The sequence below is a fragment of the Neovison vison genome, chromosome 6 (genome assembly GCF_020171115.1).
Source record: "Neovison vison isolate M4711 chromosome 6, ASM_NN_V1, whole genome shotgun sequence".
Taxonomy (NCBI): domain Eukaryota; kingdom Metazoa; phylum Chordata; class Mammalia; order Carnivora; family Mustelidae; genus Neogale; species Neogale vison.
Window position 1 is genome coordinate 16662662 of NC_058096.1, and position 72089 is coordinate 16734750.

Consider the following 72089-nt stretch of genomic DNA (forward strand, 5'->3'; position numbering starts at 1 on the left):
TCCAATAATGTAGCATTTATACTCTTGGGAGTCTAAATTTCATTTCAGTCTATGGGGACTAGTTTTTTCTGCCTCTCTTCATGGACTTTGCCAAGATTACCTTCCTAAAAATGATTTACATTGTGATATGACTTCCATTTAAAGATCCTCACCACTAACTCCTCGTTCCTTCCTTATCATGCTGAAAAATCATAAACACATTCATGCATGTACACACAAACTCTTTTCTCTCTATTCTTACCTCTACCCCTTCCTACCCCTACCCTTATGTCTACATCTCCTTCTACCTGTACTTCTCTCTCTATGTCTATCACTACCACATCTTTATCTCCATATTTCCTTCATAAGTGATTGATATTATTTCATGATTCCAAGACTTTGTGTATCTTATTCTTTTGTTTCAACCTCTCTTTCTTCCTTTCTTCACCTAGCAGCCTCCTATTTATTTTTCTTCTTAAACCCACACCCCCTGTCAACACATTACATTTATTTTTAACTCTCTTGTGTCTTTCCTATGTCATGAGTGCCTATAGTAGAAGACTAAGGAATATATTTATTGATTAGGTGGATTTTATATTCAGTATAATTTAAAGGTATAAAGTGATTTTCCAAATGTTCAGTGCAACTAGATCCAGGCAAGAGTCGTACCAGTAAGATGATTGTTGTTAATGCTGTTTTTATTTTTCCCTTTCAAGTTACTATAAAAAGTACAAATTTTATGTTCACCTGGATATAAAATGAAGTTGTTCATATGAGTATAATATTGATTTTTGGATAAAAACTGGGTTAACTCTGATTTGAGAAACATATTTACAATTGCCAGATATTTAATCTTACTTTTCTCTTATAAGTATGATCAAGATATGAATTCTGGCCAAGATATTATTTAAAGAATATTTGCTTATATTCTATATCTTCATCTTCTTATATGAATATGTAATTATAGTTATATTTACCCTATTCTCTTTTCTTCAGATGAATGTTTCTGTAATCATAACCACATTCCTTTTGACTGTAGGTAATTTTCACTGACTCTCTCAGTGTGGAAATCGTGAGATACAAGATTTAAAATGCTTAGCTTTATGTTAATGATTCAACGGAATATTCACTGGGGCAAAACCACTTTAAAAATCATTCCTGAAGAATTATCTCATCTTTGAAACAATGACCCATGACTGAAGACATCCCATGATTCTAGAAGGGTGAGGTGGAAAGAAAATGTGATAGGAATGGCTTGGGGGGAAAGGATTCTCCAAGGAAAAGAGAAATACACTCACACTACTAAAACCTGTTTGGTTGGTAAGTGTTCTTGTTTTTATTGTCATTTGTTTATTTCAGGTGTTAGAACACTGTTCATTTTTACTCAATCCTTAAAAAACACACACATAGACACACACATATTTTTAAAATTTATTTTTAATGAACCATATGGAGAACCTAGAAATTTTTCCCACAAAAAATTGTTTTGCTTTTTTGATTGACAAAAACAAAAACAAAACCAAAAAACAAAAGCAAAACAAAAAACAAAAAAACAAAACCACACACAGGAGATTCAAAATAATCAAAGTCATATCCTGTGGTCAGAAAATTTTACCCAAGCAAAGTAAACCCATTTTGAAGAAGTTGGAATTTGCCATTAAAGTCAGATAAACATTGTGTCAACAGATTTAACAATAGTCTCTTGCAAAGTGTGTCAGCATTTCAGTTGGTTTAGAATGGGCCTGTACGATCCCTTTTTGTGGGGGGTGCCTATTTGCAAATAAGTTCATTTCTATATAAGAATATAGGAACACATAATTATGAAAATTACCTATTTCAAAATACCCTGTTACCATGAAATGGCCCTTAGGCAATATCAGAAAATATATAATAATAGTTACAAGGAATATAAGAAGGCTTTTGTTCAAGAAATAATTCTACATAAAAGGCTTTAAGAAAATTTTGAATTAAAGATCTATAGGTTTTAATCAGTTGCTTGCCTCATTTTCCTTATAAATGTGGGATGGAGGATAAAATCAACTGAAAAATATACAGCCTTGAGGAACTATATGATGAGGATCATCTGATGTTAAACTAGAATATACTTATACTAGTAAAGGCTAGACTTAGACCTGTTGCCAACTAGAGAGACACCACAACAGCTGTGAATGAAACATTATTCACACATTTGAGGTCTGTCATTCATTCCTCAACAATGTCAAGTTTTCCACTTGTGCAAGCTTGTTTTAGTTTGTTGATGTTTTTATCTAGGAGACAATTTGACTCACTGATGAAATATTCTAGCTATGCTGAACTTTCTTCCTATAGAGTTAGGGAACTTATTATATCCAAGTAAAAAAGTTGGAGTCATTCAATGACACCAATAAGCCCATTGTTTAGTTTATGATGACTCATTATACATACTGTAACATCCAAAAACTCAGAGAGCTATTGGGGGGAACTGCATAATTGTCCATAGCTGGGAAAAGTTAAACTGTATGAGATGTTAGGCTACGGAGTAAATCAAAAGTAGAATGCAAGATTTCCAAATGATAAATTTATTCTATATTTATAATATTTCTTATACTGGGGAAGACAGAATTATAGAAAAGAAGTAAAAAGCAATCATAAATTTCTTTAACTGATTGTAGAATCTGTTAAAGAAAGGACAGTTTTAAAACTAGAACATTTCTTAAAGACCAGACCAAATATGACCAGTATATTAGTTTTAGTCTTAAACACTGGTTTCAAACTTTAATTCTTGTACCTATGATTCTTGAAATGAAACAAAATTTGATTTGCTAGTAGCTCTCTCACAAATAATGTTATATCCTTCAATTTTTCAATTTTGGTAAGTTTTTTTTTAATCACATGAAAGAAAAAATTTAAGTTGTTTATTACTCAATGATGTCAAATAATCAAAAGCAATCATGACAAAAATTTTGTGATATCTCTGGAATTCTAGTTTCTTTATTTTTAACTAGTTGTGAGTAATACAGTGATTTAAAATTCTAGTAGAGTGATAGGAGGATCATTATTTAAATCATTAGTTTCAAGACTCATACCTGTGACCATGAAATAACATATAGATCTCATTTCTGTTATTTTACATAATTTAATAGTGTTAACCCTCAAGGTTAGGGACACAAACCTTTCATGCAGTTGAAAATCCATGTGCGACTTTTGACTTCTCCAAAATTTAACAACCAATAGCCTCCTGTTGCCCGAAAGCCTTACCAATAACAAATAGTTGATTAACACATATTTTGCATGTTATATGCATTATATATTGTGTTATATCCTATATCATGTAAGTTATATATATATTATACTTTGAAACCAAGAAAGCGAGAAATAAGAAAATGTCATTAAGAAAAGTATGACAAGATAATACATTTTCTGTGTTGTACTATATTTATAAAGAGAAATCTGTGTATAAATGGACCTGTGCAGTTCAAACCTCTGTTGTTCAAAGGTCAACTGTACTTAGCACAAAGAAATATTCTGTTCTTTGAAAACATCTTGAGCAGGTATGTGACCTACAAACTCAGATGGAGGGACTGCTAGTAGCTTTCTAGTAAGTAGGGATCACCGTGGAATGAGGTAGAGATATGACTTGGCAATAAGTATCTTGCTCTTTTGGGTACATTCTCTGTGATCATTCTTACTTTGTATTTCTCTTAGCCAATCACTATTTTCTGTAGCTGCTTTGTTATCTCCCTTTATGTTTTGTATCCGTTTCTTAAGACCACCATAATAAAGTACATCAAATGAGTGGTTTATCAATTTTTTTAAAGATTTTATTTATTTGACACAGAGAGAGAGAGAGAGAGAGGAAGAGAGGGAACAAAAGTGTGGGGAGTGGGAGAAGGAGAAGCTGTATTCCCACTGAGCAAGGAGCCCAAGGCAGGGCTCAATCCCAGGACCCTGGGATCATGACCTGAGCCGAAGGCAGCTGCTTAACAACTGAGCCACCAAGGCACCCCAAGTGAGTGGTTTAGAAGAATAAAAGTTTAGGGGTCCCTGGGTGGCTTAGTGGGTTAAAGCCTCTGCCTTTGGCTTAGGTCATGATCTCAGGGTCCTGGGATCGAGCCCCGCATCAGGCTCTCTGCTCAGCTGGGAGCCTTCTTCCCTCTCTCTCAGCCTGCTTCTCTGCCTACTTGTGATCTCTGTCTATCAAATAAATAAATAAAATCTTAAAAAGAAAAGAAAAGAAAAGAAAAGAAAAGAAGTTTATCCTTTCATAGTTCTAGAGACCAGAAATCTGAAATCAGCATGTTGGCCTGACTATGCTCCGTCCAAAGGCTCTAAGGGAGAATTCTTTTTTGCTTCTTCTAAAGTCTGGTGGATCCTGACATTCCTTAGCTTGTGGCAGCATATCTTCAATCTCTGCCTCCTTCTTCACATGGCCCTCTCTATGATTCTGTGACCTTTCTTTTTCTTATAAGGACATGAGTCTTTGGATTTAGGGCTCACAGTAAGTCCGGGATGATTTTCCTTCAAGGTCCTTGACTAATTACATTTGAAAAGATTTTTTTTTTTTTTTTCCAAATGAGTTCACATGAGGTTCCCAGTGGACTTGAAACTTTCAGAGACACTCCAAGTCTTCAATATGTTATTAATGCTTCTCCTCTCAGTTATTCAGAGTCAATTCATCAGAACCCTCAGGCTCCCTTTGTATAGCTCCAAGTCTTTGTGGAAAGCCAACATCTATCTCTGGCACGGACTATATAAAGGTACTACTTCCTGTTTCTAGTACCCTTGGAATGATTTGAAATTTGATCATGAAAAATAAAATACATGACTCTCAGGAAAAATAAAATAGATGCTTACATTCATGCCATCTTACACCACTGTGGGGATATTAAGCTATGCTTTTGGCTGGTGTGTGGACTACACATCCCAAGAATTCTTGTAGAATGGAATGCACCATCTGGCAGGCTCGCAGAAGTGCATCTACGAGTTCAACAGCTGCATCTTGATGTGGGTCCCAAATTGAAAGAGAGGCTCAAGAACAGAAATTCTTAGCGTCTTCCAAGATAGACTAAAGGAAGGAATCAACATAGTTGGACATGAACATCTGCTCTTGCTGACATCAGTGAAATAAACAAAGTACTTGGCAAGCCATCTGTGTCTGGGTTGTGGTAGAAAGATGATGAGTCAAAGCTTCCCCCCAAAAAATAGAACCAAAGCAAAGTTTATGTAGTAACATTTTAGGAAGGGTTTGCAATACCAGGTCATCAGGTTGTGGAGGGGGGGGACTCACATTCAATGTGGCCCCTTATTAAGCTGGACACACACACAAAAAAACACAGCTGGTTCCTGGATGAGGTGGGATGTCTGTGGAGAGGCTAATAGAAATAGTTTCCTGAAGATGACTTCTTGAGGTAGATGGGGGTTCGGATGGTGAGGAAATGTGAGGAAATAATATGTTGGCTCTTCCATTTCTCCTGATTTTTATTAAGCTAATTTTATCCCAACAGTTTGAAATCCCTACCACTGTTGCATTACGTTACCTAATCCCAATGAAGGCAAATTTCACCCTGGATTTGTGAAGCTTTGTACTGGGCATTGGACTTGATATAGCTTCTATCACAGTGGGTAAGAAAAAGACCATGATGTTGTCTAGGCCATTCCACAGGGAGGTTGGACAGTGGTGTCATGAGATGAGGCTTGGGAACTGATGTAGCTCTTATATCTTTAACAAGCAGCAGAGGCCTAGGGAAAACAATTGGGAATGAGAAAATACCTTAGAAAATATCATATGTCAATGGTGATAAATATGGGCCAACTTTTAGTCAACTACACAATTCTTAAATAAATGAATAAGATAATTCTCCAGATTCATGTTCTTTGAACTAAAATTGGTCCAGCAGGTCTAAGGACCAACTAAGCCCAGGTAATCACTTTTAATGAATATGTGTTCTGCTTACTTGATCCTGCAACTGGGTGCCTTATGCAATAAGAAACCTCTTCCCTATAGTACAGAAAGAGGCTGCTTCAATCAGAGAGCATCTCTCTTAGCCTATCTGGGCTACTACAACAAATTTTTGTAGACTGGATGAATTAAACAACACTTATTGATGATGGTTCTGGAGTCTGGATGTCTATGATCAGGTGCCAAAATGGTTGGGTTCTTGATGAGAGCCCTTCTCCCGGGTCACAGATGGTGACCTTCTCGGTATATCCTCTTGTGGCAGGGAGAGAGAATTTGAGGAAACAAGCTCTCTACTTCCTTTTCTTATGTTTTAGTCACTCATCCATCATGAGGGCTCCCCTCTCATTACCTCATTACCTCCCAAAGGCCCCATCTCAAAATATCATCACACTGGAAATTAGGGTTTCACCGTATGAATTTGCGGGGGTGGGAGGGAGACCAAACATTTAGTTTATAGCAGTGACTTCTAGCATCCATGCCCACATTTCTTTTGATCTTCAATATCTCCTGGGACCACCACCTCCACACTACACAGACTTTATGTCCATTTAGTCTTTTCCCTTTTTTCTTTATTTCTTCTTCCTTCCTGATTTCCACCTGTGGTGGACATAAATTCTCATCTTCCAGACTCTGCACTTTCCTCAGGGACACTTTGGGTCCTACAACTTATTCTGAGACTGTATTTCCAAAGGGGCATTTTGCCCCAGGCAGAATACTTTGAAAAGCTTTCCCAGGAAAGTAATCTTAGAGATAATTTTAATAGGAAGATAACACAAACAAATTAATTTATTCTGTGTATTGCCAATGATGAGCTATTCCAGTTTAATAAGTTAAATTAGTTGCAAAGATAGTTTCTTCTTGAGCAGAATTCTGGTAATAATTTTGTTACTTGAGGGGCACCTGAATAGCTCAGTCAATTAAGCATCTGTCTTTGGTTCAGTTCATGATCCTACGATCCTGGGATGGAGCCCCTCACTGGGCTCCCTGCTCAGCGGGGATCCTGCTTTTCTCCCTCCTCCCCGCTTGTGCTTTCTGTCACAGTCTGTCTCTCAAATAAATAAAATATTTAAAATAATTTGTTACTTGAAGCCAACAATGTTTTAAAGACATAAAATAGCTGAGTTGATTGTTAAAAGAAGACATTCAGATAAGTAAATATTATTGTCATCCTCTGAAGCTATAGGTGGAGGCTCATGACCTTAAGTGGTCAGGTGTGGTGGAAAGAAAATGAAGTCGTAGTGAAATAGGCAAAGTAAGACGTTTGGCAACAGTGGTCAGCCACCGGAACTATTGGTGTTAAGACCTCTTACCCAAAAGCAGGTGAGACAGTGTTTGGAATAAAATACTCTTAATATTTGAGATTCATCTTGAATTGTGTTGAACACTGTGTTAAAATTCTTCACACATCAACTGAGTTTAAGACTTAAAGGCCTTCAGTGTAGACTGTACATCCTACAATATCATTTTTTTCCTCCAGTGCATTCTGATTTCATGTATTATATTATTACATTATTAGTACAATGATTTATATATACCAGAATATTTACTCCTTATAAAAGCCCCATGAGGGATTCCTGGGTGGCTCAATGGGTTAAGCCTCTGCCTTCAGCTCAGGTCCTGGGATCGAGTCTTACATTGGGCTCTCTGCTCAGCAGGGAGCCTGCTTTCCCTCTCTCTGCCCATCTCTCTGCCTACTTGTGATCCCTCTCTCTGTCAAATGAATAAGTAAAAATCTTTTAAAAATTAAAAAAAAAAGCCCCATGAGGTGTGTACCATTATTGCTTACAGTTTACTAATGAAACAATTGGGGCAGAAAGAATTTAAGTAAATTATCTAAGATTATTTGGAATATGTATTAAATTGGGGATATAAACTCAGTCAATAAAAGTTTGCATGTGATTTCTTCTTAACTTCAGTCTGTGGCTTTTCCCTTTGCTGATTTTACTCCCTATCCTTTCTTTATAATAAATCATAACCACGAGTATAATAATTTCTGAGTACTATTATTTCTTCTAGTGAATCATCAAGTCTCAGGAACCCAGGACACAAAACCCAAAAAGTCTCTCATACAGAATTAGGCAAGATTAAATTCTAATGATGACCTTGAGTTTGTGCAATGCTTCAGTCTTTTTCTAACCAACAGTTAACAGAAATCTTTAACACTTTTGTTCAGGGTTGAAGCGCTAAAATGAAATCCTCATGTATTTCCTAAACACTGATTCTAATACACCCAGATGATGGGCTTTCTTACAATTCTTTCAGCAAGATCTCCTTTAAGGACAAACTTTTGACAGGTGAGATGTAGTACTCTGTAGTCATGTTCTCTGTAACTCAACATCCATGGCTTGAACTACCTGCTGTCTGGCATAGCAAGGCTCCTAAACTTTCAAGCATCCCTGGATGTCACCAATTACAATATTTATATCATCTGACCTTTCTCTCACCTATTACACACACACTCACATACACACAGACATACACACACAATTTTTCTACTCTCTTTTCCATCATCTCTGCCCAAAAAGATAATAATAATAAGTTCAGAAATGGGCAGAGATTTGCATAAAATAAAAGTCTTGAAAATTATTTTCTCTAGAATTCAAACTACCATTAGCCTCTTTTCCAAGTTCTGGTTCATTTTAAAAATCCACTATCAAAATGAATACTTCTAGTATAACTGGTTGATTCCCCAGTTTTAAAGAAAGCTAGTCTTAAATAAGGGGAAGAAACACCATTTGTGATCTAAATCACACAGCACTGCTCTTTCTCATGGTAGAAGCATTTTTTTGACAGGCTTTGTAGTGGTCTGATCTCCACAGCCAGATGCTTATAGGCAAACTAGAAAGTCTGACTTACATAAAATTAGATTATCATGTTCATTTCTCCTTTCCAATATATGTTCTTTTTATACACAACATTTAATAACAGAAGATATCAGGGAGAACTTTCCATGCCTTATCCTCAATTGCAGTTATAAAGCCAAACTTGGATTTAACTTCGTTGAACGGACATGAGGAACAAGTCATTTGTTATCCACCAAAGTATTTGCTCAAGATTAAGAGCTGTGTGGATGCTCCCAATATTGCCAAGTACAACAGAACTGAATCTTATTCATCTAAATGACTGGTTATGCATTGCGGTTAGACAATCTCAAATTCAGGTTTATAGACTGAATATGAAAGATGCATTGCCATCTTTGTTCCTCATGTACTGAGTATGTTCTTAATTCTCTTTGCCCCCTTGTAATTACTGTTACGGAAAACATACAGGATGCTTCAAGGCTGAAATAATGTTTAAACACTTTGGACTTAAGTAATAGAAAGGTCCTTTTGGAAATAAGTTTTGGTCAGAATCTAGATTAGGAATAAGCAATATATATTAAGGTGAAAGTCAAACACTTGATGAAGTCAACTAAACTGATGAAAATCTCTCTGCAGAATATAGATTAAGTCAAGCAGAGATTTACTAAAACAAGCTTCCCAATCTTGTGTGCTTATTTCCATTCCTATTCTCCACAAATGGTTCAAAGTCACTTCTGTTCATGAGAAATTTAAGAACTTTGTACTTGATGATCTTGACCCCAGGGACTGCTTCTCCCAAACAGATTCTCATACAAGTTTTAGTTCCTGCTTTTTCAGAGCATCTGGGACTGTATTCCTTTTTCAGCCCCTGGTCCTTTTAATCCCCATTCCTTCTAGAGTTTAGAGCATACCTAGATGCAGTTGGAGAATGTTCAAACACCCTTTGTTAACTCTTTTCAAGTTTGTTTGTTTGTTTGTTTGTTTTGGTTTGTTTGTTTTTTATAACCATCTTATCCATGTTTTCCCCCATCCTGGTTTTGATTTCTAACTTCTTAGAAGTCCTTTCAACCCTTCTCAGCCATTCATTACCCAACTGAGATAGGGTGTTTCAGAACTTTTCTTGCAACTAAAGTCCTCTCTACCCTTATCAAAAATCTCTTTTTCTGACCAGGCAAACTAGAAAGAATCTGACACTTAGTTTAATTTAATGTACATTTATATTCATTTATAAATAATTATTATATTGTATAATATTATTTTTACATTTTTATATTTATAATTATATAGGATTATACTTATTATTTCTATTTTCTATGTATAATATTATTTTATGGTGTTATTATATTTCTATTTTTCATTTAAGCTAAATTAATATATGTATATGTTACCCACATAGATATTTTTATATATTAGTAGAGTAAGTTATCTTTACTTAAATTAATGACCCTCAAAATAGGCTTTATATTAGAAATACCTAGTGAATTTAAAAGTACGTATCAATGCCAAGGTCTTGCCCCTAAAGATTCTGTTGTAATTGGTTTAAGATCATATGCATTTTATAAAAATTCTTCCAGTGAGTCCAAAGTGTGTTAGCATTGAGAACAATTGTCCTAAAAATATGCCCCTTTAAATGAATTTTCTGTGCAATAGCCTAAGTACTTATCCTTTCATTTAGTGGTCTCTGTGAGGTTTCAAAGTAATTTAGGAAAGTTGCCTCTTCTGGCAACGCAGATGAGCTGTCCTGGGATTCTCTCCACTGACTTCTTTGTTTCTTTCTTTGGCTTTGAGACTGATACCAAACTAACCATTGCCATAATCAAAATATCCACCTTTTCCTTTCTTACAATCCCATCATTGTTCATGATGTAAAGTACAGAACACATTTAAATACAACTTTTCAAGAGACTACAAACTCCTTGATTCAGGTATCTCTGTTTCTGTCATGTCTGACTTCTTGCCTCCAGGATTTAAATTTGGCTGATAAAAGGGAAGGCACTGGAAAATTTTATATTCTTAAAGGATACCTTGTAAGAGTTTCTTCCTAATAGTTCAGGTAACCAAGATTACCTATGTAAGAAAAAAGAAAAGCCGCCAAGAGCTTCCTTCATTCATTAGTTTAACAGATTTTTATTAAGCAACTATTATGGACAAAATATATTAGGCATGGGGCACCTGGGTGGCTCAGTGGGTTAAAGCCTCTGCCTTCGGCTCAGGTCAGGATCCCAGGGTCCTGGGATCAAGCCCCGGATCAGGCTCCCTGCTCCGTGGAAAGCCTGCTTCCTCCTGTCTCTCTGCCTGCCTCTCTGCTACTTGTCATCTCTGTCTGTCAAGTAAATAAATAAAATCTTTAAAAATATATATATTAGGCATTAGGAAGAACATCTACAATGAAGATAATCAGGAACCGTGCAGCCCAGCAGTGAAGGATGGCTAGGCGGTGGAGGGAGGCAAACATTCAACCAATCTGTATTCCAGAATAATTGTGATAAGAATTAGGAGAAGAAATACTGGGAGGTATTCATTTGGGGAATCTGGGGGATCAAGGAAGAGTGTATTGAGGGAATGGCATTTAAATTGAGAATTGAAATATGGATATAGGGCAGAGGGGTTAATAGTGGGGAGAGGAGGGATCCAGACCAAGGCAATAGATAATGTTCAGATTTAGAGGTGGGAATGAGCTTGAGGATTAAAGAAATAAATGCAGCCTAACTGACAGAATAAACAGAGGTTGGTGGTGAAAGTGTAGCTGGAGAACTAAGCTGAGGTTGGAACTTTTGGAGGCGAAAATCCTTAGAAGCCACATAGTAAAAGTCTGCACTGAAAAAAAAAAATAAAAATGAGAGGTCTGCATTGAATTTAAGGAACAATTATAATTAACTGCAGTTTTTTATAAAAAAGATGACAATCAAAAAAATTAAAATTTCTTGCTTCATTCATTCACTCACCCACCCATTCATCCTTTCACTCATTCATCCAGTCATAGTTACTCAACCCTCACCTTCTCAAAGAGACCTATATCGATTCCTCTATTTAATACAGGAGCTGTCCTCACCCTCACCCTGACCCCCCCAACACCCTCGTTCTACTGCAGTTTTCATTTTGCCTACCAAGAGAATCACTACTTACCATGTTTATTGTCAGTTGTCTCTCCTTATTCACCACTGCACACAACAGGAGCCGAGAGATTTTTGGTGTTTGCTGTGTATTTCAAGCAGCTCCTTCGAGCAGCATCTAGGACAGAGGTGAATATGTGCTTCAATAATTATTTACTGAGGACATGAATTTCTCTCTTGGCTAAGTCACTTATTAAACTTCTGACCTCCATCACAAGTTCACACTGGACAGTTTAAACGTCACTGAATAGCACATAAAATAGGTTTTTTTTTTCTCCCTTTGTATTTTTCCAATGAAAAGACTTAACATTATTTATGTAAACTCTGCAACAGACATGATCATGTTCTCAGCAGAGAGGTCATGGACCAAATATTCTCAACCAAGGAGATATTTTCTTTAGATCAGACTCAGGAGGTACGATATTGGCGAGTCAGCACGTATGATATTTTTCTGGGCCCGTTCTCACACATATCCATTTCTGCTCACAGTCCACAGCGTGAACTTCACATTGACAGGAGGTGATTCTTAAGTTCACATTGTGACCCCTCAAATATCTAGCTCTGCTCAGTCTGCTATGGGTTCCGTAGCAGAAGCTCAAATGTTTTTTTTTTTTTTTTAACTCCTGAGGTATCTGAACTGTCATTACCCAGAAAGTGACAGGCTTGCTTTCTTAAAGCACACTGGCCCTGGTCTCCAAGAGGGTCTGCAGTGTTGACCAGTAGAGGGCAGCTGCAACTCTTCAAATCTGGCTCCATGTCCTGACCATCCAGGAGACGCATGCTTCATTCCTTTACAAAAAAAGGAATTATTGCCTTCAGCCTATTTTTATTCCCTTTTTGATCATCCAATACTATTGATTTCTAAACATATGATAATAAAAATAAACAGATATGCAAAAAATAGGAAAGAAAATCAATAATGGGGCGCCTGGGTGGCTCAGTGGGTTAAGCCTCTGCTTTCGGCTCAGGTAGTGATGTCAGGGTCCTGGGATCAAGCCCCACATTGGGCTCTCTGCTTGGCAGGGAGCCTACTTCCTCCTCTCTCTCTCTCTGCCTGCCTCTCTGACTACTTGTGATCTCTCCCTCTCTCTCTGCCAAATAAATAATAAATAAAATGTTAAAAAAAAAAAGAAAAAGAAAATCAATGATACTCCCATTACTCAGAGAGAGCGTAACTACTGCTAATATTTGATATGTAACAGTTATAAATATATATAATATCTATTAATTTTCCAAAAATGGACCATAAAGTGAGCACCATTCTTCTATTTAGTAATATGCCTTTAAATAAAATAAATCTGAGTCTGGAACTGTATCTTGTAATGCCAGAAAGTGTGAAGAAAGACAGAACGAAAGGAAGAAAAAAAATGAAAAAATGAAAAGAAAGCAAAAGAAAGCCCACATTGATGGAGATATGACAAAAGGACAGAGGAACCTAATGAAAGTGTTCCCCGTGTCCAAAGCTGAAACAGTTGGAAAAAAAAAAAAAAAAACAGACCATAGTCCAAGGTATAATATAAATATCTGAGTTCCTATGGATATCAATACTTACCTGAATAAGTTAATAAAGTGTAGAGACAAATCTGCTTTGTAGAAGAATCCAAACATTGTTGGTAATGCTGCTATAAAACACTGGGGAGCAGGTATCCCTTTGAATCAGTATTTTTGTACCTAGTGGTGCAATTGCTGAATCATAGGGTAGTTCAATTTTCAGCTCTTTGAGGAAACTCCATACAATTCCTTAGAGTAGCTGCACTGGTTTACATTCCCACTAACTTTGTTAGAGGGTCCCCTTTCTCCACCACGCCTGCCAACATTTATTGTTTCCTGAGTTGCTAATTTTAGCCATTCTGACTGGTGTCAGGTGATATCTCCTTGTGGTTTGGATTTTTATTTTCCTCATGATGAGTGATATTGAGTATCTTTCAATGTATCTGTTAGCCATCTGGATGTCTTCTTCAGAAAAATGTCTATTCATGTCTCCTGCCCATTTCTTAACTGAATTATTTGATTTTGGGGTGTTGAGTTTTATAAGTTCTTTATATATTTTGGATACTAACCTTTTATCAGATACAACCTTTCCAAATACCTTCTCCCATTCCATTGGTTGCCTTTTAGTTTTGTTGATGGTTTCCTTCACTGTGCAGAGCTTTTTATCTCAAAGTTCCAGTTCTTCATTTTTGCTTTTGTATCCCTTGCCTCCAGAAATGTTTCTAGTAAAAAGATGCTATAGCCAATGTCAAAGACATTCTCCTCTAGGATTTTGAAGGTTTCCTATCTCACATTTATGTATTTCAATTATTTTGAATTTATTATTGTGTACTGTGTGCTGTGTATTGTGTCCAGTTTCATTCTTTTCCATGCTGTTTTCCAGTTTTCACAATATCACTTGTTGAAGAAACTGTCTTATTTCCATCAGATGTTCTTTATTGTTTTTTGGCACAAAACAGACACATATATAAATGGAACAAAGTAGAAACTGCAGAAATGGACCCACGGCTCTACGGTCAACAAATCTTCAACAAAACAGTAAAGAATATCTAGTTGAAGGTTTTTGTTTTGTTTTGATTTTTCCTTAATGGTCTATCTGTTCACCTAGGCAATATCTGAAATCCTTGTCAGGTAATCAATCTCCTTCTATAGCCAAGCAATATTATTTTAAATAGCATTCATTTTTTGGTTATTACCTCAAAATATCCTTTCACAAATGGTAGGCACTTTAAAAATGTAACTATAACTAAACTGGCAGCAGAGTGTATAACTGAATGCCATAGACTTATAAGTATAACAAACAATGAGGCAAAAATAAAAACCCTGAGAAAAGCTTGATGGGAAATATTTGATCAGGTCACTTCCTGGGTAGGGTGATGTTGTGAGACTGATGCAAATTCTTGCTGTGATAGAATTCTATGTGTACAGCCCATAACCTAGAGTTGTTGTATTCCATTTCTATAAAGGTGCACACCATTGTTGTGACACCATTCATGATGGAAATGGCCACCTATATCCAACATTAATCTAGGAATTTATTAGAATGATCATTTTCAAAGTAATCCCATCATAAAAATGGCCATATTAAAAGAAACATGTCCTTAGGGAATACTAGTAGGCTTTACTTCTCCTTTCCCTTTTCCAGTCTTTTCTGCCTCCACTTATGGACTTGATGTTCTTAACACCAGTTTTGAGATCTGAACTAAATGTGCCCTTGAAATTCATCAAAACTTGTCATTTAGCTGCAAGTAGTCCCATACTTCCTCTTTTTTTTTTTCCTTGTAATGTTTACTCTATATACAACTGACCCTTGAACAGCATAGGGGTTAGAAGTACCAACCTCCCCCCTGCCATTGCCACACACACACACACACACACACACACACACACACCTGAAACTTCATATAAAACTTCAGACTCTCCAAAAACTAATGGCCTACCATTGACCAGAATTCTATTCTTATAATAAAGTAAGTTAGAAAAAACAAAATGTTCTTAAGGGAACCATAAGGAAGAGAAAAGACATTTATTGTACTGATCTATATTTATAGAAAAAAAAAATCTAAGTGGATGTATGCAGTTCAAACCCAAGTCATTCAAGAGTCAACTGAAGCAGAGTTGATAAGGAGTAGATGAGATTTAAAACCCTGAGTTGACTTATAATTTATTGAGGTTTTGGGGGAATGGCAAAATAAAATGCATGCATTTTGCATGTGGATTGCTTACAAATCTTTGGAGACCAGACTGTAAATTATGGTGGGCAGAGTAATGGTCTCCCAGAAATATCCACATTCCAGGACCATTGGTTGCATTGTGGTGAGAACAGCTGCTTTCCAAAGATGTCCTTACTTTCTGGAAACTTTTTTTTTTTTTTTTTAATTTAAAAATTATTTTATTTTTTAGAATCTTTGAGTATTTTGTTGTTGGTGGTTTGTTGTTTTTTTTTTAAAGATTTTATTTATTTATTTGACAGAGAGAAATCGCAAGTAGACAGAGAGGCAGGCAGAGAGAGAGAGAGGGAAGCAGGCTCCCTGCTGAGCAGAGAGCCCGATGCGGGACTTGATTCCAGGACCCTGAGATCATGACCTGAGCCGAAGGCAGCGGCTTAACCCACTGAGCCACCCAGGCACCCCTGTTGGTGGTTTTTTTTATTGTTGTTGTTGTTGTTGTTGTTGTTTTGGGTTTTGTTTTGTTTTGTTTTGTTTACCACCAGGATTAAGGTAAAGATGGAGTTAAAGTTGCCATTCAGCAACTTTAGGAAGATTTCCCACACAATCCAGGTGTGTTCAATGTAATCAGAAAAGTCTTTAAATTTGGAAGGAGTCAGAAGGACTACTATCAGTGTAATGCAGTGTGAAAGACTTGATAGGCCACTGCTGGCTTTGAAGATGAAAGAGGGTCATGAGCCAAGAAATTTGGGCAGTCTCTAGACACTGGAAAAGTTGAAGTAATGGCTTCTTCCTAAAGCCTCCAGAAAGGACTGCAATCCTGATTACCATTGACTTTAGTCCTTTAAGCCCATTTCAGGCTTCTGACCTCCACAACTATAAAATAATGAATTTGCATTTTTAAAGCCACTAAGTTTTGTGTCTCAGAACCAACAGGAAATGAATACTTTTGTGATAACCCAGCAACTAAATGCTCTGGACCTAATGCTGTTTTGCTCTGTTTGTGCTGTTTTGCTCTGCAACAAATTGAGATGTTATAAAATTACAGCATAGTTATTAAGTTCACACATACACACACCTATTAGTTCAGCTAATCTATATACATCCTAGTTAGTGTATAAGGAGATCAGTCAATGTCAATTAAAGATGAGTGTATCTCCTCAACAGTATTCTATGCTATTTTTTGCCTCCCTGCTTTTGAAAAGACTCCTCAACCTGTCTTGTCATTTTCTTATTAACCACATCCTTCCTTCTTTTACTAAATAATTCCTTTTGTCCTTGACGAGTCAGGTCATGCTCCAAGCAAATGCCCAGACTACAATTAGCTCAGGTAGATACTTCTTCCATATGGTTACTTGCATTCTACCCTAGTACGCCTTATACTTCTCTGTAATACACTGCTGATGTGTTTTCACTCTGATAAAGCAAGCTCTTTGAAGGAAATTATTTATGTCTTACATAATCATCTTTGTAGCCCCACCATGACTCCTAGTGCTATCTGCGTGACACTAATACTCACTAATATGCTGTTCCAAAATGAGTAAATGAGTGAGTGATCTCCCTCTTGTTGAGTTTCCTTAGAGACTTGGCCTAAATAATTTCTTTATTCCTGAAAGATTCCTCCTCTTCTTCCCCTTAGTTTATGAACATGTCAGTTTGTCTCCTAGCTTAAACTAAACAAAACCAACTAAACTTCAAGCTTTTCCTTACTGCAAATTTCTCTCCCCTAGTTCATCTCTTTAACTATAAGGCTTATAAGAGACATTCACATTTATTGTTTCCTCTTTCTTCCCTCCAATTTGGTAAGACGACTTTTCTTCCCAGCTGTACTAGTTTCTACGACTGCCATAAAAAAGGACCACAGATTCGATGGCATAAATGACACAAATATATTTCCTCATAGTTTTGAGGCTCGAAGTCTGAGATCGTGTTTGGCAGGTTTGGTTTCTTCCGAGGTCTCTCCCTGGCTTTAGAGGGCTGTTTTCTTCCTGTGTCCTTGCATGGTTTTTCCTGTCTGCAGACTCTTAATAGTGTCTCTCTGAGGATCCAAACATCCTCTTCTTATATGGACACCAGTCAGATAGGATTAGGGCCCACCCTGAACACCACATTTAACCTTAATTACCTTTCTAATGGTAATTACACCATTTTTTGATGTTTGAAGTACTGGGGATTATTTTGGAGATGATTTTGAGGTCCTGGAGATTAGAACTTCAACATATAAATGTCTGGGTCACAATGCAGTCCATGATACCAGCCACTGGTCAATAAATGCTCTTTGTAAATCGTTCAGTGACTTCATAGTGTCAACACAATGAATATTCTTTCGTACTTTTGACTGAAATTATCGGCAACTTATAAAGTTCAGCCCTTTCTTCTTCCTATAACTCTTTTCCTCTTTGGTACCCAGGCTGCTGCTGCTGCTGCTGCTGCTACTCTCTCTTGTTCTTTTTCCATCCCCTCCCCCCGCCTTTATTTTCTGCTCCCACCTGGTCTTCCCTTTCTTTGTTCCTCATATGCACCTTCACCTACAGTGCCCTGTCCCTCTAGGACAGTTACCTAAGTAAACTCATTCGAATGTTTTGCTCCATATTTTATGCATATGTTAGTGAATGTCAACTTTTTATTTCCACCTCACACCTCTGTGCTCAGCCCTTGACCAATATGTTCAAATTCCCACCAAATATCTTTGTGAAATTCAGAACAGTCCAAATAAAATGTGCTGTATATATTTTTGCATTTGCTTTCTCTTTTATCAGTGTTTGCATATGTGAGATACCCATATACTTACAAGACCACACCAGAGACATTCTTGCTTTCCTAAATTCATGGATTTTTAAATCCTCACCTCCTAGCCATACCTCTAAGTCAAGCTGCTTTGTTCTCCTCAGTTCATTACAGCCTCACAAATAGTTCCTGGATGAAGACACTCATTGCTTAAATCTGCAGCACTGCAGTGGCCTTTTATCTGGCTGCTTGGTCTTAGCTCCTCCTATAACCCATGACTAATCAACCCTCTACATTATTTTCAAACTGATATTTCTAAAAATTATGACTATGTTATTCCAAGGCTTGACATTTGCACATACCTCTCCAAAGTTTAAGGTTAAAGCTTTGACATTTATTTTAAGTTTTGTTATCTAGTTTCTTACAACCTTTGCAACATAGGCTCTCACCATTCCATGACTATCCTTCTCTTTGGTTAAACAAACCACTTTACAGTTCCAAAATCTCTCATGTGAACCATGCTTTTGTGTTTTACAGCAGCTGTTTCTTACTTTTTAAATTAATTTTTAAATTTTTTATAAACATATAATGTGTTTTTATCCCCAGGGGTACAGGTCTGTGAATTGCCAGGTTTATGCATTTCACAGCACTCACCATAGCACATACCCTCCCCAGTGTCCAACCTCACGCCCCTCTCTCTATGCCCCTCCTCCCGGCCAGCCTCAGTTTGTTTTGTGAGATTAAGAGTCTTTTATGGTTTGTCTCCCTCCCGATCCCATCTTCTTTCATTTATTCTTTTCTTACCCCGCAAACCCACCACATTGCATCTCCACTTCCTCATATCAGGGAGATCATATGATAGTTGTCTTTCTCCAATTAACTTATTTCCCTAAGCATGATACCCTCTCATTCCATCCACATTGTCGCAAATGGCAAGATTTCATTTCTTTTGATGGCTGCATAGTATTCCATTGTGTATATATACCACATCTTCTTTATCCATTCATCTGTTGATGGACATCTAGGTTCTTTCCATAGTTTGGCTATTGTGGACATTGCTGCTATAAACATTCAGGAGCATGTGTCCCTTCAGATCACTACTTTGTATCTTTAGGGTAAATACCCAGTAGTGCAATTGCTGGGTCATAGGGTAGCTCTATTTTAAGTTTTTTGAGGAATCTCCATGCTGTTTTCCAGAGTGGTTGCACCAGCTTGCATTCCCACCAACAGTGTAGGAGGGTTCCCCTTTCTCCGCATCCTCACCAGCATCTGTCATTTCCTGACTTGTTAATTTTAGCCATTCTGACTGGTGTGAGGTGGTATCTCATTGCGGTTTTGATTTGTATTTCCCTGATGTGGAGTGATGTGGAGCACTTTTTCATGTGTCTATTGGCCATCTGGATGCCTTCTTTGCAGAAATGTCTGTTCATGTCTTCTGCCCATTTCTTGATTAGATTCTTTGTTCTTTGGGAGTTGAGTTTGATAAGTTCTTTATAGATTTTGGATTGTAGCCCTTTATCTGATATGTCATTTGCAAATATTTTCTCCCATTCTGTCAGTTGTCTTTTGGTTTTGTTGACTCTTTCCTTTGCTGTGCAAAAGCTTTTGATCTTGATGAAATACCAATAGTTCATTTTTGCCCTTGCTTCCCTACAGCAGCTGTTTCTTGCAAATGAAATGCCTTGCCTTCTTTTACTACCTATTTATTTCCTACGTGATCTTCAAAATTTAGATTATGCATTTCTTCTTCCAGGTAACCTTCCCTGACTGCCACAACCTGACTTGAATGTTCCTCTAGATAGTCTATAATAACCTCTCTATCTAACATTGTATGTATCACTAACATAATAAATTCAGAAAGCCTTTAGAAAGGTAATATAAGATAGTCATTCTTAGCTTACAAGGTTTGTATGTGTGAATATGTTTGTGGGTCTGTGTGAATGTGTATGTTAAGATACTAAATAAGATAATGAATGTGAAAATGCTTCATAAGTAGTTAATTAAAAGGCAGTTGTTGGTTTTTATTTTGTGCATTCACTGCTTGTCATTAAGAGATAGGAGAGATGTTGCAGAGGAAGAATTATTACAACCCACAAAAGATTGAACATGATTGTCAATAACAAATGTAAGTCCAATTTGTAATATAAAAGGATTTGTCTTGTTCTATCTTCTATTTATTTCTGTTTACCTATACTCGTTACTACATAATAACTCATTTATAAACATAAACGCAAATACTGGGATATTTAGGAACTTCTCATATGACCCCATTCTTTGGAATTTTAGATAAAATAAGAACATTCTCATGAATTACTATCTAGAGTAACAGGGGTCACCATGGGACAGGGGAGGATATTCAGCAAGGTCCTCTCCCTCCCCTTTGAGTAGACATCTGAATTTATTAGCTAGTTCTGGTTAGTCATATGGTAAACACATTTCAGAGGAGGGAATTTTTGGGGGGAGATAAATAGATATATATGTATTTTTAACATTCATTACACACTTACCAGGTGCTAAGTACTGTGCTAAGCACTTTGAAATTTGCATCTTGTTTAATATTCAAAACAACCTTTGTGATGTAGATATTATTGCCATCCCATCTTACAGATGAGAAAGTTGAGACACAAGATTACATGGGTGGCATGCACTGGAAGTAAGGATTTGAATCCAGCCTTTGGAGTCCCAAGCAGGGTCCACATCCCGCATGGAGCCTCATGTGGGGCTCAATCTCACAACCCTGAAATCATGAACTGAGCCTGAATCAAGAGTTGGATGCTTAACTGGCTGAGCCACTTAAGTGCCTCCATTTTATTTATTTATTTATTTTTAAGTAGTCTCTATGTCTAGCGTGGAACCCAATGCAGGGCTTGAACTCACAACCCTGAGATTGATACCTGAGCCAAGATCAACAGTTTGATATTTAACCAACTGAGCCATCCAGGTGCCTCAGGGATACTCTATTTCTGTAGAGTTCTTGTACACTAAGGAAAATCTCAGTAAATAATTGTCCTCATACTCAGTTATACACTTCCTAAATACAAGTTACTAAATGTCAGTTTAACTACTAATTATTAACTTTCCCTCTGCTAACAACAACTGAGACAGAATATGAAATGGAAACAAGGAAACTTCTCTTTGTATACATTTGCAACAAAGTAAGTGCCATACATTTAAACATTTAGAGCATACTGGATTTTTTTTTAATTTTACTGTGATATCAAGTCTAAACTATTACAATGTGAAAATTTGAATTATCTTAAAAATCTTTGGCAAAGGAGATAATAGTTACAGTAATCATAAACTATTGATTCAGGCTAAATGCAGATGAATCTTAAGTGCATTTGCTAAGTTAAAAACAAAACAGAATTAAAAAGCTATGTACATAATGATTCATGACTTCATTCACATAAAACTGTGGAGAAGATAAAGTATATTATATGGTGTATAGTACATAATATATATTATAGATATTATGTATATTTAAATTATAAAGAGTAATTACTACTGCATGTAAATGGTAAAAATGTAATAGTCAGCGCATGATAAAGAGATGGAATATAAATTTTGACAAATAATTGAATTGTATTACGAGTGAATTATATAACTGCACTGAAGGGTATGGGAAAGAGTAATTTATAGCAACTTTGGAACACATATTTTGACTGCATATCATTTGTCAAAAAAATGTGAACTATACACATATACTTGTTCTAGCACATGATATAAAATTCCTAAATTATTTTGTTTGCACACTATGGTTGAAAAAATACATAAGTACTATGTGATAATGAGAGCCTGGTTTCTCAAGAAGTTATAAAAAATAAAAAGGGAGGTTAGAATGAACCCTGTGGTGCTGCAATGAATTGTGTGTGTGCTTGTGTGAGTGTGTGTATGTGTGTGTGTAAGAGATGATAGATAAATGATAGGTAATAGACGATAAATGATAGAGAAAGAGAGATGCAAATGTAAGTATTAATATACATACACAGATTTCCTGTCTCTATTCATTGAGAGCCACTAAAAGCAGTGACACTTCTGAGCAGTTGAGTATACTTAACACTCAGTTATTAGAGAAAATATCTTTTTTTAATAAAATAAATCAAACTGTTAACTATAGAGAACCAAGTAATGGTTCCCAGAGGACAGGTGGGTGGGGGGGGTGTGGGTGAAATAGGTAATGGGGATTCAGGAGGACACTTACGAGCAGCGGGTGGTGTCTGGAAGTGTTGAGTCACTAAACTGTACACCTGAAACTAGTGTTATATTGTATGTTAAGTAACTGGAATTTAAATAAAATTTTAAAAAACCAAATCAGGACTTCTTGGAGACATGGCTGATTCTCAGGGATAATGATGAGCATGGAGTATCTTGTGGTGCTAGACATTAAGGAAGCACTCAAAACAAAGAAACAAACAAGAAAAGATGGGAGCATGTTGAACATCAACATCATGGGGCCACGGGTATGATGGAGAAAGAAGGGAATATTACCTCCAATGCACCCTTCCCAGTAATTTATAACCTCAGGACAACTGTGAGGAAATATCTGGCAGATGCAAATTGACAGGCATTCTATAAAGTAACTGCCCAGTACTAGTAAAAAGCGTCAAAGTCATGAGAGCCAAGGGGAGACTGAGGGACTGTCACGGATTAAGAAAACATATGGGACATGATGAGTAAATACAATGTGGGATGCTAGATGGGAACCAGGAACAAGAGATGGGAATTGATGACAAAACTGCTGAAATTCAAATGTATTTGCAGTTTAATTCATCTAAGTGTATAACAATTATGTTCTTTGTTTTAATAGCTGTATGATTGTGTAAGATGTTATTAAGGGAATCTGGGTGAAGGGTTTAGTAGATTTCTTTGTACTGGTTTAGTCATTCTTCTGAAAATCTAAAATTATATAAAAATAAAAACTATTTAGATCCAAATTACTGACATTTTAATTCTTTTTTTAAGAAAGTAGGTATTATGAAAACCTCTATAATAATGGGAAGCTTAGTAGAATATTTTGACAACTGTATCAAGGATGAAATGGGCTTCTGAGAAATCCTTTGACAGTATATTTTTAATTTCTTTTCTCAGTCTCTAGGTCAAGAAGAGCAGAAGTAATAATAAAGAGGTAAATGAGTAATAACAATTGTAAAAACTATATTGCTAGCAATCTGTTCAAGTAACCACACAAATGATATTTAATACATCTTTCTTGCATGGATTTTATACTTACAAAACATCAACAACATTCGAGTTGCTTACACCACAAAGAACCTGTGGGGTGAAGCTGGAGTGGAAAAGGAAGGGAACAAGGCATTTTTAAGGGGCCTTAACAAAAACTTACCTATGAGTTACATCTGGTTTTGTTCTGAGACTTAGACATTTGAACTCATTATAATTGTTAGAATGGCAATTTTCTCACATCCGTGTAATGTAAAATAGAAAAGGGTTTTAGAAACAAGTAGCATACTGTTGCAGACTTATTTAACAAAACTCCATGAAAGTATGTTTATTAGGGTGTTGCCCTGTTAAAAACAGTGTATTAGGATTTACCAAGATCACTATTAAATTACCTCATGGGCCAAATCAATTAAAATGGAACTTTTCATTTCAACTATTCAGAGTATGTGCCCAGAACACGATTAACTGCAAAGGTTGGGCAGTGAAGGAAGAGAACAATGACAGGAAGTAGCCAGATACCGGAACAGAATGGAACAAAGCGGTGTTTTTAGCCTTTGGATGGATCAGTACACTGAAGGCTAATTGAGAATATATATTTTCTTTCTTTCTTCTTTATTGTGTTATGTTAGTCACCATACAATACATCATTAGTTTTTGATGTTTCTAAACAAATCCCCACCCTCTCCCCATCCAAATATACATAAGGTTACCCTATCAAAATTTTGCAGACATTCAAGAAAGGTTTATAAACAGCTTGAGTCCCAAACTTGGAATTAGGCTGAAAAGTGCCTGGTGTAAAGAAAGTTCTTATGGCTTTAAAATGTTAAAGTAACACTTTGTTAAAAAAAAAAATTAAATCTCATTATTTATAAATATAGAAACAGACTGATGTTTTGCACCAAATTTTAAGCTGTGAGTTGTATTGTACTTAGCATGTTACTCCAATAATCTCAAGTATTGAATCAGCTGGTCTGGCTGGCAAGAAGGATGCTTTATCTTTATAATCTTTCTCATTTCCAAGCCGGTGTTTGACTGGAGATTGGTCCTCCCTGGAAGAATAGAATTACTTTTTGGACAAAGATACACATAGTCTTTTGTTCTCCCACGGGGTACTCCACTTAAGTCTTTGGGATTTGTGGTGTATGTCTAAAACCTTATCCATGGTACTTGAACAATGGGTGTTTTAACTCCAAGTTTGAGAAAAAAGATAACAGGCATCTTAGGAGCTTTGCACATTTCCCTACTTTATCGCCACATTATTAAAAGGGGGACATTTTTCACACTGATCTCTAATACTACTGAAAGACAAAACATGATGAGTGCAAAAAATGTTTGGTGTTTGGGTGATACTTAGTTATTTTAGTAACCGTGCCCACTGACACGTAATTATATAAAATGAGTTTTCTAGATAGCATGGATGTGTTCTATAGCAAGAGGAGGCTAAGAGCCAGAGTTTTCAGTGTAATGAAATGATAATTGTTGACATTTGGCTGAACAACATACAGAGTTAAAGCTAGTCACAGATTTGGCAAACATTCTAAGATCCAAATATAGCAAGCACTTCAGTATAATTTGGCTTATGACCAGATTTTCCTTAGATTGGGGAAATGGCAGGAGTTCTGTGTTTTGCTTTATGCCCTAAGGAAGGCAGCTGATAAATATGTAACTTTCTCCGTAGAGGCCAAGGAGATTTTTTTAATATGAATATCACAAATAAATTAGGCTAGAAAAAACAAACATTTCTTTTTTTAAAAATATCATTAAAACTACTTAATGTCAGACCCTTATAGAACGTCACAAGATCACTATTCTAAAATAAGTTATGTATTTATTAGGCCCTAAGCTCTACTGGTGATATAACAAAGCAATATTCAAATATGAAAAGTAATCATGAAAACTTTTGACTGAGAAAATATTCCTTTGAACTGAGAAACCAATAGCAAAATCTCTGAGACTAGTCTTCCCATATTAATTAAGTATCATGAGTAAACTCTCACAATTTTGGAAAGAATAATCTCTTAAGGTAGTGCTTGGTACACAAGAGAGACATAGCTTATATTTTATAGATAAACTGATCATAAATATGAAGAAATAAAATTAATGAGTTTTTAAATCAGTCATATTTATACATGCTGAAATGTGAAAATATAATACTTTGGATTTCATCTTCAAATGAACGAAGGCCATGTCTTGAGTATTTTGATTTTTTATCTACTTGAAAATCAGACATCTTGTTTGTCCCTTCTTTTTTTACAGACAAAAAGCCCTTTTTTTCTTTTTTACCTAATCTCTTGACTTAATATAATGATAATGAGCTTGAGGCTAGCCTGGTATATCTCTATTCTTGACTTCTGAATCTGATTAATCAAAGATGAGTCACATGTCTTCTATTTGGAAGTAAGATGGCATTTTAGATCTACTAGCAACCTGCTACTATATTTGGAATACACATTTTCAGATAAAACATTAGATGACAAATTTGAAGTTTGTTGTGTAGTTTGTTTTTTTAAGTGCTAGATACAGCCAAGTATGAAGTAATTTGACCACTGTTGGAAGATAATCAAAAGGATGTTAAAGTCTGTTTTTTTTTTTTTTAAATAGGACAATACTGAAGCTGCAACAGCAATTGGTGACGGAAGTAGAATGCTCTTTAATAAATGTAAGTCATACTAATAATTAAATCTGATTCAGACAGGAGATGAATGATATCATTATACACAGCTTTAGTGAATAACTTCCAAATATGAAGGGTTACATAGGGATGGGAAATAAAGTTATTCAAAGAGACAAATGATGCATTGTTAATTCCAGTGGACAATTTGTCCTTTTGAACTGTTGAAAATGTCATAATCTTTATTTTCTTCCAAAGTGAAACAAAATTTGCATTAAGATAAATATTACTTATTTTTTGGTTAACCAAGGACTCTCAAAAACTCCAGATTTCTAACATTAAGAGAATATGGTTAATTATGAAGGAATGCATGCATATCTCCTTGGAAATCAATATTAAATGTTAATAAAAATAGAATATTAATTGCCCCTCAATGGCGATTTACCTGTTTTACATAGAACAATCTTTTTGGAAGAGTTTGTGTTGTGTTTCACATTATTTAATCCCACTAGATATGTAGAACAGAGAGACTAAAGACTATAATAGGGTTGTTCTGAATTGAACAAGTTAGGAAGAAACATATATTGGCAAAGACAGTGAAGGGATATTTAAAGGATGATGCCAGCTGTCCTGACAGGAATTATTTATCTACATGTCTTTGAAGTGGAAAGCCTACAAATATCCTAGAATAACCACCAATGAGGGCAGAGCTGATATCAACATGTAAACATCTCAGCTCATAAATTTGAACAGTCACCGTAAATGAGTGAGACTCTGTTGTTCCACAGTCATGATCTAACTGTAAGCTTTGTTACTTTGTCCCTCGGATAATACTCATTTCTTCCACCTCGGGAGGTCTTTGCAGATTTCAGCCAGCACCATACACTCCTCTCGCATAGAACTGATAACTGAGGGTGGGGGCAGATCTCAGAAAATATCCAAAATAAATCCCAGGAATGAAAATAATTTATCCCTTTGTTCTGACCTTATATTTAACCAAATGGGTAAATTTTAGAAATTGGATAAAGAATTAAATATCTATTATCAAGTTGGATGGACTCTTGATTCATGTATCTTGGTATGCTCTTAAACCCTTTCAGTTGAACATATGACACACAGAAACCAGAAAAAAAAAATATGATTTTGTAGCACAAACTCAGTTGTGTCATTCATAAACATTCAGTTAGGATATCAGAATGCCAGTGTCTGATCTCTTTCTCCTCCCTCCATCTCCGTTCTCCTTGCTTGCCTTCTTCTTCCTTCTCTTTGCTTTTTTCTTTCCTCTGAGAACTGCAGACATGGCTTCCAAATTTATAATCTCGGGGTCATCGATGAGGATCATAAGGCTTTGCCTAACTTGCTTATTTAATCATAATGGTTCTAAAATCCACATTTCTTATAAATGATGTTTTTTCCCCTTTCTCTGGGATAGCCAAGCCCATGTAGGAAAAAAGGAAATTCCATTAATGTAGTTCTATCTGGTCAGTGTAGGTCTGAAAGACTTCAAACCTCTAATCTCACAGGGTTAAAAAGATGAGCTATGAAAGACAATGCCAGCTCCCTGACATGTGCTTACTACTAGCTTCAAATGCCCCCCACATTTACTCGAGATGTGGAAGAATTTCAGGGTGACCATGGATGGCTTAATTCTCCAGGTCTCAACCCAAAGTAGATATAATCCTTTAATGCAAATAGAAGACATGAGATAAGAAACCAGACAGAATGGATAGCTTGTCAAAAGTACTTAGAAGACATAAAAATAAATGAGGAATCACACAAATATGTGTTGTTTTATCTCTCATGATGATGATGACTTAGGAAAATTAGATTCTGGCTTCATTGTTTATAAATTGAGTCTAACATTATTTATTCACACCGACAGATTAACATGTTAAAATGTCTCAAGTCTCTAAAAATATTTGGAATTTCTTAAAATTTTTCCAGATTTTTATATTTCTGAACTCACTGGAATGCAAACAAAATTTTGCTTTATTTTTCCCTTTTCTTCATTAACTCTTATGTTTATGTCCGAACTCTTTTCTCAGTTTTTGGATAATGAAGACTCAAGTCTCCTGGCTTTGGGATCACACTCATTTACAAAAACAAGTTTGTTTTGGATAATTATCATAATTCTCCAGGAATTTAAATGTCCGATCTAACCCAAAACTTCAAATTTATGTCTAAATCAAGCTTCCTTTTTTCTCTTCCATTAAGGTTCAGTTCAAGGCTAGTGATCTTCTGTGGAAGAAGTGATAAAACTCTGGGTTCTGTATGTCTGCTTTGTTGTGTTGCCTACTTCTTCTTTTTAGATATCCTCAATCTTCTTGAACTGAGAGAAAAATAGAGTGCTTAGAGAATAGAGTATTTTGCATCTAGGTTGGATTATTTTCAGATTTTCATTGTCAATGTGTCCAAGTGTGGCAAGCATCCATATTTTCTCTCCTCAAGGGCTTGTTAATGGATTCTTCAAAACTTCTCTTGTGAGAATGTACACCCTGAAATTCCCTAATATTAACTCTCTGGTGGTGTCTTCTAACCCACATTTAGCTCCTGCCTTCAGGAAATCTTCCTCCAGAGCTAGTTCTCTTCCCTTAGACAGCTAGTTCTCCTTGGTGAGATGACATTAAGTGATGTCAGTTGTGTATCATGACATCTGTTTGACCTACAAAGAACACATTCATTCATTCCAGAGAGAGTTTGTTTATAGTTTATGGAATTGGATGTGCAGTGAACAAGTTGAAGGAATGAACCCCTGTAGTTGTGCAGCAAGGTGGGACCGCCTGCCATGACAAACACTGGGAATATGGGAAACTTCCTGTCCTTGCAGGGAGCTCCAGAAAATCTTTCACCTTGAGCATAGGGAATATAAGAAAAAATAGTTACATTCATGCATAATCTAGACCATCTCTTCTATGGAATGAGGGAATATGATTGCTTTTTAATGGACTTGAAAAGGATTAGTTATATTTAAACAAGTCCTGCATGTTAGTGTCTAGCTCTCTATCTCTTTTGAATATTGGTATGATTCTCTAATATTCTTGCTGTTTTGGGACTTCAGCCAAAACTCTGGGAAAAAGTAGTTAATACTCAATTCAGTATTCATCTATGTTTATAAGTTAGTATTACAATTTTGGCATAGTCTAGTCTTGGCGCCTGTGTTATATTGTGTTCAAATCCACTTTATGACTTTAAAACGAATGTCTCAAATATTTTGCTATAATTATGATATTTGGTTCAAGTTTCAAGCTGATATTCTTTACCAAATTTAAAAGTTTCTTTTGATTCCTACTTTGATTTTTTTAAATTATAAAATGATGTTCTTTTTTAAAATGTTTTTTCTACACCTATGATGATGACCATCTGAGTTTTATCCATTGTGTCTATTATCTATCATTAACATTTATTCATGTTAAAAAAATTACCATTTTGAAGAGCTGTCAGTTGCAAATCAATAGAAAACAAAACCAACAGAAACTTAACTTATTTTTATGTAAGGAAAAAAAATACTTAAGACATAACTGGTAGATAAGTCTGATTTATTTATTAAACATGCCTCAGGGATCCAAGCTTTCTTCATATTTTCACATTGCCTTTCTGCCATTCTGGCTTATTGGATTTCATCCTCATGTTATTTTACTGAATTGTCCCAAGGTAGCTGCTAGAACTCCAGACATCATGTCGTCATTCAGGAAATGCAGAGATGGAAAGGGTGTTTTCAAACTCTCTGTCTCCTTTCATTGGGAGAGAAAAATGTTACCACTCAAATGGTCTGGTAGATTTGATAATATCTCTTTTATCATAAACAACTATGTCAAATGGTATCCTTGCAAGGGAAGATATGGAAGGTAAATTTAAAGGAGAAATTACTGAGTAAATAACATTTATATTAGCCGGCAAGGAGAGAAGAATGGATATTAAGTGGGCATAGAAGTGTCTACAAAACCATCCTTGCAGTTCTAGGTTAAAACCAAATTGGTTATGTGGGATTTTTATGTCAATATTGTCTTTCTTGTGTAGAATCTTTAATTTTTCTTTCAAAAGTAAGATTGATTGAACTGTAATTTTCCTTTATTACGAATAGTCCTTTTTCTAGTTTGGGTATCAAGAAAATATCAACTTTATATAATAATTTTTGGAGTGTTCCTACATCTCTATAGTCTGGAAGACTTTATATGGTTCTGGGATTACTTGTTCTTCAAAGATTTAACTAAGCCAGCTTCAAGTACACTATATATCAAGCAAAAATATAAATGCATCCAAACTTTTATGGGTTTTTCTTAAAAAAAAAAAAACTATTTACTTGGTGCCCTTAAAATAAAGATAAATTCACTTAACTTTCCATTTTTGTAATATGTTCCTGAGTATTTGTTCATTTGCCTTTCAAAAAACTGGCTTCCAGCATGGCTGGATAGGAAGATCTTCAATGAAACAAACATCTGGTTGTGTTTTATTTTATTAAAAAAGAAAGAAAGAAAGAAAACTACATTCCTCTCCTTGACAATGTTAGAATAATACAGTGACAAACAATTCACAGGCCATATAATCACACTTTTTGTACTTTACTACCTTTTTCTATCAGTTAGTCACGTAAATACAGCTTCAGAACAACCATGCATTGATTATACTAAAAGAAGTGTTGAAGCTAAAAACAGCTGATTGAAGACAAATAAATATAAAGGATGCCCAGTGATTTGTTTTCATCTGATCAGAAATGTACATCACATATCATAATTCAGCAAGAAAAGGTACTCAAAACACATGCAGTGAGGCCAAACTATCAGAGGCCAACTGCTGTCTCAATGTCATCATGTTTTTTAAACTAAACCATATTCTCACCTTTGCCTAACAAGGAGCACAACTTTGCACCCAATTCATAGAGCAGCATTTTTAAGTTGTTTACAGTTTTATCTTTAGGAAGGTACATATTTCTCCAGTAGGATATGATAAATACTATACTTCTGCACTGAGTACTGATTGGGAAGAAAAATTAAAGAGGGTTAGTGCTTTTCTTAGTCATACTTGACATTATATGCATGATAGCAGAATAACTTCAAGTGACATAGGGCTCCTATACTGCTTTGTGACTTGGCTTCTCGTAGGCCAATGTATACTCAGACTACATTTTTAGCTTTCTTAACTTTTATGTAATATTTGTCATGATAGATGATTCAACTTTTCCTTAAACTTAAGGAATTTTCACCTTTGTTTTTTTATAATTTCCTTGAGACTTAATGTTTTTATCTTTCTGTTTATTGACGATTGCAATTGTATGATTGTTTTTAAGACCAAACTCAAGTGTCATAACCTTTTGGAATAGACTTCTCCCTGTGCTGTGTTGGTGGACCTACTGGGCTTTCCATAACCCAAGGTTTAAATTGCTCCTCAGTGTGCACAAATCTGCCTATATCACACCTCCAGTACACTTTTAAATAATATAATAGACATTTTTTTTTATTTGCCTGCCGTTTCCCAACCTACCATCTCCATCTAGCCGAATGGATTCTATCAATATTTTGGTCAAGTTAACACAAAAATTGTGGTTAATTATCCATTAGTGCTGAATTTGGAGAGTCTTGATTACAGGGCTGAAGAGTAGGTGTGAGGGTTGAAGATATAGATTTAAGGGTTGCCACTATAGATAACCTCTGTTGGACCTTAGGGTTCAGGGAGGTCCTTGCAACCACAATCCCTGGGAGCCTCTCTCTATTCTATATTTCAAGGTCTCAGAGTTTTCTAACCTGGGCTCTAGCATGAGAGATGTGTCTTCCCTAGGCCATCTGGAATTCTACAACTCTTCAGGGTGGTTGACTCTCAGTTGTGTTTATTCTCCCATTGCAGGAGATGCTCCTCTTTGGACACCACCAAAGATGCCTACTAAATGTCACATTTCATCTTGAATGGTTTAATTACCCTCCATATTTCATTATCCCTCTGCCAGGTGTCAGTGCAAATTCTTCCCTTGATACCTCTGAAACACCTGAATCACTGCATTAGCAAGGAGATCCACTGTCCCTGGGGACATTTTCCCAAGGTCATATTTTAGCAAATTCTGTGGAATTAGGCAATCTTTATCAAGGGTCTTCCTTTGCTTCTACATGTCACAAAAGATGGATTTTTCCTTTCAAGTTGGAAGTGATCCAGTAGCCAAAAAATAAAAAAGTCTTACTACTTATAAGTATCTACCTTATCATTCTTGCTTCCAGTAGATTAATGAAAGTTTTCCAGGAAGCAGACTCCAGGGTGGAATTAGAAATGTAAGAGGTTTATTGGGTAAGCACCTATGAAGTGTCCAAGGGAGAGAGAAAAAGAGTTAAAAGGGAGAGCTCAAGTCATGATGTAAGTCTGAGACTTTTGACAGGAGAAAAAGAAAACAAATGATCATGTAGTGAGAGCTTCAAACTTCAGTGCAGCTCTGAGAAAGCCTTGGGTGGGCTTCTGGGAAGCCCCACAGTAAACACCGCACATTTGATGAATCCTCAGTGGGGCTAAGATGGTACCTCACTGTGCACAGTCATTGGCAGCTCAGGCATGATGTAGACTCTCTGAATGTTGCAGTGGGAAAATCCAAGGGCCATCAACTAAGTATACTTCTCACAGTGTTGCTTTCTTTCCCTTAAAGATCTGAGCAGAATACTTCCATGGCTGCCACACTTCTGTACACAAGAGTGAATATAACCAAAGGTGCAGCTCAATATCAGAAAACAAATGCTTTGAATTGGCTAGTTCAAGAATTAGACCTTTGCCAGCACCTTATAAGTATCTTGGGTCCCTTTCCAGGCACAATTCTTTTATCCTCAGCCACTATTCTGACTTTCAACCCTGTATTTTTTTTATTAGCTATTATGGGACTTTATATAGCATCATCAAGTATGTACTCTTCTGTGTTGGTTGATTTCATGATGTTTGTGACGTTCATGTATGTGGCTGAAAGCTAGAATCATGATAAAAATTGCCATGAAAAATCATGTCAATGACTCAGTGCACATCTGCCCACATTTCAGTTAGGGTTATTCATTAGAATTACTGTGCTCTGAAGATTCTGTATGTCCAACTTAGTGGATAATGTAAAAATGTTTTCTGAAGTGACTGTGTTAATTATACATCCTTGGCAGTATGGAAGAGAAAAGTTCTTCCACATCTTTCACCATTCCATAAGTGTGTAGTAGTGTCCCTGTGTTTTCCATATTTTTTAGCTTGATATTTTTATGTGGAAAAAATATTTCAGTTATTTCCTTCAGATTAATTCACTTTTCTCAGGTTTTATTTTTTCCAAAAGAAGCCTCCTATCTAAAAGTCAAATCCCATTTGTCAATATTATTTTTTCAATTCAAACAACTGTTGCTCTTTTATTTTGACCTTAAAAATTCTTCCTATAGTTGGCTGAAGAGGAAAGCTTTAAAATATTCTTCTGCATAGCTGATCAGTTTTACCACACCATTCAGGAAATACAATTTCCCACCCTTCAAATTGTGTTGCCTTTTTATTAAGTTCTTATGTAGGTTTTATAAGCTTTCAGGACTATTTCCTCTGTGTCCATGATATGGCTACATTTTAATGTCACATAATTTTATTTCTTGTGATTTTAATATGTTCTTTAATATTTAATGTTGTTATTCAAGTAATATTTATTATATAGACATAATTTTGTTAAGCCTATTTTGGAAAGTGCTTTTAATATTAAATCCTCCAATCCAAGGACATAGCAGTATTATCAGTTCTCACATATTCTGTTCTTTCTCTTCCTTCCTTCTATTCTGAGACTATAAATATTGGGTGTGTATGTGTGTGTATTTTTTGTTTGTTTGTTTTTAATGCTTACACAGAATGTTTCTTGTTGGATCTTCTGAATCATCTTGTTGAATGATTTTCTGTTTGTATTTAATACTGGATTTCTACTGTCTGCTGTCTTCCACAACTTTTTTTTTTTTTTAATTGAGACTCAAGCTCATCTGTAGATGTTTTCTTGGTATATGTTTAACATAAGCAAACTAAGTAGGTCATCACATGTGGCCCTTTATTACTACAAAAGTAGTTTCAATGGTTCTCCCAAAGGGGGAGAGGAACACTGCAATAAGTTATAATAATAATTAAAACCCAGTAAGTTTGAAGTGGCGGGGGGGTGGGAGGTTGGGGTACCAGGTGATGGGTATTATAGAGGGCATGGCTTGCATGGAGCACTGGGTGTGGTGAAAAAATAATGAATACTGTTTTTCTGAAAATAAATAAATTGGAAAAAACAAACAAACAAACCAGTAAGTGATTATTGTGTACTAGGCCCTGTGTTTGCTTCTCTATATCTATTAACTTATTTAGTTTTCAACTCAGGAAGTTACTCTGTTACTGGCCCCATTTTATAGATAACAAAAATGAAGCACAGAGCAGTTAATTAACTGTCCATGGTTCAAACACCTGCTAAGTGGGGAGGACAGATTTTAAAGCAAGATTAATTGGCATAGTTTTCATGTTCCTAAATTGCATACTGGGTGTCCTTTCTGTACTTAAAATATGCACAGGACAAATATATTTGGTAGCCTTAGAAGACAGAAAAGGAGACATCCCAGCATGATGGAAAGCCTGTCTATAACCAGATAGGTTTCATTGGAAGAAGCTAATGGATAAAATCAGAGAAATACAGTGGTTAGAAGATTGATGTTATCTCTTATTTGTGTCAGTTTTGAGGTAAGATAGATGGAGCTAGGAATAGGTCATAGGTGAATTATATAGGAAAAAAAGATATACAGATATATACAATTTCTGTAATAGAGTAGATAGGATTATAGCCTTTATACCACTTCATCATTAAAAATGAGTGGGAAAATTATTAGATCTGTCCTCAAAGATCAAAATTACCCAATATTAAAATAATGACCCCAGTGAAGAGAAAGAGATTGAGAATTATTTACATTAAAGGAATTGGTTCACATGACTGGCTCAGATGATTATGGGAAATGTCAAACCCAAAATCTGTAGGGCAAGCCTGCAGGTTGGAAATTCAGGTAAGAGTTGATAGAGCATTCTTTTTTCTTCTAGCTTCATTGAGATATCATTGACATATAACAGTATGTAAACCTAAAATGTCCAACAAGATGATTTGATATAGGTATATAGTGCAAAATGTTTACCATAATAGGTTACTTAACAAATCCATCACTTCATATTATTATCACTTCATTTTTTTTTGTAGTGAAAACAATTAAGATTTCCACTTTAGGTATAAAATAACAATCTTCGTCATCATACTGTGCATTAGATCTCCAGAACTTACTCATCTTATAACAGGCATTTTGTAGCCTTTGACCAGCGTCTCCCTACACCACTTCTACTTTCCCCCATCCCCACCATGGGATTTTAACATAATATCAAAATTTAAAAGCCCAAGGATATCCTTAAAATTGAGTGGAAAATAAAAACCAAAATGACCATCGCTGAGGAGTTGCAGCTTATTGGGACATCACCAGTCTCCATTTGTGAACTTCTTTTCCTGAAAGTTATAAACTCTAGTTAAAACAAAGCACAATTTACATTATTTGTAAGTTTAAATCTTGTGTTCTTACTGTTTAGTGTGAGAATAAAGAATTAACTGTGTTTATTTCTTCTTTTAGAGATAACTGACATTCCCAGAAATCTGTCATCCCTTCACAAAGGAAGGTTAAGCATTAAAGATGGTTCTATATTCAGCTGCATATAAAGTTCACTGAATATGGTAATTTGTTGTTTTATTCTTTTATCTCTTTTCTACTATGTGCTTGATGTATTCTCAATGTCTTAGTACTGATATTCTAAATCTAGATTTTTTTTTTCCAATCTCAACTTATTTTCTAGAGAAGCATTTCAACTACCAACTCGGACAATCTAGACCTATGTTACATTTGCTTTGGTTAACACGATGTGCTTTTTTTCTTTACTCCTCCAGTACAATTACTTGACTTGTAACTGTGTAACATGGGAGATGCTGGCAGGGAGAACACCCAGTGACATCATCCTCAAAGATCCCAAGAGCCATATATTATCTCTTTCCAAATGAAAACACTTCGTCATGCCAGATATAGATTGAGTATGTGGGTCTTCCCAAGTTTGATTTTGTATTTTCTAAGAGTCAAGTTCCTCTGTGGTTAGATTCTGATAGCAGAGCTTCTTGTATTCCCATGTGGCATTATATAGACATCATAGACTTACAGTGTGTTCTAAATGGACATAACTGACTCATTTGTTTTTCTTCAATGATAAAGACAGTATAAAGAAAGCAAAGTTTTCCAAGTGCTTATATACTAGTAACACACAGCATGAAGTTGTTCTGTTCAGTTTTCTTGTATCTGCAATTTGATAAGTGAGAAATTAGACAAATATACTAAACTCTTTGGATATACTTTTTTTTTTTCATTTAAGAGAAAGATAAATTTTCCGAGATTTCAGAATGAATCTTAGGAATGGCACAGTAAATAATCAAAAGCCAAAATTTGTCTTACTTAAAAGAATGGTGAACTGAGCATTTAGAATTTAATAAAACAGGATGTGTACCAACTGACCCTAAGGTTCATTCTAAGTGCAAAACCTAATAATCTCATACTTATTGGCCATTTCTCTCTATTATCACTGAGCCAATGCTTTTAATTGGGCCATAGGTTGTTTTCATTAATTTTAGAGTTTTTTGCATAATCTCTGTGTGCATTGCTAGTCAAATATATCCAAACAACAAAGAGAATATTGTTTACCTCTTCTTTAACATTTTGATGATTTCATATAAATGATCAAATACTATTTCATCATCCCTAGTTATATGAATGATACTGGAAAATTTAAAAGGAATCACTACAGTGGAAAAAAATCTCCCTTGAGGATCTCATCCATGCCTCTTTATGGTCTGGATGAAGTACTTCCTCTTAAATAGATACTTATCATCTATTCTTACAATTTGTCCACATTCCTTCGTGATGTTTTTAAGGTCGGAATCTGATCATGTGATAATTCTAGCTAACTTCTTTTATGGCTCTTCATGACTTTCAGGAAAAAAATTGAAATTTCTAGTAAGATACTCCATACATGTTCAGATTCCTGCTCAAGTCTCTAGCTTTCAATTAGCACACTTCTTCACCTTCATCTCTGAATTCCAGAACACAGGCCTCTACTCCCGCTCTTCCATAATTCATTTGTATTAAACCTTTAAATTTTGGCTCAAATACCACTTACCCAAGAAAATTCTTTGTGGATCATTAGATTAGGTCAGGACTTTCCATTTTGTACCATTAATTTTTACTTTCAGATCACTTATTACAGTTGTCCTTTCATTTTCTTCTTAACTCATTGATCAAGATCTAGTCATCTCAGAGAACTGTAGCTCTGTGGGTAGGGACTCTACTCGTTGCTAAGTCCTATATCCCAAGCACTAAGCATATTGACTTTTACATGTAAAGCCGCTAATAAAAATTAATGAAATCCATGTGCATGAAGAATATGAGATTTTGAGATTCCAAGTGACTCACCCAAGGTTAATAGCTGGTAAGTAGCAGAACCAGGAATTATATCCAGGACTACCTGACTCAATTCCTAAGCTCGTTAATGTGTGATTGTACCTCAAACACTAATTGGTCATGATGTCTTTCTTTTAAAATGCTTTGGCATAGATATGATGATTTTTATCTGTGCTCATTAATTTAAACATTAATTCTAGAATAATCAGTGTATAATTGGGGATTCCCAATCTAAGAATGGTTAGCAAGTATTATGCCAGAAACTCAACACTCATGAAGTTTCAGCTATTATATCCACATTAGTATTTCGTGTTTTACTGATTAGTAGGTAAAACTTTTTTTTTAAAGTGTTCTACTTAAAAACTAAAAAAAAAAAAAAAAAAAAAAAAAAAATCAAGCTATGTGTTTTTGGCTAAAATATATATATTTTTAAGATTTCATTTATTCACATAAGAGAGAAAGAGAGCACAAGCAGGAGGAACAGCAGAGGGAGAGGGAGAAGCAGGCTCCCCAGGGGATCCTAGAATCATGACCTGAGTCGAAGGCAGATTTTTAACCAAATGAGCCACCCAGGTGCCCATTAGATAAAGTATTTTAAAGGCATCTTCTACTCTTGTATGAATAGGGTATCAAATTCCAGTGAGGCATATAGCTGCAAAATTACAGTTATATCTCTAAGTTCTTGTGGCACCATTGATTTATGAGGATTACTGGATTCCTGATGCAAAGAATAGGCTAATAAAATATTGCCTCAAGTGAACCTTTAGTGTAAGAATGCAGTTAGGGCCTGCAGGAAGACAAAGGCTTGTAATTTCACAGAGCTCACAGAACAGCTATTCTGAACTAGTTTGTGTATTAGCCTTTGCATGGGGCAGAAAATGGTCTTAAAGGTGCTTTTCTTTTATAATTTTGTAGCAAGGTTGTACCTATTTATAACTCTCTAATCTCCAAAATCTTTAGGAGCTATCCTTATTTTTCAAATAAAACTTCAGAGATATGCACAAATGGGCTCAGATACATTAACCTACTGTGTTAAAACCTCTGGGTTAATGGATAAGATAATAAACCAATATAGATTTTCATAGGGCAAGAATGAATTGGTAAGAGATATTTAGGGTCTATTTTTTTAAAATTTTATTTATTTACTTGACACAGAGAGAGAGAGAGAGATCACAAGTAGGCAGAGGGAAAGGGAGAAGCAGGCTCCCTGCTAACCAGAGAGCCCAATGTGGGACTCCATCCCAGAACCGTGGGATCATGACCTGAGCTGAAGGCAGAGGCTTAACCCATTGAGCCACCCAGGCTCAGGTTTAATTTTGGAAAAATTTTATTTTGGAAATCTCACTGAGAACATCTTGAATTAAGCGTATGTGCACAGAACTAGTAACTGAAGAGCTCTATAGTGAGGATTTGGAAAGTTTTAGTAAAGAAGGCAGAAGCTACTAGAAATCTCCAGGGAAACTGTAATTAGTAAGAAAAATAATGGCCAGGGAATTCCAGTAAGATGACTATTTTCCCGAAGTTAAAGACTACATTCTAGGGACGCCTGGGTGGCTCAGTTGGTTAAGCGGCTGCCTTCGGCTCAGGTCATGATCCCGGCGTCCTGGGATCGAGTCCCACATCGGGCTCCTTGCTTGGCAGTGAGCCTGCTTCTCCCTCTGCCTCTGCCTGTCACTCTGTCTGCCTGTGCTTGCTCTCGCTTCTCTCTCTATGACAAATAAATAAATAAAATCTTAAAAAAAAAAAAAAAAAGACTACATTCTATGTTTTTAATGAAAGCGCTTTAAAATGTGTAAGGCATTTTCAAAGTACTTCACAAATGTTGTTAATGAATAAATCAATGAACCAACTTGGCAACAATTGAGAGAAAATAATTGGTCTTTAATATTAAATAGAAAAGTGGCTTGAAAGTCTGTGTGGGTAAGGATTCATTCTGATGATATTATATTGCTTTGATTATACAAAATCTTGATTTTGTACAGCAACAAACACTTTCTTTAAAACCTCATTTGTATTTAATAGTTTAGTTTTACTGTTCAAATATTTCATTTCCTGGTTCAAGAACATTTGTAAGTACTTGTTATATTTTAAATTGAGCAAATGTTCCTCCTCTGTATTTATTGCTCTGAAACAGAGTTCATGGGAGAAATTATATTATAGTTCAGAAGTCTTAAGTGAAAAAAAAATCCATGCATATATTATTTTAACAATAAAAAGTCATTAACTTAAATTGTTATATATATTTCTTCCTAGATAGGCACTTTTTGCTTTATTAATATAGCTAAATAGAGATTTATTTCTGACCTAGCTAGTCAAAAATGTAAAAGACTAAAAAGAAAAAAAAATTATGAAAAGTTCAAGCTGTTTGTTATTTTAATTTTCAGGTTATTAAAAAACAATTTTTGTGTTTAAGCATCCAAATTGCCTCTGTATAGAAAATTATAGTTGGAGGCACCAGAGAGGCTCAGTAGGCTGAGCCTCTGCTCTTGATTTCAGCTCAGGTCCTGATCTCAGGGTCTTGAGACTGAGTCCCATGTTGGGCTCCTAGCTCAGCTGGGAGTCTGTTTCTCTTTTTCCCCCTCTGTCCCACCCCTCACCATTCTCATGTGCCCATGCTCTTTCTCAGATAAATAAATAGATAAATCTTAAAAAATGAAAATTGCTTTTGTGTGATAGTAGGTAGAGTGTTTACACCATTACCAAAGTAAAAGTGGCTTCACAGATCTAGGATATAGGTGAGAAACATTTCTATTTATGTCAATTGGTCATAGACCTAAATCCAAGTATTTAATAATTAGTATACTAGCATATCTCAGCATAAGACAATCCCACCAAAAAGGTTGTTCAGTCGCATGGGTCTCAAAGTTTATATTATTTTGATTAAGTCTAAGATAACAAGCTAAATTTAATAGGCTCCTTAAATTATCAAGGAGATTGTGATATTATTTTGCTCAACCCTGAAATTGTATGATTTTTAAGGAAGTACAATCAAAATATATAGCTTAAAGAAAAGATAACTTGATTTTAATTTCAATAGAAGTGTGCCTATAATTAGTACTGTTATTATTTGTTCCTGTGTTAATATTTTACTGAGATGTACCCAGCATTGTGTTAGGAGATAGGAGGGAAAAAAAGTGAATAAAAAGAAATATTTGAAGAAATGTTTGATTTTTTTCCCTCAAGGAAATTATACATGCAAGTATCTTTAGTAAACTGAGTTCTATGTGATTTTAAATGCAAAGTGTATATATTTGTATATCTATGTACATATATATTTAAATAAATATACTTTATGCATAATATATATCAAGATTTTATTTATTTATTTATTTGAGAAAGAAACAGAGAGAAAGAGAGAGAGAGAGCATGAGTGAGAGAAGGAGAGAGAGAGGGAGAAGCAGACCCCCCCCCCAACTGAGCAGAGAGCCCCACCTGAGACTCAATCCCAGTGTCCTGGAATCATGGCCTGAACTGAAGACAGACATTTAATCAACTGAGCCACCCAGGTACCCCTAAAGGTTATATATTTTAATTCCTCATGACTGGAAACCTACACTCCAGTGGGTTGCATAGTTTTAAGCAGCTTGATCCCCAAATTGAGTCAATACTTTAATGTCTGATCCAAAAAAAACCTTAATTTTTAAAATATTGTTGAATAATTTTTGTTTATGAAAGGTTGGAAAGATGTTCAGGTTACCTATTGTTGTGTAGCAAATTACCCCATAACTAAGCGATATTAAGCAAAAATAATGGTATTATGTTTTGTAGACAGTGTGGGTCAGGGATTCACACAATGGAGAATGAATGTGTCTTCATCTGCTCCACGATTGGGTTTTAACACGGAAGACTCAAATACGTGGGTATGGATCAAACAGCTGGAGGCAGATTGATCTTGAGGCCTTTACCCTCACGTACCAACTGCCTGGGCTAGAACTCTTTGACGGTTGGGCTTATCTGGGACTTTCAGCCATAGCACTGATACTTGGTCTTCCTTTATGGGCTTCCTCTCAGCCTCAAGGTAATTGGATTTTTTATATTAATGGTCCAAGGCTGAAAAGGTGCCAGTAAATAACACAAAACTCAATGGCCTTTAACTACCCAGCCTTGGAAGCCACAGACTGTCACCTCACCCATGCTTTGTTGGTTGAAGATTTATAAGCCAGATTCAAGGGACGGGGAGGTAGATTCCACTTCTAGATAGAAGGGGTGTCAATTTCTTGCCATGATGTAAAACACACACTCCCGTTCTATGCTACAGTTTCAGAAAATCTCATTTGTGAAATGGATTAGCCCTCCAGGGCTATATATTTTCACTGTGGTGTATGTGCTTTTTGTACATGAGCTATTTTTGTCAAAGTTGAAGAATTTTTACTTTATCTTGACATCTTTGACATTCATGCAGCAAAAATAAATAGCCAGATAAATTAATGTCCATCAGTTCACCTGGCATAAAGGTGTTTTAGGATCTGTCTACAAAGATGGAATGATCATAGTACAGTAGCTATTTGAGCTTATATATCAGCGTGGAGAGACAGCTGGGTGACTCAATCGGTGAAGCATCTGCCTTTGGCTCAGGCCGTGATCCCAGGGATCCCTGCATCAGGCTCCCTGCTCAGTGGGGAGCCTGTTTCCCTCTCTCCTCCCTGCTCATGCTGTCTTTCTCTATCTCTGTTGCTATCTCTGTCTCTTTCTCTCTCAAATAAATAAATAAATATTTTAAAAAGAATAAATATCAGCTTAGAAAATAACTTGGAAAACTTCTTTGTTCTTCGATTTCCTCACCACTAAAATGGAGAACAAATTAATCCTAAACACAGGATTGCTATGAGAATCAAATGTGATAGGATAAATAAAAGCACTTAGTATAGCTAGTATTTTCTCAAGTATGTACTTGAGAAAAATACAATAAAAGAGAATATTTCCTTGGTTCAAATAATATGATTCCCCTAGCAAGAGGAATTCTAGTAATGAGCATAGACAATGACCTGAATGCAGCCAGCTTTACACATCCTCTCTTCAGATTTCAAGGAAAAATATCCATGCAGACAAGCATTCATCGAAAAAAGACAAAAAACAAACAAACAAACAAAAAAACAAAAAAACACTTTCTCACCCGAAAAGTCAATTAGATTTTTACTTGAAATCAAACGAATTCCAATATCACTGAGAACCAAGTCTGGAGTCCTAGAACATCTTAGCTATTGGCTCTACTGAAAGTGTGATTTTTACATGTTCACTTTTCATTTGGCTCTGTGCTTGAGTCTTGCTAAGCCAAATAGGCTCTTAATTTACGTTTGGCTTATGTGCATCAGTGGCAAAGTATTTTCTTTATAAGAGTTGGAATATTGTAAAATCTTCACTCTAAATATTCAGTTGGTCAAACTTTATAGGGTGAATTTATCAAGTGTAAATCAGTCAGTTTGAGACTGTGCATGCCCGGTGGGCACAGGTGGAAAAGGTTCCACAAACGGGCTGGCGTGGCTTGCCACAGGGAGCTGTCTTAGGGAACTTGAATTTTTGAAGTCGTGAATCACACCTATAATCACAGAGTGACTTGCACTATTCTTTGGCATCATTAAAGTCTTTAATACCATCTGGAAAGGAAAGGAGCAAAAGGTTTCCTAGTAGGTGGCTTATAAAACTCTTAAGATATTTAGTGATTACATGTAATGTTTAAAATATTCAAGGCACTTTTAAAGGAGCTATTTGAAGCACTCCAAATGATTACCTCTCCTAATTCTCCAAGCAGTTGCAAGATCTGACTTTTAACAAGCAAGACTGGTTTTGATTTATGAAGTGTAAAAAGGCACCTAAATAAAAAAAAAAAAGATCTACTTGAAATTTTGCTTCTTTTTTAAAAGACTGAAAGACGGTTTTGTAAAAAATAAAATAAAATAAAAATAAAAAAACATAAATTCTCTTGTACTAATATTTTACATGCCAAGGGGAGCCTGGAGCTCATTTTTACAGCTGTTTTATGAGTCTTTAAAATAGTGATTTATAATGGAAAGAGTGACACAACCTTAATTATAACATGATGTACCAGGTATTATAATGAGCAAAGATATTTTTCTCAAACATGTATAGTGTGAAACCTTTGCTGGAAGGCTGGTCGTGTGTTCATTATGATTATAATTCTTAATTACACCTAGATCCCCACCTACAGACTTTCTCTTCTTAATAATTGTAATTATCCCTTTACTTTTCTTTTCATCAGTAATAAAAATGCTACAGCACAATATTTCTGGACAAATAAGATTTCAGTTACACTACAACATTATAGCAAAATATTATTAGTCAGAACAACATGCAGAATTCAACAATTACATGATGGTAGGTATTTTGTAATTTTATTTAACCGTTATTATTTCCTTTACAGTATTAGGCTCTGAGGAAGCAATAGTATACCCTCTCTAAAAACAAACACTGGTCATCTAACAGAGGTTTGCTGCAGGTGGCATAAATGCTCTGAGAAGTCTTAATTTCTGAGACCATGATGAGTCTGGGAAAGGGAGGGTGGCCTGGGAAGGGTCCCTGGTTCTTCAAGTAGAAGTGGATGCCCTTTGGCCAATCTACTTCTCCAGCCTAAGGAACAGTAAAAGCACCCTTGTCATGCGTCCATGCCCACAGAGCATGCATGTGTGTGTGTGTGTGTGTGTGTGTCTGTCTGTCTGTCTGTCTTCGTGTGCACACACAAGCATGTGATTTAAGCTGGATTTGAGAATGCACCAGTGTCTTAGTAAATAGAACAATGATTAGACAGTAGAAATAAATCGTAAATAAAAGTTGCTAGTAAATAGAAAAATCTTAGTAAATAAAAATATATATGTTGTTAGACTGAATGATAGTGAAGAGATTTTAATAATTATGAATCAGCAATACAAACTTCCATGAAATATAATTATAAATAATGCAGTTAATGTAAGAACAATATACTTCTTAATAATGAGACTTTTTTTTTTTTTTACTTTAAGAAGATGCTATATCTCCTTGCCGATATCTTCTGCCTAAAGTAGAAATAATTTTAGGGAATACTTTGGTGTGAAGGTGGTACTTCTTCATCTCTCTGTGGTATATGTTATTTTGCAGAGTAAATCACTGAACAGCAACATTATTTGTTGCTGTTACTAACTTATCATATAATTACTTATTACTTAAGAATTTACTTAATTACTTAAGTGAAAGACTATTATTTATGGTATAATTCCCTTTGTGTGCCATCCAGAAATATAAGATATTTATATGGTGGCCCTTAATAATAATAATAATAATAATAATAATAAAGCAAACATTTAACAAAACAGAGGAATGCTTCTACATGTAAAACCCCATTCATCAGAAGCTTATTCAGGAAAATGGTAACAAATATCACAGACATTTTGTTACTCAGTTTGGAGAGCAACTTTAATTGACAAGAGTTCTAATGCTTTAGGTCATTTTGTAGACCATATCTAAGTTCCTTACCCACATTGTTTAAATGTAGCTCAAAGCAATTATAATGGGTTGCATAATAAAAATATAAAAATATTTGTATAATGCATCTTATTGTTAAAGCTACCAGCAAAACAATGGTTATATTATGGGTAGTTTGGACAAAACTGGTTTGTAAGGGGAATGCTCCCTAATTTAGTCATGTCTAGAGAAATGTGGGCAAATCAAATAGTTTTCCTGAACAATTTGTAATTCACAGAGTCGATTTTTAATTACTGATTAAGATCAGGGAATTACAAAGACTAGTTCAAATCACAGGAAAATTTAGAAGAAAAAAATTTCACCAACTTATTATAAACAAAGTGTGGGTAGTTGTGGTTTGTATTTTTCCATGGTCTTCCTATCCACTGGTCTTCTGCACTTTCATTGTGAACTCTTGTATTGTGGTGCATTTTTGTTATTTTTAAGCAATGCACTGTAAATGTCTGATAGGCACTGGTATGAGTGAGAGAAAATGAGGATACAAAAATGGAAGAAAAACTAGGCTACATCTCTGACAGAGCTCAGAAGATACTGGCATTTCTCTCAAAACATGGCGTACCAACAGTAAGAAAAATTTTAATCATTAGTAAAATTTTTAAAAACAATCAATAAACTTCCACCTATTAAATGTTAAATAGATTGACTAATGTCATAATCACTTTTGTACCCTTATCTTGTGACTGAAGATAATGATTTTTTTTTGTCTCTCATAACCTGTGGGTTGGGTGCACTCAGATGCGCATTCTCCCTTCCAAGGGCATGCTGTCATGTGGCTGATACCAGACGCAGCTGGAGCCAGGGTGGATGTTCAAGATGGCACCTTCACCTGGCCACCTGTTGATATGAGCCTTGGCTGGGAGTTTAGCTGGAACTATTGGCCAGATTGTGTATGTGGTTTCTCCACACCACATTGACTTCTCACACTGTGATGTCTAATTTCTAAGAGCTGCTATTCCAACAGCTTCCTCTGGCATCTTCCAGTCTCTTACAGACTGGATTGGCACAACTTTCCCTCTCTTATATTCTCTTAGGGAGCTTCTCAAGAGGGGACATAGACCCCTTTTTCTCCATGGGAGGAAAGTAGAAAGATCTGTGGCCATTTCTTATCTGTCGCAGCCTGCATCACACATTTTCTGTCAGAAATTGAGACGTTCCCTTTCACTGCTTTTCCAGCCACTGTCGTTCCATGCAGGTTCTGACTAGTTTTTCTCAAGCACCACCTGAGAGTATCTCACCCTTCCTGGCCTGGGGATTTCTGGAACTATTTTGTGGTGGCCCTGGCAACCCAGTCGGCATAAACCCATGTATAACATGGATGTGTAGGAGAGTTAACACAAAAGCAAGATTCCTGTCAATGGGGGAGGAGAGAGAGCAGATGAATGTCTCCCCCTTTCTTCTCCCCACGCAGATGGTTCTGAGATACACATCAGAGTGTCATGTGGGCTTGAACAACTTGTTGCTCCAAATGATAGTGATAATGACCATGGTGTGCTTAGATACATCCAGAAATAAACAGTGAGTTCATGGATTGAAATAAGTGAGAGAGCAAGATACTATAGGCTAAATTGTATCTCTCCAAAACTTGTAAATTGAAACTCTTACCCCAGCATGACTATATTTGAAGTAAGGAAGTAATTAATGTAAAAAAAAAAAAAAAAGCCATAAGGTTAGTATCCTGATCCTGCATGATTCAATCCTTTAAAAAAGAGACACCAGAGAACTCACTTTGTCTCTCCTTCCCCCAACATGCAAGAACATGGTGAGAAGGCAGCTATCTACAGCCAGGAAGAGGCTTTCATCAGAAACCAAATCAACGGACACCTTGATCTTGGACTTACTATCTCCCCTGTGAGAAAGACAATCTGTTGTTTAAGCCATCCAGTCTATGGTATTTTGTTATGGCACTCTGAGCAGACTAAGATACATGAGCAGTAATTAGTCTTGCTTAAATAAAATACATGCATCTTTAAATTAAAATGACCTGTCTCCTATTCTATAAGGATAACCTTGTAAACTCTCTATAGGTTTATGGGATGTACTGATACATTTCTAAACTCACTATCTTTTGGAAATGGAGAATTTCAATGTGACATGGGGACTTAAAATAAGTCACAATCCTTTGCAGAACCACAAACAACACTTTAAATTTCTGTGGCTCAGTTGGTTAAGCATCTGACTCTTAATTTCAGCTAGGGTGGTGATCTCAGGGTCATGAGATCAAGTCCCATGTAGGTCTTCCCACAGGACCTGGAGCCTGCTTAAGATTCTCTCTCTCCCTTTCCCTCTGCCCTCCCCACCTCTAAAAAAGTTACTTAGATAAATATTTCTTTCACTAAAACTGATTTGCACACAGTATCTACCTATTGTCTCATGGAGGAGTATACTATTTAGCTTTCATTCTCAACCATGACTGATGTGTCTACTGGACAGCTGCACTGATATGATTTTCAGCCTCTGATAAAGTGTTCTTTTAATTATTTATTTTTTTAAGAGAGAGAAAGAGAGAGGTAAGATAAAAAGAGAGAGAGAGAAAGTAGGGAGAGATTGGCAGGAGAGTCGGGGGAGGGAAAGTCTTAAGCAGGATCCATGTCCAGCCTGTGGCTTGATCTCATGACCCTGAGATCATGACCTGAGCTGAAATCAAGAGTGGGACATTTAACCAGCTGAGTCACCCAGGTGCCCCTCTTATAAGGTGTTCTAACATTTATTCATAAAACAAGATGAAATGAGTAAAATGAGGAGCTTATTGCAACTGTTCTGTAAAGTGAACATTATTCCTTCAGTTGCTGAGTAAAGACTTATTTGAATAGGCTCTTTCTGAGTATTTTACAGCACACTATTGTTCTTAAAGCATTTATACAATCATGAAAAAAAAAATATGTCCCTCAAATCCTAAGTAAAGTCACTATAGTAGTGCTTTACTATGAAGTTTAATTATTTTCCAGTAGCATGTATGACATAAATTGCTGGTTATTATGAGATGACAGAAGTTTACACAGTGAGGAAAAATGTAGGATATCCCATGAATTCAATTTCTACTTCCCATCTGAGGAATCCAACACTCATACTTTGGTCCAGCAAAATATGACCAATGTCATAGTACTAGTTAGTGACAGAGGCAGCTTAGGCATTTAAGGATTAAGACCAACAGTATTTACACTACATCATTTATTTCTTCTCCTTCCACTGTCAGGGATTAGATTTGGAGTGTGTGTGTGTGTGTGTGTGTGTGTGTGTATGAAATGACCATTGACAGATAGAAGTAGCTCTATGGGGAATTCCCCTCATGGCTTTTCCTTAGCTTTGTTCTACTTCATTTTACCTCTTGGATACCAGAATATCATATCGGAAAGGGTGTGGTTGTATGTACTACCATTTTCTTATATTATATTGAAATACTTTTTTGTAGGTTTTTTTGCTCTGTTTCTGTAAGGAAAAATACATGAGAACAGGAGTTACCACTACTTAACTAAAACACAGTTTAATATTCTCTATAGTTAATATCCATCTGGGTAAATATTAAAAAGATAAAGTTTTTATATTTATTCAGTAGTTATAAAAGAAAAGCAGTTTTCTTTTTTTCTTTTTTTAAATTTATTTATTTTTAGAAAAACAGTATTCATTATTTTTTCACCACACCCAGTGCTCCATGCAATCCGTGCCCTCTATAATACCCAGTTTTCTTTTTTTTAAGATTTTTTTAAAGATTTTGTTTATTTATTTGACAGACAGATATCACAAGTAGGCAGAGAGACAAGCAGGGAGAGAGGAAGGGAAGCAGGTTCCCTGCTGAGCAGATGGGGCTTGATGCAGGGCTTGATGTGGGTCTGGATGTGGGGCTCGATCCTAAGATCATGACCTGAGCCGAATGCAGAAACTTTAACCCACTGAGCCACCCAGGTGCCCTGAGAAAAGCAGTTTTCTTGGTTAATTTGAACCTTGGTAAAATTAAATTTTATAAATTTAAATTAAATTTATAAAAGCAATGAATTTGTAAAATTATTTTTACAACTATATTATTTCTCTATCAAGAGTCTTTTTCTGAAAGATTTGGAAAATGATTTTTTTCAAAATTTTTTTTTTTTCAAAAGAATCCAGTATACCATATTCTAAATTGAATAAATGTTTTGATGGTAGCTTGGTGGTGGTGTTAGGCAGAAGAGTAAAGTCCCATTGAACTGCTTAGTGTTAACTCAGGTTTCCTGAGAGTGTCTCAACATTTGCATTTCTCCATTGGCTTTAGGATACCTTCAGTCAGGAAACCCTCCACACATCAGTGTATCCTCACCTGTCTCAGACACGTCAACCTAAACCCCAAACCAATTCCTTTAATTTTTACATTTTGAATTAAAAGACATTTTAATATATTATTAACTTACACCCAACTCTAAAAGCTGGGTAGGGAAGGAATGTTTTAGATACTGTAAGCACGTTTTCCACCAATTAACTATTTTATTTGTCATCAATTATAATAGTTTATATTTTATTTCAGATTCTAGGTTAAGGCTGCTAAAAATAGTACCACCATCATCAACAACCAAGGAAACAGACCAGAAAAATGAATATGCCAAATTAATGCCTATTCTGGGATTGGTTGAAAACCTTTGAAAGAAGATTTGCAAAGATCTTTAATAAAGCCTTAACAACAGAACCATTAGATATAAATTTTTGTTCAGCTGTCACTTGTATTTATCCAGTATTTTTCAAGGAAAAACTTCCTAAAATAATCTTAATAATGAACCATAAAATAATAAGATCCTTAAGATGCTTTAATTTATATTTATTAGTTCATGACTCTGACTTTCAAATTAAGAAAAATTCAGTGTTTATTGAAAAAGATGCAAATTATCTGTTGACTGATACCATCAATATTAAAATGTTAAACATATAACCCTGAGTGGATTTACCAAAAATACGCTTACTCCTTATTTTGCATCTATACAAGTATTGAATGAATTCTTTTGACATTCCTGTGCTTGGACCACTTTAGTTAAAATATTTTGCTCCCAATTTCAGCTACAACTGAATTTCTTGCCAAATCCTAAGACACAAAATCATTTTGAGCAGCACTTTATTTATGGGCTGGTTCCACTTTTCTATTTCCAGTCTCAACTTCTTCCTCTCCACTTTCTCTCCTAGCAAAAGACTTTTAATCCTCGCAACTATTTTTTTGTTTCCAAGCTATTTCCAACTTTGGGCTGCTCGTTCCCCCCTAATGCACAGAATTAAGCCACTCAATTCACAATTTAAGAGATTTTCCAAGATATGTCAAATGGAAAGATGTTACAAATGCTTCAGAAGTATCGCTATTCCTTCTTCCCTTGGTAATTGTTATCAGGTCTGTAACTTATGTCTATAGTTTATTTATACGCTTGCACTTCAAGATATGCGGAGTTCATACAAATTTTATTCAAGAACGAGGATTGATGGGTCGATGACTCCACAGATGGCCCACTGACAGCGCGTTAAGTCTTCCTTTTACAATAACTTTCTGCCCTTAATTTGGGAAGATAGGAGCTAAAGTAAGTCACCAGGTCATCCTGCTTGAAACAGCATGGAATGGTCAGCAAATTCATGTGCCTTCTGACTTGGGAAAGTATTAAACTTACATTTCTCCCGTAGTGTCAAATCTATTTGTTTATTTTTAGAGGAAAGTATTTTCCTGCCTCTGAGTTTCACCCCAGAATCCCTTTGCAAAATGATTGGATCGAGATGATGCATTCTTGGGAAATAAAGCTGAATCCATAGCTGGCATATTTGGGGTTTGGTTTACATCCAAGTTTCAATAACTGGCTCTTAAGGTAAGTCCTATACTCATTTGTTCGGAGGCTTGATCTTTTCGATGGCCAAGGGCAACGCGTTATGCATAGCTGGCTAATGACTCCATGTGGAGGTGGTTCTAACTAGAGCTGGTACTAATTGGCAGGAAGGAAGGGATTCCAGAATCTAAAGGTATTTTATTCATGGAGAACAGTTATAAAAAGAACCTAATTTTCTGTCCTTTCAAACTGATCTCCCTTAACTGACTCCATAGTAAAGGCTCTAGCAGGTTGTGGTAAATTGACAAAATTATGTTTAATGAATAAGACTGACTCTAGCGCATGTGTTCTATCAGTGTTCTTAACTCCATGTAACATCATTGCAAGGGATGGAAAATATGCATTAGGGTTTTGATGCTGAATTTCACTGCATATTTTTACACCTTTCCCTTAACATATGTCTCTTTGCCTCTTTCCCCATTTCTAAACCTGAAATGAATTTCTTACAGAGATCCTGTTTCTTAACCAGTGACAAAAGTGGTTCTAATCAAAATCTAATCTAAAATCAAATGACTGACTCCTATGCCAACTGATGGGCAAGAGGCAAACAGGTTTTTCATAATAAAGAGTCCAGCCATATTCTCCTCGCACTTGGACTTTTTTTTTTTTAAAGATTTTATTTATTTATTTGACAGACAGAGATCACAAGTAGGCAGAGGCAGGCAGAGAGAGAGGAGGAAGCAGGCTCCCTGCTGAGCAGAGAGCCCGATTCGGGACTCGATCCCAGGACCCTGAGATCATGACCTGAGCCAAAGGCAGCGACTTAACCCACTGAGCCACTCAGGCGCCCCCCCCCCTTTTTTTGAGTGACTAGTCAGTGCTAGACAGCGGTAAGTGTTTTGAATAAATTAAGTTATTTTGTCTTTTAGTAACTCAGTGAGGCCACTACTATAAATTTATAGCTGAAGAACTCAGAGCTTAGAGATGTTAACTAATTTCTCTCAAATTACAGTGCTGTTAAGTTTAGGAGTGGGGCTCTGTAATTTATGCTATGGAATGCGTTGACTTTTTCAAGGTCTTATCAGTTACTTAATGAGATGACACGGATATTCTTTATTTTGACCATCTGCTCTGTACTTACAGAACGTGTAGTTCAATTTAATTGAGCAAGGTATTCCAAGTGAGCTCTGTTTTCATACCTCAATGCTTATTTCTGCATTCAGAAGTATCTACATTAGGGGAGCCTGCTTCCTCCTCTCTCTCTGCCTGCTCCCAACGCCTTGACAACAACTCTGTCTTATAGTTCATTTCCATGGAATTGTTTTGGTAGACTGTAACTTGAATTGAATAGTGAATTGGATGAATTTTTATCAGTTCTCCTAGGCCTGTATTATTCGGTGTTCTATCAGAAAACAGAATTTCTTGGAAGGATATAGATTATGAGATTTTTAAATTTTTTTTAAAGATTTTATTGATTTATTTGACAGAGTGAGAGACAGCGAGAGAGAGGAACACAAGCAGGGGGAGTAGGAGAGAGAGAAGCAGGTGAGAAATTGTATATCAAGGTAGAGTTTTTTCTAAAAAATATTTTTATTTTATTTTTTTCCAAGATTCATTGTTTTTGCACCACACCCAGTGCTCCATGCAATATGTGACCCCCTTAATACCCACCACCAGGCTCACCCAACCCCCATCCCCTCCCCTCCAAAACCCTCTATTTGTTCTCAGTGTTCACAGTCTCATGGTTTGTCTCCCTCCAATTTCCTCCCACTCACTTCTCCTCTCTCAAGGTAGAGTTTTAATTTGAGTTTATCCTAACACGAGTTCCCTTGAACATCTCTTCATATATTTGAGCCCTTTTTCATTTCTTTTCCTAAGAAAAAGGCCTCCATTTTTTAAATTTTCCTGTCATTCATTATCCTGAAAATTTATCTGTGTCCCACAGAAAGAAATACACTTTGGTCAAAAGTTCTTATTTGTGTTTAACCAAATAAACTTTGGTCAAAAGTGCTTATTTTTGGAGAATAAACTTCACATACTATGTATGTTTAACACAATTACCTCTCAATATATCAATCTATGCCTACTTTTCCAACCACTCACAGATGTCTTTCCCTCAGTCATTCAAAGGAAAGTACACTGCCTCAAGGAGCTGTAGGGTTGTTATGACAAGAATAACAAGAGAACACTCATTGTTCAATTTTTTATGACTTCTGAAAGAAGCATATGAGAAGAAAAAGCAAAATAAAAGCAGAGTAAAATTCTGTCCTGTAATGTGGAGCTGGAAATAGAAGAGAGGAAGAGTGTGACAGTCCCGTGCTAGTTGCCCCGGATGAGTGCGGCTGACAGATGTTGCAGGAGGTGGGGCTCGTGAAGAGAGAAGTTCAGTCTGAGGAGAATGCTGGTGCCTCTCTCACCCAGTGGCAAGCGGCTTTGTGACAGTCTAGTTAACACCGGGGTAGTTCAGTCAGTACCTACAGCCCATTCCCATCGTCCTTATCAAGGAAATCTAAAAGTTCCACACTAGATGTTCACTGTGGAGGATGTGGATGATGGTCCTCACAGTAAGAGCTGTCTGGTTATGGCCTGTAGGTTGTCCACAAAATGGTGTATGCTGACTCATAATAATTTTATCTTTAAATCTGTGATTTGTAAAGTCTAATGGACAATGAGACTTGCACAGGTGGGCTTAAAGCCTCAACCTACACATACCGTCCTGCCTTTTTTTTTTTTTTTTTAACCTCTTCAGGGTGGGTTCTCTCCATACAGACTAGAGGAAGAACTTAGAGCCCCTCTAAAAAGGCTATTGACAAGGTTTTCCTAATTCTGTCTTTTACTATCTCATCCACAGTCTATGAACGAAGAAGATGCTGGAGAAAAACACATCTGGGACTCTGTTCCCCAAGGGATACCATCTATGATCCCTCAAACTACAAAAAGCACTTTAAAGTATATCACCGCAACCTCAGCTTACTAATGGTAGTGTTGGATGGTGATCAAATGGTTAGAAGCATATTAATAAATAAACATCTATTTTGGGAGATTTTCTACAAAAAAGTCACTATTTTCAATGGAATTCATATAAATAGGACTCTGTCCTAAGCAGTTGTCAATAGCAGAGTGAGAAACAGAAACAGTCACATTTTATTTATCACTCACGTTTTTTGCTTTTTTCCTTTTTTTTGTTTTTGTTTGTTTGTTTTGTTTTTTCTTGAGCAAAGATTTATTAAGTACCTAAAAATAGACCAGGTCTTAGGTTTTGAGGATAGAGCTTATTATGGTGAGAAGATAAATGGAAAACATATTTATCCATAATTTTACCTAAGGAATACTCTAAAACACACAGTCCTTCTTTAGTTTATCTTCAGGTGTAATCTGCAGACAACTTAAACCAAAATCATCTTCAGTGTTCACTAAGTGATCCATACTCTGAAGCTACTGATTTAGAATTTCTGAGAGGTCATGGAAATATGTATTTTATAAGCCCCATGGCATTCTGAAACACAATATTTGAGATTCTCTGGCCTGGACACCTTAGAAAAAAAAACACTAAGACTAGATAGTGGTGTTGGAAAAACAGGTACCTGCACAAAGTGTTAATAGAAATTTTTCTTTCTAATTTAATTTTAAAGTATAATTATCGACACCTTTTCTACATATGAGTTGTTATAAAGTGATCAAGACGATATCAGATCAGGAAATGATTTGCTTTGGGCTTGCAACATTTTTAATCTCTGGAATATTTCTGAAAGTGATTAAAACCTCCCAGGAGAAAACATTTTCCACAGGAAAAGCCTTGTGGAACTTAATATTTCCAACACTATTAAGAAAAGTGTTCAGAAATATATTATGGATAGCCACATAGAATTATGCAACACATTGGATTCATTAATATAAACAGAAAAATGTCCTTAAATGACTACCCTAACTAAATCTGTTAGCTTAAATAAAATAGAAAAAAATAACAAAACTCAAGTTAACACCAAATTGAATAAATTGTGTTGGGGAGCAAATTTGGATGGAAATGATTTAATTTATGAAATATAATTTTATCAGTAATTCATCCCGAGCTTCAGAGACTTAAAAAATGCTATCAGATCAACCAAAAGATTTAATCCTTTTTCTTTCAAGATATGGAGATAACACATGATAAGTCATTTATAATATAAACGCGATCATAATTCTTTCTGGCTTTAATTAATTAGAGCTGCACAGCAAAAATTGAGCACATCAGCATGCTTTTGATAATTTAGCAAAAAAACATTTATTTTGGTGTTATAAGAAGATAAATTGGACTTAGATGAAAGGAAACTTCATCTCACATTTTTCCAAATAAATGTAACCATTTTTTAATCAAGGAGAATCATGTGGTAACTGGCTAACTACAATGTACTCTTCCATGAAAATAAGCAACGCTCTTTCTTCCAAGGGCCAGAGAATAATCTGGGTTTGTCTAACAAAACCCAGGCAAGTAGTTTTATGAAGAATTGGCCATGCTTGTCTTTTAATTCCTTCTGAGTTACTTTTCATGGGAAGCTGCATTTACTGGGAGGATTCTAAGGGTGTCAAACATAGACATATGTGTATGTTTTGAAATTTCAAGGGACATTACCAAGGGATAGTAATGACCAGATCAGATAGGGCGGGGCAGTAATAGGGACACTTTTGTGAGAGACTAATCCCAATTTAATGGCCCACTTAAAAAATCATTTGTAGGACTCTAAGGAAAACATTTCCTTTTCCCACGTTTTATCATTCCAATGTCACATCAGTGGTTTTGACTTCCTTTCCACGTCATATCAAATCCCCTTGATGTCAAATTTAAGACCCACTCCCTTCTTTTTGATAAGATTAGGTTCTGTATCACTATCAACCCACCTTCTTTTCTCTCACTATCAAATACCATTCTTCCTTCCATCCTGCATTCTACTCTCTTCAGAGTACCAGCTAAGTCCAGCTCAAGTTTTCTTCTTAGCAAATTTTCAGAAGTTTTCTCTCATATCTTGGGTGAATATTATGTATTACTGTTTAGGTCAGGTCAGTATTTAACATACCGCTAGCAACTAAGAGAGTAGTAATCATGTTTAAATAATTCTAAAATTGATATAAAATGGATAAAAAATGCAAATCACTAGCAAATGTGTATGTAGTCAATATATATGTAGATATGTATATATTTACTTAAATTTCATTTTGAACAACTTTCAAACTTAGGAAAAATTGCATGAACAGTAAAATTGATCATAAATATATGTATCTATTAAATTTATACACACACAATTTATGCACCATTCTCATAGAAACAGTAACAATAGATTTAAAAGCTAATATATTGCTGGCAATGATCTTCTAGATTTCTAAACTGATTCTCTAAGACATTCACTTTAAAGAAAGTTTTATTTTCTATCTTTTCGGTAATAGCTTTCCCAACCAAAAAAAAAAAAGTCATATACTATGTGTTGTCATAAATTTGATATGAAGAACCTTTTAGCTGCTTGTGACCAATAAATAACATTTTTATTTATGCAAATGAAATTTATGTAATAAAGATATATTCATTTCTTTATTCTCCCTAAACAAAATCCATATATATTATGATCAAGGATACAAACATTGCAATTCTTATAGTTAATTATTCACTGATTGTTTCTGTCAAAATTAAGACCAATATAAATATTCAAATTAAGATAAAAATACATTATATGCTAGGCTATATTTTAGGATGTATTTATGAAGGTTTAAAAATTAGCAAGACTATGATGGTCAAGATTAATGCAATGTGAACATAAATTTTAAAAGCAAACATCTTATTTATCAATTTTAATGATTCCTTTAAGCATTTTTAGTGAATAAAGAATTCTTAGATGCTGATACTGATAAGACAATCTGTGTCAATACTGCATAACCACTTTTTTAAAGGACATTTGGTCTTTTTACAAGGAGCCAATACATTTTCAGGTTAAAAGGTACATTCAGTGCATCAGTTAACACGGCAAGATGGTATCTTGTGCTTTGAAATTAATACTACCATTTTATGATGTGGCTTTTATTAACAAAGTAGTTATTAAATCCCAGAACTAAGGTGAAGTTATTTCAATCAAAATATCTAATTTTTAAAAAGTAAAGCATTTGAAAAAATATATGACAGCCTCACAGCAAATCTAAATGCAGATGCCTCTCCAGGCCCAAGAGCCTGGCCAAGAACCACCTAAATTGCAACCCCTTGATGAGGGCTGTGGTAGTTTGCCTATTAAAGCATAACTTCTGCCTCCACTGCAGCTCTAAGAATTGCGTTTTATTTCCTATAGAATATAAAATATTGGGCATAAAATCCCAGCCCTATAACATGTTAGAAGACAATATTTTCTTGGAAATCTATCTCCTTGGATCTGAGTCACCCAGGAATAGGCAGCGAGAACAAGAATCTGAGGGCGTCCTGGTGAGTACTCCTATGCCGTTGCAGTGTCTTGAACTTTTTCAGGACTACTGCCTCTAGTTTTCATGTAGTCCGCATAAAGACCTGGTGGCTCAGGAACTCCAGCTGAAACTGTCTTACCATTTTTATCTATAACACACCGAGTTATTCTTCAGCCATTCCAGACTCTTTTCCTGTTAGCAAGACTGCCACTCACCACTGATCTCATGATGCCCTATACAGCTGCACGGGTCATCATCCAAACGGTCTCTAATGGTGATGTCCCTAGAAATTGTGCAGTGCACAGATTACACAGCTCTGAAGGGTGACCCTGGTGACCCTTGCTATTCTCTTAAAAGACTGATCATTATTTAAATTAATGGGGCTGTCCCTGGGAATGTTTCCTGTACAAGGACGTTAGAACCTTCTTTGTGTTCTCTTTATTTTTTTTAACTGACAAAATCCAAACTTGTAATGACTGGCTCTTACTTGCTGATTATAATAAGTCAAGGAATACAAAACACTACAAGTAAAAGTTTCGTCATGTCGTTCTTGCACTTCGAGTTCATGCTCCTGAGGTAATGGTTCTAAATGATTCTGGCCGTTTGATATGCATCAGCTTGGATTGTGCATTTTGTTACTACACATATTTATTATGTATTTCGACCAAAAATTAGGTCATATTACATATTCTAATCCGACATTTGCTCTTTACTTTTTTCCTTCCAAAATAAAGTACATCCTGGGCATTTTCCCAAGTTGTTATGGAATATTGATCTGCTTTACTTTTTTTTTTTTTTTTTTTAAATTACTGCCATCTGTTAAAATACCAGATTGAGATAAGGTAGGGAAAAAAGGAAGTTGGAAACCGAGAGTGGGAGCATGAATTTGTACAGTTAAATGGGACAGCCATTCGGCTATGGTTAGCAAAACTGAAAATGCCTAGAATTTGGATTGTGGAGGTATACTACAGTAAATATTCTGTATATACTCACCAGGACACATCTTCAAAATAAAACTAACCATGTGAACTACAGTAGTTGAAACAAATAAGCTTTACTAATGGCTGTATGTATTGCTAATAAGTAGAAGGATAGAAAACAATGTTGATTGTATATTCAAACTGTATAATTAATTTTATAAAATTAAAACAAATAAATAAGAAAGAATTAAGTACTATTGATCACTCGTGAATGTATACAGACACACAGAAAAAATGTTAAACCATGGATGCTAAGGAGCTAAATGGTCCTCAAGTCTGAGTTAGCAAATAAGGTTTAAGTCAAAGCAAAAAAAAAAAAAAAGAAAGAAAGAAAATCAAAAAAGTTTTAAGTAGTTTGGGGGTGGAGTCTTTTGGGTTTCCATATGAAGAATCATGCTATAAATCATGGCATGATTTATATGGAATCACGCCATTCCATATAAAGATCAAAGAACATGATCATAAAGATCATATACAAGTCATCTGCAAAAAAAGAGAGTTTGACTTCTTCATTGCCAATTTAGATACCTTTTATTTCTCTTTGTTGTCTGACTGCTGTTGCAAGGACTTCTAGTACTATGTTGAACAAGAGTGGTGAGAGTGGGCATCCTTGCATGTTCCTGATCTCAACGGGAAGGCTGCAAGCTTTTTCCCACTGAGGATGATATTTGCTGTGGGTCTTTCATAGATAGATTTTAATGCCATTCTGATCAAATTCCACCAGTATTTTTCAAAGAGCTGGAGCAAATAATCCTAAAATTTCTATGGAATCAGAAGAGACCCCGAATCGCTAAGGAAATGTTGAAAAACAAAAACAAAACCGGGGGCATCACATTACCTGATTTCAAGCTTTACTACAAAGCTGTGATCACCAAGATAGCATGGTACTGGCATAAAAACAGACACATAGACCAGTGAAACAGAGTAGAGAGCCCAGATATGGATGCTCAACTCTATGGTCAAATAATCTTTGACAAACAGGAAAAAATATACAGTGGGAAAAAGACAGTCTCTTTAATAAATGGTGCTGGGAAAACTGGGCAGCTATATGTAGAAGAATGAAACCCGACCATTCTCTTACACCATACACAAAGATCAACTCAAAATGAATAAAAGACCTCAACGTGAGACAGGAATCCATCAGAATCCTAGAGAAGAACATAGGCAGTAACCTGTTCCATATCAGCCACAGCAACTTCTTTCAAGATATATCTCCAAAGGCAAAGGAAAAAAAAGTGAAAATGAACTTTTGGGACTTCATCAAGATCAAAAACTTCTGCACAGCAAAGGAAACAGTCAAGAAAACAAAGAGGCAACCCACGGAATAGGAGAAGATATTTGCAAATGCCAGTACAGACAAAAGGTTGATATCCAGGATCTATAAAGAACTCCTCAAACACAACACACACAAAACAGACAATCATATCAAAAAATGGGCAGAAGATATGAACAGACACTTCTCCAATGAAGACATACAAATGGCTATCAGACACATGAAAAAATGTTCATCATCACTAGCCATCAGGGAGATTCAAATTAAAATCACATTGAGATACCACCTTACACCAGTCAGAATGGCCCAAATTAGCAAGACAGGAAACAACATGTGTTGGAGAGGATGTGGAGAAAGGGGAACCCTCTTACACTGTTGGTGGGAATGCAAGTTGGTGCAGCCACTTTGGAGAACAGTGTGGAGATTCCTTAAGAAATTAAAAATAGAGCTTCCTGATGACCCTGCAATTGCACTCCTGGGTATTTACCCCAAGGATACAGATGTAGCAAAAAGAAGGGCCATCTGTACCCTAATGTTCATAGCAGCAATGGCCACGGTCGCCAAACTGTGCAAAGAACCAAGATGCCCTTCAACGGACGAATGGATAAGGAAGATGTGGTCCATATACATTATGGAGTATTATGCCTCCATCAGAAAGGATGAATACCCAACTTTTGCAGCAACATGGATGGGACCGGAAGAGATTATGCTGAGTGAAATAAGTCAAGCAGAGAGAGTTAAGTATCATATGGTTTCACTTATTTGTGGAGCATAACAAACAACATGGAGGACAAGGGGAGATGGAGAGGAGAAGGGAGTTGAGGGAAATTGGAAGGGGAGGTGAACCATGAGAGACTATGGACTCTGAAAAACAATCTGAGGGTTTTGAAGGGGTGGGGGGAGGTTGGGGGAAGAAGGTGGTGGGTATTAGGAAGGGCACAGATTGCATGGAGCACTGGGTGTGGTACAAAAACAATGAATACTGTTACGCTGAAAAGAAATAAAAATTTTTAAAAAAAGGATTATAAGTAAAAAAAAAGTTTTAAGTAGATGCATATTGAATGCAACAGCAGAATGTATATTTACAAAGCTACTTTTTAATTTGTATTGATGAAATGATCAGAGCTTCAGAAATGGAAGTTGGGTATTGTTTTATTTAATTTTTTTGAGCAAGGGAGTATAGGTTGCTTTTAGAGAAGAAGGGAAATGATAGTTTTCTTCATTTATTGTCAAATGTAATATACTTAAAGAAAGATAAATGTAAATTATAACAATTATAAAATGAAATACAGCATGAAGAAATCAATCTCTCACCCACACGTGTACTATTTCTTTTCTTGTACATAAATAAAGGAAATAGTTCAACACAGGATTCTTTGCCAAAAATAACATCAGCAGAGAAAAAGAAAATCTTAAATGGCTCGTATCCAAACAACAAATGAAATATACTTGGAGCACTTTGAAAGCCATTTTAACATTATGCATTTATTTGTTTCCCTACTTCTTATTTACATTTAGTTTTTAAAACATTGAACATTTAAGCATGTATAATAATACTGAACATACACAACTCTGGTTTGGATAATGGCACTTATTTGTTTCATGTAAAATCCCACCTTTTTTTTTTGAAAGAACCAAAAAGAACTAATTCAATCATATATATATATATATATATATATATATATATATAATATATTATATTATACCATCATGGTGGTCACAGATAAAAATCCCTTCTTTTTAGGAAGGCTTGAATGTCACTCATCGGAAGGATTAAAGGAGAATGAGTTCTGGGGTAATGTTTATGAACATTTAGTGTGAATCTTTTTTAAAATCTATTATTAACATCACTGCTAGATTAAATTGGTAGACATAATCTTGTAGTAGGCATCTAGGAGTGCCCTCCTGTGGGAAAAGGTAAAGAAAGGAGAATTTCAACAACATAAACTAGAAGGTTTGCTAAGTGAATGCGTCTTCTGCTGTTGAAATTCATAGGAAACAAGTTCAAGGTGTTTGGCTTTTCTTTTTTCCATGATGCTAGTATAACTCCCATCTACCAATCACTTAGCTCCTAAGTATGCCACTGCGGGACATGGGATTGAATGCTGTTGATAAACATCCAGGAAATAAAATACCATACATATCTGTTCAAGAAGTAAAGCATGAAGGCTGTCGTCCAAAATATTTGTAAACTCTACTTAAGTCACAGCATATATCAGAGTTAAAAGTCAAAGAGTAAGTGTAATTTTTCTTTGGCAGTTCTAACACAGCTGTGACATATTTAAAAAGTCGTCTTTAGCTGAATGGAAACCAGGTGCTACTATATAGCTGATTAAGGAAAAAAGACATGAAAACAGTAACAGATTGGAAAACATATATTAAAATTTGGAACCTGATAGTTGCCTTCCAATGAAAATAACATCAGTGCCCTTTCGGCTCTCTCTAAATCACAGTTCATTGCTCAATTAGAATTGCCAATTTTAGATTCATAGATAAGCAATCTTTCCCACCAGTGAAAACTTTAGACTTTCAGTCTAGCCACATCTTGTCGATGGAAAATAGGAATTTTTAATAACAATGAAGCTAATGTACACACACACACACACACATTTTGGTAGCAGTTCTTTGGCAATCATGTTCTTTGTACAGTCAGTTAAGCATCTGACTCTTGATTTTGGCTCAGGTCATGATCTTGGGGACATGAGATTGAGCCACACGTTGGTCTCCACACTCAGCAGGGAGCTTGCTTGGGATTTTCTCTCTCCCTCTCCTTCTGCCCCTCCCCACTCACACTCTCCTCTCTTTCTCTCTTTCAATAAATAAATTAATTAATTTCAAAAAATAATTCCATCCTCTTCACCATTTGTGTCCCTAGCTATAGGTTCTATGTGTCTTCATTGAAAATTACCATGTCATTAAATATTGCTTAATTCTAATGTAACAGACAGGGAACGGAAGCAGGTGTGGGAAGATACGTAAAAGTGGGCTTTGCCTATAGGTATAGAGGAGTAAGACCCTAGAAAAGAACAAGAAATTCCCAGTGTGACGTCAGAACGTCACTCAGTCACTTGCCGAATCATGAAAAAATCACCCAAGAGTGAGTTTTTTCTCACCATTCAGCTCTCCTCTAACAGCTCTGGTAAGACCTGTAGAGGAGGCATGCCCAGACCTACTGAATCAGAAACTCTGGGGATGGGCGCTGGAATATATATTTTAGGAAGATCTCCATGTGCTTCTGGCATGGGCTCAAGTTTGAAAATGACTGTTTTGAGGAAACTGTTTTAGTAAAGGCAGTCAGAAAGTGATTTGCATGCATGTACTCAGAACTTTCTAGATATCAATCTGTCCCATCATCACCTGTATCATACCTCAATTGCTTTGGAAAAGTTTCTAGAAAGCTTATTCTCAATATCATTTGTTTTATTATTGAGTATTTTCCATGCTTTCATGTTTTCTATCCTCTGATAGCTATTTCTTCAGTAGTCTCAGGTTTTCCTCTCTCCAATCTCTTCATCAGGCTCATGGTTAACCAGTAATTATAGATTACTTAAGAAGGCACAATTATTAGAGTAAAATTGTCATTAACTATCTCCTTTTAGATACCTCCTGAAAAAACAGCAGAACAAAAATCCATCACATTAAGTGATCAATTTTTGCCACTTTTCAATATGATTATTTAATATTTTCTGTATGTTGAACCAATTAAATAAGGTAAGAATATAAAAGGAAGTGTGAGTGTTGGAAACCAAGTAATTTTTTTTATTATTTATAGATGATAAAACTTTTTTGCTAGAAAAAGCCAAATGGATGAAATATCAACCATAACAAAATTCACAGTGGTTTTCAGTTATAACAATGTTTAAAAATCTGTAGTCTAACTATATATCCCAAACAAGCAATTAAAAACTTAAATAGGGAAAATCCCATTTATAATATCAAAAAAAGTTAAAATAAAATACCTAGAGTAAACTTAATCCATATTATTTAAGTAAATAAAGATTCAAAACACAGTATAAGAGCATTAAAATAATCTAAGAAAAATAAGTTGTCCTTGTATGGAACATCTAAATATTGTAATGGTGACAGATAGTTCTCCTCCAAAATATTCAGTGTATTTAAAATGTGACAATCAACACTCTAAAAGTTTGCCTTTTGAAACTTAACAAGATGACTAATGCTGAATCTCAAAAGACGTGAGAATATAACCAGGAGAATTATTACCAAGGACAGAGATGAGAATGTATTGCCTCGATGACATTGGCTGTCCATCTTGACTGCACATTAGAATCCTCTGGTGAACTTTAAAAACTACTGGTGCCAGGCTCCCTTCCTTTTGATTTAATTGGTTTGGGGTAGGCGTGGCCTGAGCATTGGGATTTTTAAAGTCCTCCAAAGCGATTTTAGTGGCCGCAGCTATCTAATTCATTGTTTTCAAGGCCTCAGATACCGTGGAGCGGAGAAATGCCATCCTCACTGTGGCTTTTTCAACTTCCTTACCCACAGAATATGGCAACATAAGAAGTCTGTCATTTTTATGCCATTGTGTTTGGGGTAGTTTACTATACCAGAATAGATAACTGGAGCAGGATGCTTTAAATCCTATCTTCATGGACTTAAAGAAGGTCAGGATTATTAGTATCTGATTTCCTGCTATTATCAAAGTAAGGAGACAGAGCACTTCTATAGGAGTGAGTAACACTTCCAGTAGTATCTAGGTGTCCAAGAGATCAGCGTGGATCCAGTGGGAGGTATTTGGCTCTAAGCTATTATAAAATAAACCCCCATACAGTAGCAGTTCCCTCTAAGGGAAGGTTCCCTGTGCATGAAACACACTGGTGGCAAAGTGTTAAATGTATAAACCAAGGTGGAGAGTCATCAGCGACGGTGGTAGCATTAGCCATGCCAGATGATTGCTGTTAGAAATCCCTAGTAGAGATTTTCTACCACTCAACATTGAGATATCTACTGAAGTCAACGTGAAGCCAGATTGCAAGTGTGTCTGTGCAGGGAGATCTTTCCCTCCCCTTCCTCCTCCTTTCCCCTCGTCTATGTTTAAGTAAGTTGCACAGCAATCTGCACCATTTGGCAGACTGGAAAAGTATGGAATTAACTGAGAGGTTAGAGATGTGTTAATACCTGGATTTGCTGCTTTAATACTTAGATTAAATTCTTTACTACCTTAACATAAAAAGAGCTGTTATCAATAAACAATACAGAGTGGAAGAAATCAATAGAAAAATCGCAAATAAAATGAATATGCTTGTCTTGGCAGCTAAAACAGAATACTATATACTGGGTGGCTTCAACAACAGTTATTTCTCACAGTTCTGGAGGCTCAAGTTCAAGATCATCATGCCAGTCTTGATGAAGGCCCTCTTCCGGCTTTACAGAGAGCTGTCTTTTAGTCATATCCTTACATGGAGAGCAGTGAGAAGGAGCAGTAAGCTCTTTTGTCTCTTCTTATAAGGATGCTAAATCCTGCTCATGAGGGTTCCTTCTGTTCTGGTGACCTAATCACCTCTCAGTGCTCCAACTTCCTACTACCATCTCCTTGGGGGTTAGGATTTCAATGTATGAAATCTGGGGGGTGGGGGGAACACAAGCTTTCAGTCCATTACAACCTTGGTCACATAAAAGAAATAAATCAGTATTGAGCCGCACTTACTTTTGGGCAGCATATTTATACTAAGAAGTGTAAGAAAATTTGCTGCAGATGTCCTGAAAGAGTGTGCATGCCTTGAGGGTTCATGGTATTTGATTTCTAGAGAACCGCCTTAGTTATATAAAGTGACCCTAAAAGGTAATTAGGAAGACAATGGGACCAATTATTTTGGGTGTTGCTTTTGTCTCATATTATTTACAAGTTGAGACAGTTTTTAAAGCCTGTTTCAAATCAATGAAAATTGTGTTGTAATCTATTCTGCAAAACAATTTTTACTCAACAAAAAACATTTCTTCAATTTCAAGTAAAATGTCAAAGGTTGTTTTTAAATGGATACTATCCATACAAAAGATGCAGGATATAACCCTGGACTCTGAAAATGTGAATGTTCTCTTTGGGAATGAGATGTAAATTACTAAAACTTAGAAAAATTATTTCTTAAGGTGTTTGAACATTTTCACTCATTTTATAACAAAATACACAAATATACAGTATAGATATGCAACGAGGTTTTGGAGAAGGTTATTTTAACATTCTGCAAATTTCCCCTTTTGAATTAGGAAACATTCTATGGAACCACAGAACCACCAGATTAGTTTTAGGTGTATCTTGGCAGTAGCTGTTTCTGTATAATAAGCCACGTGATTCTGCCTGAGCCATGGGGAGCAAGTGCAAAGTATTCCCCTCACATCCTCTACCTCCTTGGGCATGGAACTTTCTCCTTGCCTTCACCACGACTTCCTCTCAGATGTTTGCTTAAACTTTTTGCCCACACCATCAATTTACCTCTTAGTAAACTGCGGGATGGTGGGCAAAAATAAATAAATAATACAAAAATTGGAGCTTTGCCAAGTGCAGGGTTGCATGGGAAATGGCACATTTTTTTCACAATCCAAGTGGGACAAGAACTTCCACAAATTTTCTGTGGAAAGAGCCAGAGACGTGAGGAGTAGTCCAAGTAACATAGAAGGAACTGCGGTGTTCAAATCCAGGGATATAATTGAAAGGTCATCATCAACACACATTTCCAGAGAATTTGCAAGAAGAAATCTTCCTTAGCATCCCCTTATAGTCAATGAGGACTGTAATTTTTAGGGCTCACCTTGGGCAGTGCACGACTTGGGAGTCTGAGAATTTACAGATACTTTAATGGCTCAAATATGAAGAAGAACTCAATAGTATCAAGAAGGACACAGTGCATAGAATGGACCCCCTGGCTGGTTTATCACATTTATCAGATTTTCATTTAATTGTTGGTAGTGAGACAGATCACAGTCTGAGGTAGAAATCATTTAATCTCATGTGAACATAATCTAATTTTCTGAAGCACTATACCTGGTCTGCTTCCAGATTATTCAGTAGTAAAGATAATTATTTTCTACTGTGTTTTCTAAAAATTGGGTTGGAATTACAGAGGGAGAAGGAGAAAACCATTTAGAGAAATATGTTGCCTTACCAAAATGGGGTAGCACTCTCAAAATGGAAGGATAACTATCTAATTTTCTGAACATTGACACTGAATCAAGAATAAGCATTGCAGAGCATTGACATTGATACATTACTTTTTATCTAATCAATATATAAAATTGATTGATTCGGTCTAAGCCACATTATCTACCTCAGCTAGAAAAATTTTGCCAGGAACATATTGCCCTTTGTGGGATAAATTTATCCCACAGAGTAATTATTTAGCATCTTCTAATTGTAAGGATCTTTAGACAATACAAAAATAAAACAGAAGCAAGTTTGTCTTTAGAAAAATAGTAGTGAGAAAAGGAGCTAAGGCATTTGGCATATAAATAGAAAGGGTTACGGCCTATAGAGATGTCCGCACTGTATCAAGTACTGAAGAATTTCAGATGGCCAAGTGTTCTTTCCCAATTGGGGTGAGGAGATTTATCACAGAAGAAATTAAATAAATTATAGCATTTAGCATTGAGATATGACCCAAGGGGTAGATTTTGAATATTTGATGATAAGAGGAAGAACATTCCATATAAAAAGATACACAGAAATTCATGGTCTTTAGTCAGAATTTTTTTTAATCTAAACTCCTTTTCCTTCCCAGAATGGCAGATTCATAATTTCTAGGGCTTGACATAGGGCACATGTTTTCAAAAGCTTCACATTAAATCTAAGCTAAATCCGAATTTAACAATTATGACTCCAAAAGAAACATGGTAGTGCATATATGGAGATTGATTCCAGGAAAAGTGAACCAGTTTGTCTGAATGTACTTTATGTAGTGATTTTGTTGCCTTAGGCTCCCTCAAAATATCCTGCTTAATTATAAACACAAGAGCTACCGTCAAATGTGCAGTCTCTTGAAAGTCTGGTTCCTGATTATCACTGAAGGTGTTTGGATGTTGAGAAGAAAAGGTTATGAGCCTAGGAACCATAAATGGCTTGGAAGGACAGACATGGAGAAAAGGCAAGAAGAGTTAGGAAACTATTTTTACATTAATGCCAGTTCATCTGTTATAAACATCTAAGATTAGGTGGACAGAAAGAGAAATGTGATTACATGAATATTTGAATATAGATCTGATAGGCTCTAACTAATAGTTCTATTTAGACAGCAAGAAAAATAAAAGGTAAAAGGCAGATATTCTTTTTTTTTTTTTTTTTAAAGATTTTATTTATTTATTTGACAGAGAGAGATCACAAGTAGGCAGAGAGGCAGGCAGAGAGAGAGAGAAGGAAGCAGGCTCCCTGCCGAGCAGAGAGCCCGATGCGGGACTCGATCCCAGGACCCTGAGATCATGACCTGAGCCGAAGGCAGCGGCTTAACCCACTGAGCCACCCAGGCGCCCCAGGCAGATATTCTTTTGAGAATAGAATACACTTAATAGTATCAGAAAAATCAATTATGTGAGTCAAAAGATGAAAAATTCAATCCAAGTGTCGTTAGAAAAATCTAATGAAGCTGTTGGTTACCTAAAGTTTATGAAGAAATAAAAGCATTATGTGAATGATTTACTTATTTTCACATTTATGATACATTGTGTTTACTGCATCAATTATTTCTAACATATTTAGGTAATCGGAATGAGAAATTTAGTAACAGGCATTTGGCTTGCAGATGAATAAAAATGGTGCAAAATTGGCAGTTGAACTTTTGACTTGAAAGTTGACTAATTTTTTTTTACTCTGTGGTCATTCTTAATTCCATAAACCAAAGAGTCCCCACAAGTCTGTGGGTTTCTAGCTTTTCAGATGGTTTTTGCAGACATTAGGGGAAAAATACGATTGAAGAAAATGTGCCAAAACCAACTATATATCTTGCAAAAAATATGAATATATTTAGCAATTTAAACACAGAAGTGTAAGAAATGATGAATAATATTTGAGCACTTATATATAACAGCGATAAGTGGTCCTTTTTTCCATCTTGTCTGGTAGAAAATATATCTATAAAGTGAAACAATGGATTGAAAACAATATTAAAATTAACATTTACTTAATATACATAATGGCAAATAGGTAATTTTAGTTTTCCTTTAAAGGCATCGTAATTGAAACAAAAATTAATTATTATTCATGGTAAAATTTTGAAAAATGAATTTTTTTGAAAGGGAAATAAACCTTTATTTTTATTGATTTTTTTTACTTTTTTTCAGCTTTACTGAGCTACAGCTGACAAAATTATATACTTTTAAAGTATATAATGTGATGATTTGATATATGTATATTTTGTGAAATGATTATCACTACTAGGTTAGTTAACATGTTCATCACCTCATGCAGTTACACTTTTATTTCTTTAACTTTTTTAAAAAGAAAAAAATATTTTATTTTATTGTGGATATTGCTTTGCCTTGAGCAAATGGTATATAAGCATTTTCACTTTTTAAAATCATATCTATTTTTTTTTTTACTGTAACTGGAGTAAATGAACCATCATGAACTGTTAGGTGGGAATATTAACTGGTTCAACCACTATAGAAAACAGGTTGGAAGTTCCCCAAAAATTAAAAATAAAAATACCATGTGATCCAATAATGACACCACTGGGTATTTAACCCCTGCAAAGGGAAACACCCCAGTGTTCATAGAAGCAATGTTCACAATAGCCAAACTGTGGAAGCAGCTGAGATGTCCTTCAACAGATGAATGGGTAAAGAAGCTGTGGTTCATATATGTTGAATATTACTAAGCCATCAGAAAAGATGAATATCTACCATTTACATAGAGACATGGATGGAACTGAAGGGTATTATGCTAAGAAAAATAAATGAATCAGAGAAAGAAAATTATCATATGCTTTCACTCCTATGTGGAACATAAGGAATAGTGCAGAGGACAATAGGAGAAGGGAGGGAAACTGAAGGGGAAGAAGTAAGTAGAGAGTGAGACAAAGCATACGAGACCTTTGACTCCAGGAAATAAACTGAGGGCTGCAGAAAGGGAAGTGGTTGGAGTGATGGGGTATTTTGGTGATGGGCATTAAGGAGGGCACACGATGTGATGAGCACATCACATCACAGTAATGAATCATTGAACATTAAACCAAAAACTAATGGTGTACTATATATTGGCTAATTGAATTTAAATAAAACAAAGAAACAAACAAACAAAAAGATACACACACCCCTATTTTTATGGTAGCAAAATTTACAATAGCCAAGATATGGAAGCAGACTAAGTGTCTGTCAGTAGAGGAATGGATAAAGGAGATGTGTTTATATATATGATATATATACATCATATATATAATGGAATATTACATATACATCCATAAAGAAGGAAGAGATTTTGCCATTTGCAACAACAATATGCATAGACTTAGAGGTTATTTTGCTTAGTGAAATAACTCAAACAGAGAAAGATAAATACCATATAATTTCACCCATATGTGGAATCTAAAAAACAAAACAAAACAAAACAAAAAAACAAAAAGCAGAATGAGACCTATAAATACAGAAAAGAAACTGATGGTTACCAGAGGAGAGGGTATGAAGGGAATGGGCTAATTGCATGAAGAGAAGTGGGAGATACAGGTTTCTAGTTATGGAATGAATAAGTCATGAGAATAAAAGGCACACAATAGGGAGATTTGTCAATGATAACAGATGATGAATTGATTGGTTTTAGTTTATCCTTACAGACATAGTCATTGAGAAGAAAATTAATAGTTGTTATTTTTGGAAAAATTACTGAATTGCAGGATTATCATTTTTATGCTAGTCTGCTCTGGATTTGGGGGGAGTTTTGATTTAATTATTTAGTATAAAATAATCCCTGGCATATATATATAATATATGTACTTATTACATACCATTTTTCCTTCACTTTAAGATACCCAACTAAATCTGGATACTGAAAGGTACTCAGCTGGAATATAAATAAACTTTCTGCAAGGTTTATAATGTAAAATTCTAATAAATTTGTATTGGGAGAGGAAAGAGTGACTACATTGTAGTCTACAAGAATTAATTGACAACCAACAATTTTAAACTTCAAACAGCAAATTATAGGATAAAAATCTATAGATTGTTTTCATCTCTTGCAGGAAAATGTTCTGTGCAATAAAGAATATTCAAAGTGACTTAATTTGAGAATTATGTACAGCTCCCTTGAATGTTTTAGAGAAAATTACACTTGTCAAAATTATGATATATTGAAAAATGATATGCTACTATATTTTCCAGTATTTTATTGACTAATAAAAAGATATATCTTTAAATTACACATTTTTTGAAATTAAGGTTACACTTAGATAATTTGTGAAGAAATATGATATATACATATGTTTGTGCATATGACAAATGGTTTGTGTTCATATATATGTTTGTACATACACAGACCAGTGAAAGTCAAAGCAGATAATAAGATTGTTTCAAATAAATAATGTAAAGTGTAAAATGGTGTGGCACATTTCTCCTTGTATCTCTAATGCAAAACAAATATCCCAGTATTGAAAATCTAGGGACAGGGGCACCTTGGTGACTCAGTGGGTTAAAGCCTTTGCCTTCAGCTCAGGTCATGATCTTGGGATCCTGGGATGAGCCCCGCATGGGGCTCTCTGCTCAGTGGGGAGCCTGCTTCCCCCTCTATCTCTGCCTGCCTCCCTGCCTACTTGTGATCTCTCTCTCTGGCAAGTAAATAAATAAAATACTTAAAAAATTAAAAAAAAAAACCTAAAAAAAAAAAAAAAGAAAATGTAGGGACATAAATCCAAATAAAAAACTAAAATCAGATTATTTTAATTTACAAATGTAGTATTTCCTTACGTTTTGTTCTTTTCTTATTATTCTTATTTTTTTTCTTCCTGACTATTTACCTTATTTATTCTTTCAAAAATTAAATGTTTTTCTGGAATCTCTTTCTATTTTTTAGAAATAAGCTATATAATATTTTAAAAATCAATAATTTATCCTTTTTTTGAAACTATTTTCCCTAAGGTCAGAATGTGTATCACAGCATAACAATCTTTTTATTGCTGAGGGAATAAATATAGGACATCAAATTTGCATTCATCAGTGTCTCATCATTGCTATCTTTCATTTTATGACATTACACATTACCAAATATACTTCCTTGATTTCTTTTGTATTATTGCTTTCCTATCATGAATATATGGAATATAATAATTTTTAGTTTTGAAAATCAAATCATAAGGCATACATTCCCTGCACATGATTGATTTGGGAGATTACCCACATGCGTTCAACAAACATGCTATTTTTAATCAACACAAACTATAGTCAAAATCGCTTCAAATGTGTTTCACAACTAGCTAGAATTCATATAACAAAATAATCTTTTGAATAGTAATTAGGTTTGTCTTATATTTTAATATTTATATGGTATCCTATGATAACATTATGCTCCTATTGTTGAGGTTATCATAGTGTTTGAGTTACTCTGTTCAACCAATGTAGTGTTTTTGAGTAATTCTACTCAACCAACCAGTGCCAGTAGCTGCCAACCCTATGACCACATTAAAGAGAGTGGTATGATCATTCTACCATCAGTTCCAGGAAAAAATCTGAATGGACAGAAAAAGTGTCAACCAAAGACAATCAGCTTTGTCTCGGGGGCCTCACTC

The 72089-nt window shown here is 35.5% G+C and overlaps 1 long non-coding RNA gene across 1 annotated transcript; it reads left to right on the forward strand.

The window, feature by feature from the left end:
• Window positions 1–21327: 21327 nt before the first annotated feature.
• LOC122910343 lies at window positions 21328–35686 on the forward strand. The gene is made up of 3 exons (XR_006385211.1): window positions 21328–21372; window positions 25997–26054; window positions 35609–35686. It is a non-coding gene; the product is annotated as an uncharacterized LOC122910343 (long non-coding RNA).
• Window positions 35687–72089: the final 36403 nt, after the last annotated feature.